Source organism: Sparus aurata, chromosome 15 (assembly GCF_900880675.1).
Source record: "Sparus aurata chromosome 15, fSpaAur1.1, whole genome shotgun sequence".
Lineage (NCBI taxonomy): Eukaryota > Metazoa > Chordata > Actinopteri > Spariformes > Sparidae > Sparus > Sparus aurata.
The window spans coordinates 30459067-30529128 of record NC_044201.1 but is presented as its reverse complement, the minus strand read 5'-3'; the positions used below and the strand labels follow the sequence as shown (position 1 = coordinate 30529128).

General features: G+C 43.0%; 7 protein-coding genes across 7 annotated transcripts; 6 read left to right on the top strand and 1 right to left on the bottom strand.

Moving 5' to 3' along the window:
• The first annotated feature begins 10631 nt into the window (after positions 1 to 10631).
• kif11 (kinesin family member 11) lies at positions 10632 to 21570 on the top strand. Its single transcript, XM_030442866.1, has 27 exons — positions 10632 to 10805; positions 10995 to 11103; positions 12426 to 12555; positions 12803 to 12900; positions 13008 to 13086; positions 13187 to 13372; positions 13617 to 13741; positions 13861 to 13951; positions 14090 to 14235; positions 14512 to 14608; positions 14726 to 14821; positions 14924 to 15012; positions 15811 to 15898; positions 16409 to 16482; positions 17251 to 17365; positions 17714 to 17785; positions 18539 to 18674; positions 18795 to 18967; positions 19053 to 19178; positions 19263 to 19418; positions 19585 to 19724; positions 19829 to 19989; positions 20071 to 20189; positions 20276 to 20498; positions 20582 to 20754; positions 20935 to 21045; positions 21282 to 21570. Exons 2-27 carry the CDS (start codon positions 11030 to 11032, stop codon positions 21393 to 21395), a joined length of 3192 nt encoding a protein of 1063 aa, XP_030298726.1. The 5' UTR covers positions 10632 to 10805; positions 10995 to 11029; the 3' UTR covers positions 21396 to 21570.
• Positions 21571 to 23634: 2064 nt separating this feature from the next.
• Positions 23635 to 26029, top strand: LOC115596627 (SLAM family member 9-like). The gene has a single exon (XM_030441868.1). The coding sequence runs from the start codon at positions 23754 to 23756 to the stop codon at positions 24738 to 24740; it is 987 nt and encodes a 328-aa protein (XP_030297728.1). The 5' UTR covers positions 23635 to 23753; the 3' UTR covers positions 24741 to 26029.
• A 44-nt stretch (positions 26030 to 26073) lies between these two features.
• slc22a15 (solute carrier family 22 member 15) lies at positions 26074 to 37528 on the top strand. Its single transcript, XM_030441867.1, has 13 exons — positions 26074 to 26266; positions 28105 to 28239; positions 28328 to 28460; positions 28794 to 28958; positions 29211 to 29340; positions 29723 to 29783; positions 30025 to 30191; positions 30758 to 30898; positions 31397 to 31482; positions 32062 to 32170; positions 32324 to 32396; positions 35323 to 35481; positions 36037 to 37528. The coding sequence occupies exons 1-13, from the start codon at positions 26183 to 26185 to the stop codon at positions 36079 to 36081; spliced, it is 1488 nt and encodes a 495-aa protein (XP_030297727.1). The 5' UTR covers positions 26074 to 26182; the 3' UTR covers positions 36082 to 37528.
• A 1154-nt stretch (positions 37529 to 38682) lies between these two features.
• LOC115596628 (uncharacterized) lies at positions 38683 to 40099 on the top strand. The gene is made up of 2 exons (XM_030441869.1): positions 38683 to 38881; positions 38981 to 40099. Exon 2 carries the CDS (start codon positions 39001 to 39003, stop codon positions 39820 to 39822), a length of 822 nt encoding a protein of 273 aa, XP_030297729.1. The 5' UTR covers positions 38683 to 38881; positions 38981 to 39000; the 3' UTR covers positions 39823 to 40099.
• Positions 40100 to 40425: 326 nt separating this feature from the next.
• On the top strand, positions 40426 to 42264 carry LOC115596629 (uncharacterized). Its single transcript, XM_030441870.1, has 2 exons — positions 40426 to 40926; positions 41004 to 42264. Exon 2 carries the CDS (start codon positions 41024 to 41026, stop codon positions 41699 to 41701), a length of 678 nt encoding a protein of 225 aa, XP_030297730.1. The 5' UTR covers positions 40426 to 40926; positions 41004 to 41023; the 3' UTR covers positions 41702 to 42264.
• Positions 42265 to 55288: 13024 nt separating this feature from the next.
• LOC115596832 (uncharacterized) lies at positions 55289 to 56055 on the top strand. The gene has a single exon (XM_030442244.1). It carries the CDS (start codon positions 55306 to 55308, stop codon positions 56053 to 56055), a length of 750 nt encoding a protein of 249 aa, XP_030298104.1. The 5' UTR covers positions 55289 to 55305.
• A 1964-nt stretch (positions 56056 to 58019) lies between these two features.
• Positions 58020 to 66788, bottom strand: LOC115596831 (uncharacterized). Its single transcript, XM_030442243.1, has 3 exons — positions 65398 to 66788; positions 62639 to 62912; positions 58020 to 59507 (listed from the first exon to the last, which is right to left on the bottom strand). Exons 1-3 carry the CDS (start codon positions 66786 to 66788, stop codon positions 58113 to 58115), a joined length of 3060 nt encoding a protein of 1019 aa, XP_030298103.1. The 3' UTR covers positions 58020 to 58112.
• Positions 66789 to 70062: the final 3274 nt, after the last annotated feature.

Genomic DNA, 70062 nt, shown 5'->3' with positions numbered 1-70062 from the left:
ACAGGTGTATTCATGTCTGTGTGGGAGGTGTACAGATAGTTAATACTTATATTGATCTCAGGTAAGAAACCCAGGTGATGTTCCTTCATATATCAGCAGCGCCACATATAAACTATCTTCATGCGCTGTCTAAGGCCAGTAAGTGCTACTTATGTGCGGGTTAAAATGGAGCCAGCCTCCTTCTCATGTTGGTGAGATTTGTTTCTAGCTCAAATGTTTCTGAAATAACTCTGAACAGAAGCTGAAGACGTCTCATTGAACTGTGAACTGTCGAGGTAAATTCGGCTCGAACATAATCCTTTAATTACATCCAATTAAATCCGTGATGGACGTTGTGTTTTGTTCCATGCACCAAACTCCATTGTGATTTTGGTCGTTTTTATCTCTGCCATGTTAATTACATGAATAATGCACAGTTAACTAAACTTTGGTCACTATCTAAAAGCAAGACGGTAGTTTCGGTAAAGTCGGCATTACGTTTTTTACATTTATTTATTATTTAGAACGAAATGAAAGCTGTTTAGCTAACGTTAGCTGTTCATTTTAGTGAGTGGTTGTGTTATGCTATGTTAGCTAGCTGACTTTAAAGTTGTTGCAGATGCACTGCAGGTTTGGAAACACGTTAGCAGCGGCTCAGCTACCTTTATTAACGGTACTGACACTATAACGAGCTTATAAAGACGTCTGAGTCATTTAATCTTCGTGTTTTTACAGACAGGTTTGCATGTTAGCTAACGTGTGTGTCAAACCATGTTAGCTAACGTGTATTAGCATGAAGGCATTATCCTGCTGTGCAATGTTAGCTTGTTAATACTAGCATCTTACAGCTGAATATCTGAGTACAGCACAGTTAGCTAACAGGCTCCATGTGCTGTGTGTAATAATGTCTCAGTATGTTAGTTTGTCAGCATCTAGAAGGTCATTTTGAGCAGCTAAAGTAGTTTATACACACAATGTGCAGCCTCATTGTAGCTGCACAGAATGTCTTCAGTGTGTTTGTCTCAGTTCTGGTTTTATGTGTTTTTTAATTCACTGCACTGACTCCCTGTCTGTCAAAAGATAGACTTTAAAATCATGTTACTCATCTATAAAGCACTAAATGTTCTCAGGATTTAATACATTTGGTTAACTTTTTGTTTACCTTTAAAAAACACACTTATTTAATCAGATTATAGCAGATGTTATAGAGCAGAGTGATGTGAGACGCCTGAATTAATGTCATGCACATGGTTACAGACTGCTATACCATTCTTTATTATGAAATTATAATCTTGTAAGAACTCCCCTTTTTGCCAGATGTGTTTGTAATGTGATTTCATCTTCTTTTTTACTGCTATAATCAGAACATATATACGCAAACACACACACACACACACACACACACACACACATGCATGTAGTCATCATGTTATATTAAAGTACTTCCTCCTCTCTCCAGGTGAACAGTGGGACTTGTCTTCAGCTTCAGGTGGAACAGCTCTGACCTGTACGGTGATCAGACCCGGAGAGGAGAGACACCTGGTCCAACAAGGTCAGTGCAGTATAGGGGCAAAAATTAAAGGCAGAAAGTGTGAGATTTGTCAGTTGCTGTTCATTAATACTCTAGGATCAGTAAATGATTCTAGAAGATAGTCGAGTCTCATTCACAGGTCGTTGAATACTGACAGTTTGTGTTGGTAGAAGCCACTACAGTGTCTATGTTAGGACACTAGTCTTTAAATTTAGTAGTATTTTAAATGGTTTTTGTTTACGGAGAGGAAATATAAACAGTCTGTCTGTTTAGAACGCCTGCATTTATTTGATTTCATTTATATATAATAAATTATATAATCATATTTTATTTAACATGTATATCTCCACTGTTCAGCCACAACATTACAACAACTGACAAGTGAAGTGAGCATTGATCATCTTGTTACAATCAAATGTTCTGCTGGGAAACTTTGACTTCTGTCATTTCTGTGGATCCTCTTTGACAAACACCACCCACCCAAACACCGTTCAGACCAACTACACCCCCTCATGGCAAAGAACCCAAGGTGTCAAACTGGCCTCCTCATTGTCCAGATCTCAATCCAGTTGAGCATCTATGGGATGTGTCAGAACCAACTCCCATCCACGTTGGGGCCCCCGTGGATCGTTCTTGGCTCTGACTGCATCCAGTGGAAGCTCAGGTGGATTGAGATCTGGGGAATCTGGAGGCCAGGTTGACACCTTGAGCTCTTTCCCACGTTCCTCAGGTCGTTCCTGAGCGGTTTTTGCAGTGTTGCAGGTGTGTTGTCCTGCTGGGGGGGCACTGCCATCAAGGAGTGCTGCTGCCATGAGGGGGTGTACTCGGTCTGCAGCTGTGTTTGGGTGACTGGTGTTTGTCAAAGAGACATCCACATGAATGCTAGGACTCATGGTTTCACAGCCGAACATGGCATTGGAACACAATGATCCATGTTATTTATTTCACCTGTCACTGGTTCTAATGATGTTGCTCTCAGTGTATACACATGTTAAATACATTATGAATTAGATCAAATAAATGCATTTAGGCACTGTAACCAGACTTGTTAATATTTCCTTTCAGTAAAACAAAACCTGTTTAAATGACTTCCTCTTCCTTTGAACTCTGTGGGTTTTGAGCTAAGACTTATGCATTTTAAATGGACAGCTTCATTTATGTAGATTCAACATTAACATAAGCCTCGGCCTATTCGACCAGCAGGCCACTAATAAGGATCGTATTCAGTTTCTGACGTGCAACTGTGCGGTAGTGAAGTTTTTGGTTTAGAAGCGGTTCTTGTGGTCTCATACATGGTAGAGATGCAGCAAACTGAGCTCCAAACACCAGCAGAATGACCGGAAACATGTTAAATTCTGTCAGCCTGTGTAAGGTTTTGCTTGAGCAGTTGTAAGTTTGTCTACGTCCTTTGAGTGTATAAACTATGTTGAGCAGAGCTTGGTATTAACATTGGAATTCTTATTCGTGGTAGAAGTGCAGTGAAGTGAGAGCTACAACACCATCAGAACTGAGCGAAGACTTGTTGTTTTGGAGGCCTCGTTGTATAGAGCTGTTTAGGGACAAAAGTTCAGTGACAGTAATCCAGTTGTTAGTGGTCTGCCAGGTAAACTTGGTGTTATCATTGTAAGTTACAGGTTAACTTGACCAGACTTCAGCTATCTTCAATGGCAAATGCCCGAGTGCTGTCCATCGGAGCTGTAAGGGGTGTTTTCTATGAATGGCAGTAGTCAGGCCTTTGATCAGCTGCTGGTATTGGTAGTAGTGTATCCTACGAGCCCTTGTGCCATCCCGCCAACTTACAGGCCCCTGTTGTTACACACCTATGGTATGGTAGAATCGTGCACAAAGTGTACGTGTTTAGTTGGGCCTCGTGCCTGGCTAGGGACATGCTCAGGGCCACGGTAAAAGCTCGCCTGACGCCACCAAAGCGGCTCCGGTCTCTGCCCTCATCTGTCCATGCCGATCTCACTCGCGAGTTCAGTGTGTATGGGCGCGATGCCTTTGCTTGAAGATAATGTTGAACTCTGTGATAAAACAAAATAGAAAAGAAAATTGCAGGAATTCAATTTCTTTGCAACTGTGTGTAACAGCATCCTGCTTGATAACACCATGCAGAGATCATTATAAAGCTGTTACAGGGCCCTCGGCCTCACTGCCCAGCAGACCACTAATAACGATCTGATTGTGTTGTGGTGACGTTTTTCGTTTGGAAGAAGTTGTTGTGGTTACGTTCATGGTGGCATTGCAGAAAACTGATAGCTACAAACAGCTTGAGCGGTTGTTAGCTCGTCTGCCTCCTTATGAGTGTACTGAAGGTTGTTTTCAGTTCAGGTTCATCTCCACTTGAGCGCACAAATGTGTGTTCAGAGAGTGCTTGATAAGCTTTATAAAGCCTTTGAAGTTGTTGTTTTACTGGAGAAACATCGTGGTATAAAGCTTTTCAGGCTAACAATGTTAGCTAAACAATGTTGAGCGCAGTAAGCTACGACAACCAGTTCACCACTATAGAGTTCTAGGCGCAAAAGTTCAGTAACAGCAATCCAGTTGTTAGTAGTCTGCTAGGCAAACTGGTTATCAGGCTTGTGTGAACCGACCAACCAGAGCAGACTGAGGCCCCACCTCAAAACCCACAGGATTCAAGGAATGTTTTTACAGCTACTGGATATAAAAAAATATATATCTTGAAATAAAATGTGTATGAAAATACAAGTCTTCTCACTGTTAACAACTCGACTCTCTATGAGTCCTGTTAATAGACCACAAAGTGCGTTATCTGACGACCTGAGAATGAGACTAAAATATCAGCTGTCTTTCTACAGAATTGCTTTTTAAGTATGCCGACATCACCCAATTAATCAATTGATTAATAATTGTCCTCCATATGCAGCACACTGGCTCTCAACTTTCTGCTTTTAATGCTGAATAACTTAATCTATAATAATACGTCATGTTTGATCTGAGAATATTTAATATTGTTTATATAAATCTGCAAAGTAACGAGTAACTAAAGCTGTTAGACAAAGTGCAGTGAAAGTATGAATAATATAGTTAAAAACTCAATTTATGCTAAATATGAAAATTATTTAACATGTATATCTCCACTGTTCAGCCACAACATTAAAACAACTGACAAGTGAAGTGAGCATTGATCATCTTGTTACAATCAAATGTTCTGCTGGGAAACTTTGAGTTCTGTCATTTCTGTGGAGCCTCTTTGACAAACACCACCCACCCAAACACCGTTCAGACCAACTACACCCCGTCATGGCAAAGAACCCAAGGTGTCAAACTGGCTTCCTCATTCTCCAGATCCCAATCCAGTTGAGCATCTATGGGATGCGTCAGAACCAACTCCCATCCACGTTGGGGCCCCCGTGGATCGTTCTTGGCTCTGACTGCATCCAGTGGAAGCTCAGTTGGATTGAGATCTGGGGAATCTGGAGGCCAGGTTGACACCTTGAGCTCTTTCCCACGTTCCTCGGGTCGTTCCTGAGCAGTTTTTGCAGCGTTGCAGGTGCGTTGTCCTGCTGGGGGGGCACTGCCATCAAGGAGTGCTGCTGCCATGAGGGGGTGTACTCGGTCTGCAGCTGTGTTTGGGTGACTGGTGTTTGTCAAAGAGTCATCCACATTAATGCTAGGACTCATGGTTTCACAGCCGAACATTACATTGGAACACAATCATCCTTGTTATTTATTTCACCTGTCACTGGTTCTAATGATGTGGCTCTCAGTGTATACACATGTTAAATACGTTATGAATTAGATCAAATAAATGCATTTAGGCACTGTAACCAGACTTGTTAATATTTCCCCTCAGTAAAACAAAACCTGTAAATGTTCAAATTTACTTCCGAATTAAATTAAATTAAAACTCAATGTAAATAAATCATGAAAAGTGATTTCAGGTTAAATACAACTGAGTTAGGGACTCAAACCTCCACAAGGAGACTCAAAACTCATCAAAAATAGACACAGGTCTCTTTGTGGAGGACAAACAACCACCACAAAAACAAAACCTCCACACACAACAAAACCTCTAAAAACAATAAAAACCTGCACAGACAAACAAAAACCCCTAAAAACCAACACACAAAAACCCCTAAAAACACACAAACACACAAAACCCCTAAAAACAAAAACCTCTTAAAACAAACACACAAAACCCCTAAAAACACACAAAACCTCTAAAAACAAACACACAAAACCCCTAAAAACAAACACACAAAACCTCTAAAAACAATAAAAACCTGCACAAACACCCAAAACCCCTAAAAACAAACACACAAAACCCCTAAAAACAAACAAAACCTCTAAAAACAATAAAAATCTGCACAAACACACAAAACCTCTAAAAACAAACACACAAAACCCCTAAGAACAAACAAAACCTCTAAAAACAATAAAAATCTGCACAAACACACAAAACCTCTAAAAACACACAAAACCCCTAAAAACAAACAAAAAACCCTAAAAACAAACAAGCAAACATAAAACCACACAAGACCTCTAAAAACAAACACACAAAACCCCTAAAAACAAACAAAACCTCTAAAAACAAACACACAAAACCCCTAAAAACAAACAAAACCCCTAAAAACAAACAAAACCTCTAAAAACAAACAAAACCTCTAAAAACAATAAAAACCTGCACAAACACCCAAAACCCCTAAAAACAAACACACAAAACCCCTAAAAACAAACAAAACCTCTAAAAATAAACAAAACCTCTAAAAACAAACAAAACCTCTAAAAACAATAAAAACCTGCACAAACACACAAAACCTCTAAAAACAAACAAAAACCTCTAAAAACACACAAAACCCCTAAAAACACACAAAACCCCTAAAAACAAACAAAAAACCCTAAAAACAAACAAGCAAACATAAAACCACACAAAACCTCCACAAAGAGACATCAAACTACCACTGCTCCTCTTTCTCTTCCTGCAGGTGACGGACGAGCAGCTGAGACGAATAAGACGAGCCGCCAAGGACCTGAAGCAGGAAAACTGAGTATCGTCTTCTGATGAAACTCCTTCAGGTCGTGCAGTTGTTTGTTGACTCTGGTTTCACCTGCTCAGACAGTGAGCACTGTTGTCTTTGCTTGTTATTTACATAATAAAACCTTTTTTTGAATTACACTCTGTTGTGGTTTTTATAGATTGTTAAAGAACGTGTTGAGTCTTTTGATGGAGTCCAATGTCCTCTCAGTGGCATTTTCAAAGCTTTAACTATATTTGATGTATACATTTTCTTTCTGTAATGGAGAGCAGGGCTTCCATTACCTTCATTATCTATTCCTATTCTGGGAATGACTGATTTAGAAACCATGTGTTGTTTAATAATGTCTGAGTAAGTTAGCCTCTCTCCATCTCTTATCACATGAATGAAGCTAACAGCAGCTGTGAGAGTTTATAACGTTTTACCAGCAGCTGATATGAAATATAGCTGAAGTGCTGCCTGTGATGTCACCAAGCAGACAGATAAAAGGTCATGTTGAGCAGCTACAGTAGTTTATATGATCATTATGCAGCATCATTGTTATCTGCACTTTAAAGGGATAGTTCGGTTTTTTTGAAGTGGGGTCATATAAAGTACATATCTATAGTCGATCTGTTTCCTACCGTAATCACCGATCAGCACAGCTTCAGTTTGGAGAAGTAGAGAGCTGCTCCAGCCCAGACGCTCAGCTTTGTACTGCAGTGAACGGGGTCCAACAAAAAAGCAAAATTAACCACCTAAAACAAGGCTCACCTAATTTTTTTTTACATCAGTTCAATTGTACGTTGTATAGGTAAAATTCACACCGCTTTACATCGCCTTCAGACCGCGCTTTCTTTTGGCACTACATTTTCTCAACCGCAGAACCTCCGTATCCCTACGCATGAGTGTAACTGGGCAACAGCTGATCTGCGAGCGGCGGAATACAGCGCGAGGCCCAGCTGCTGGACGATAGGTTTACTTTCCATAAAAACTAAACTTAACTCTTCGCATCCTTCCGCATTTTTTAGGTGGGCCTTGTTTTAGGTGGTTAATTTTGCTTTTTTGCTGAACCCCGTTCACTGCAGTACAAAGCTGAGTTGTCTGGGTTGGAGCAGCTCTCTGCTTCTCCAAACTGAAGCTGCGCTGATCGGTGATTATGGTCGGAAACAGATCGACTATAGATATGTACTTTATATGACCCCACTTCAAAAAAACCGAACTATCCCTTTAAAATCATATTACTGGTCTGTAAAGCACTAAATGTTCTCAGGACTGAACACATTTGGTTTACTTGTACAGGGATCAGGAGGGTTTCTGATACAGTTACTTATTTAAAAATAGTCAGTAATGTAACTGAAGTAAAACTGTCCACTCATCTAATTCATAACTGTTCACTGTGGCTTTCAATTAAGTACATTAATTTAATGCATTTTTTTTATCTGTAGCTTATTATATTCGCTTTTTTTCCGTTCTGTCTTTCAGATGCTGTTTTAATGGCTTAATGTTTCAGTTTTGATTACTTTCTATGTCTCTGAATGGATCTCTGAATGAGGCTTTATTTGACTGAAGGTTTTTACATGTCAACCTTTGAGATCTACACTTTGTTTTAAACAAAGTACCAGTGTTTCCCATAGGATTTTGTGAGACTGTGGTGGGTGGATGTCGGACCCTCTAGGGGGGTCCGGGGGTATGCTCCCCCGAAGATTTTTTTTAACATTTTAAAGTTAAATGCATCAATCTGGTGCACTTTGAAAGCAAAATTAAGAGGCGAGATCTATGAAGAACTGTGTCCTCTTGTACACAATTTAATCACAAACACATTGGTTGTATAGATACGAATGGTGAAAACACAAAATCAACTAGAGCATACATCTGAGCCATCAAAGAAATAAAGCAAAAGTGGTTACCTGTGTTGAATTAGTTTATTTTTTTGTTTATTTTTTCATAAATAATTAAACTATAAGCTAAATTGTAATACAAAATGAAATGGATTCGGAGGGTACATCATCAATTCATCATTAGTTGCAGCCTTAAGGGGAAACATGGCAGGCAAAAACATTTTGAGCTATTTTGCTTCCATAACATGTCTTCTTTCAGACTAGAGGAAAGAAAACATCCAAAATACACATTTATACAACTCTTCCTACATTCCACTCATGCCAACGATACACAGACAGCTGGGTCACTCACTGCTGCGAGCACAATTTTTTACTTTCACTTTTGTTTTTGGAGCAGTTCGCATATTTACATTTTGCCGGCTGTAGGACAGAGTCCTGCACGGGTCTTATTTTGCAAACCCGCACCTGGCTGCATCCGCCATACTTAAAACCGCATCTGACCCGTTTTCTGACAGTATCACAAATTACATTTCGCACCCAAGCCGACCCACTATTAATTGATTCCGACGCCCGACCCGTACCCGAAGCAAAATTGGACAGACGCAATTTTTGAAAATGAAAGTAAGTAAAAGTGTGTATGAGTGTGCGCGCGCCACGTACAGCAAGGGGGACTGACCGGGAGTGAGAGATGCTTTGCTGGAGCTGCAGCGCGAGACACAAGTTAAAGATTTTTTCGGCTCACTCTGAGACTGTGGCGGGACAAATTAGACCATGGCGGGCCGCCACAGTCTAAGTAATTAATGGGAAACACTGAAGTACTTATTAATATAAAATAGAAAACGGGACCTGAAATAAATCCAAAAGGCCTTTTAGTCAGGATAGTTCACAGGCTCCTCAGCTGCACCAGTAATGATCAGATTTTTCTCTGAAAGCTTTTTTTCCACTCTCACTTCACCTGTTTGTTTTCAGCTAATTCAGTCTGAGCCTAAATATGCTCTCTGAACTTTAAATATTAATGTTCATGTTTTTAATGTGATCACAGCAAAGGAAAAAGTGTGTGTGCGGCTTGTGGTTTCACTCTATGAACAATTTGAACTTACAGAAACAATATGGTCCTCGCACAGATAGTGCTTGGGCCCTAATAATACAAAAAATCAATGAAAGTCTGGCAATTTGATATTTTAATTTGGTCCTTGGATGTAGCAGCAGCACCCAATCACTAACAAACTTACGTTACAACCGATCAAGTGGAGAGCAGTCAGGGGAAGAGGAAATGACAGTTGCAGCAAAAAGTTATCTGTGTTAGTTTGACAAACAGGAGTTGAGGTAATTGGTAAGTTCTTGTCTTGTGATCTGATTTCCAGGTTGTTTTTCGCTGTTTCTGATTTTGCACGTTTAGATGCAGCTTTGTTTCACAAACAATGTCTACATCTTTTGTTTTCCTCACACAAAAACTCAGTAAGACTTTCAGAGAAAGGCAAATCCTCCCAGTCCAAAGAGCTCGGCAAAAAGGTTTTGTAGACTTGTCTGGTGAAAAAACATTTCCCCTTGGAGCTGTTGTGGTCAGGTGGGGATGGACTGAACCATTTGTTGGGTGGGGGTCTTTCCAACAGCCTCCTCCATGGATGGGTCTTTGACTTTATGGTCCTCCAGGGCCCACTTTCTGTTTCAGGCAGCTAAAGGACACATACAGGGATGGTTGAGAATATGCTGCTGATGTAAACAAACAATTTTGGAAATGTTGTATAAATCCGTATGATTATAGCCTGACCAGAACTGGACTTTTGAGGCCAGCACCAATATTGAGGTTTTTTTTTTTTGTTTATATCAGCCATAAGTACATTTTTTAAACATCAACAGTCTTGATACAAATATGTTAAGACTTTATCCAGGCTAGTAGCAGGACTATGAACGGCAATATTAGTCTGTCAGCTAGATGAGTGTCCGTTTTTCCACAAATCCAGGGTGGAATATATATAAATATAAATAGCTTGAAAAACACTCCCATTCCATGACTGTTTAGTTTATTCATTTAAAATAACTCATTTATGTAACTTAAATGCAATAACTTTCTATTTAAAGCTGAATAAAGTGGTCGTTACTCGCTGGCGTCCTTCATTTTATTGTAAAACCGTTTTCACAACAATGTCGCCATCTTGTGGAAAAATGGCGGTATTTGTACGCTGTTCTTCTCCCGTGATGCTCTGCGCTGTAGACGTCACGTGTCCTTCTGGCCAATGGCGTCGTTTGTTTGGCCGTTACTCTCCTGTTATTGGTTGAGTGAAATTTAAAAGTACTGTTTGAAATGTTTCTAGCCGGAGGTTTTAGAGCGCCAGAGAAAGAGAGCCTGTGGAAACAGACTGTTGTCGGAGGAGGAACAAGACGAGGCACATATAACTTATAATTTATCTTAGTGCTGGACACAATAAGCGGATTATTCATAGAAGAAGAAGAAGAAGTGTACACCGTCATCCGGTAAGTTACTTTGGAGTGACGCCAGGTCATTTTTGGCTAGCGCTAACTTACCGAACATGCTAACTGTACACGTCTCGTAGGACACATAGCTCTCACAGCTTTAGCAGCTGTGACTCCTGAAAGATTGTTCCTTTTGTCTGTGCGCTGATTTAAAGTCTGTTCTTGCGCTAACTGACACGTTGTTTTCAGAGCACCAGAGCAGAGGAGGACAGCTCTCTGCCACCATGGCTTCACACAACCTGAGCGGAGTGAAACGGGAGGAGAAGGGGAGAAACATCCAGGTCGTTGTCAGATGCAGGTACGGAGAGAAAACTTCTTTCATTTATGTTCCTGTGCTGCTGTCGGTGGTTAAAAACGTCCTTTCCTAGCTGGCAGTCAGGGTTTAAATCTGCTGAACTATGGTGAAATGTGGCAGACACGATGAGCAGACTTGCACGATATAATGATGTAAAAAACTGTATAATCAACATATTTTGTGTCATATTTTGCTTGAAATTGTATCAGAATATACCTCTAAATATTGTTGCACTTGTATGAGATTTGCACTGAAAGATTACAATCATATATCACCTTATTATTATTTCCTGACACATGAAACTTGATATAAACCTGTAATGTATACATATTTAATAACAGTAATATGGTAGAATTCAAAGGCACAAACAAGCAAATGTTCACAGTTTGATAACGGTCAATTTTCACACCACGTTACGCTTTAAAACTGTTACTTCTAACCTCATATTTTGGGAAGTGGAAGGTGATGTTGAGGCATCTTGTGTCATGTGAGGAAGAAAAGTCAGTCTTTCATAAAACACCCTGAAGGCTGTTTAATAACACCTACTGTTGATTTAAAGGTTTATCATGTGAACGTATTTTAGGGGCTGCAACTTACGACTATTTCTGGTTGATTTATTGATTATTTATTTGGTCTATAAAAGCCCAAGATGACATCTTCAAATGTCTTCTCTTCTTTATTTTTTTTACAATAACCTGAAGATACTTAGTTTAATGTCAAACAGGAGGAAATTGCATAGCCTTTTAAAAATGTTTTCTCTGTTGATATAACTGTTGAAAATCAACCAGGATCATATGTTTCTTCTGTTAATGTCTTTGTTCGGATTTGGAATAAAAGTCAAGTTAAAAGTCCAGACTAACGGTCTTTGATAGAATCTGTGAACGTCTGCAGACGTGTGGTTTGTGCTGTTAAATGACCTGAAGGGTTTTTCTCGAGACATCAACTGTGGCTTCATTATTTTGTTCTTTGACTAAACTTTTAAGGATTAAGGCTTTAATCCCAGCTGTTAGTCTGAACGCTGTAGGTGGATTTTAGTCAAAGACGTCTGACGGCGACAGAGACTCAGTTTACTGATTTTATAAACACGTGAATTTTAGTGGATGTGTTGCAGTCGTACAGTGGTTAAAGTCTGTTTTCACATTATCTCAGCTTTATCAGAGCTTTTCCCAGCATATTATAAATGTTTTGCACAGGATATCATGACATGTCTGAGCATTCAAACATAATGTATATTATTGTTCTATGTATTTGGCTGTGGTTGATGGTCATTCATGGTTGTGGCGTTGATTGGTTGTTGTCATTCAGAGGTGTATTTTTGTTTTTAGGCCTTTCAACACGATGGAGCGCAAGTCGTCCTACGGGGTCATCGACTGCGACTCAAACAGGAAGGAGGTGATGGTGAAGACGGGAGGAATGAACGACAAAGCCTCACGAAAGACCTACACGTTCGACATGGTGAGCAGTGCAGACACCTAAAGATCTTTATCGCTGCTGATGCGGGTGAAATTTAAATGGATCAGAATAAAGATCCGATCCTTTCTTTGCTGAAATTTAAGATTTATTGATCTGTAATCGAGGGGATTCACTTGTTACAACAGCTCAGAGTCAAAAGAGACGCAGGGAGACATGGTGAGAATATTCCAGAAGTGAACTGGAGGTTAATCGTCTCAGTCGTCCTCTGAATTATTTATTTTCCCTGCAGGTTTTCGGTCCAGCTGCCAAACAGATTGAAGTGTACAGGAACGTCGTGTGTCCCATTCTGGATGAAGTCATTATGGGATACAACTGCACTGTTTTTGCGTAAGTGTTCCCTTAAAAGTCATTTCTGCTCTGACCTGTATGGTAACGCTGGGATTAACTAACATGATAAAACAACTAATCAATAACTACTTTAACTTTCTGTGCAGCTACGGTCAGACCGGAACAGGAAAGACGTTCACGATGGAGGGAGAGAGAAGTCCGAACGAGCAGTTCACCTGGGAGGAGGTGAGGCTGGTTTTAAAGGGAACACAGACGTAATGAAAATCTCTCTCAGCAGTAACAGAGCTGTATTCATCAGAAACTGAACTGAATGTTGTTTTTTTAGGACCCTCTGGCAGGAATCATCCCCAGAACGCTGCACCAGATCTTTGAGAAGCTTTCTGAGAACGGCACAGAGTTCTCAGTCAAAGTTTCCCTGCTGGAGATCTACAACGAGGAGCTGTTCGACCTGCTCAGCCCCACCGAGGACGTCAACGAGCGGCTGCAGCTCTTCGATGACCCTCGCAACAAGGTGACGGTTTAGGAAATGTGGATGTGGCTTCTTTTTTGTTTCTGTCAGTTTTCTTTTCATACACACCTAATCTGAATTTTGTCTGTTAGCTTATTCAACCAAATTATTCTTTTTAACCCATCACTGTGGCGTGTTTGACCATCCGGAAGAATCAGAACCTCATCAAGCTCGTATAAAACCTGCAGTTCTGCTGTTGAGTCATTTTGTTTGTCGTCTGTTCTGACTGCCGTGTCGTGCGTTGCAGCGAGGCGTGGTGGTGAAGGGTCTGGAGGAGGTGACGGTTCACAACAAAGATGAAGTTTATCAGATCCTGGAGAGAGGATCGGCCAAGAGGAGGACGGCGTCCACGCTCATGAACGCCTACTCCAGGTAAACTGTCCTCCGCTGAGCGATCGCACCTCTGGATGATTTCCGTAACATTCACAACTTTTTATGTCAGACTTGCGTTTGGTTTGTTCACCATTTTTCCCTCTTTTGTCTCTGTGAAGTCGCTCCCACTCCGTGTTCTCGGTCACCATCCACATGAAGGAGATCACTCTGGACGGAGAGGAGCTGGTGAAGATCGGCAAACTCAATCTGGTAATTATTCTAACTGTTGAATCTGAGAGGATTCCTACTGAGAAACTGTATAAATGTACCTGTGATGGATGGAATAAGTGTCAGTTTCTTTTACAAGTTGAAAAAAAAGTCTCACCTGTGTAACCTTCCCTCCTCCAGGTGGATCTTGCCGGCAGTGAGAACATCGGGCGTTCAGGCGCGGTGGACAAGCGAGCTCGCGAGGCGGGAAACATCAACCAGTCTCTGCTGACGCTGGGCAGAGTCATCACCGCGCTGGTGGAGAAACGGCCTCACGTCCCGTACAGGTAGAGACACGAAACCCAGAAAATGTACATGCAGGAAAACCTGGCAATTTTACGAAAAGCCTGAGATGTGTTACGAAGAAGTGCTTTCTTGCCAAGAGTTGGATGAGAAGGTTTTATGCTTTTATGTGTCTGCAAAATACAAAGCGACCCACAACTTGTTTCTCCACTGTGATTTATAGTCGAGATCACCAAAACATGTCATATAAACACTACTGTTGCATCTGCACGGAGCTACATCCTGCTGATCATCATCCTCTGAATGATCTCTTCCCACAGAGAGTCCAAGCTGACCAGAATCCTGCAGGACTCACTGGGAGGACGAACAAAAACCTCCATCATCGCCACCGTGTCTCCGTCCTCCAGCAACCTGGAGGTACGTCGTGTTGTCACAGCTGTTATGTTACTCTGGGATATTACATTTCTATATTTTTTTTTTACCACTCCTCCTCTTTAAATGCTGATGGTTGTGATTTGATCTCCGTCCCTGCAGGAGACTCTGAGCACGCTGGAGTACGCCAGCAGAGCCAAGAACATCATGAACAAACCTGAGGTCAACCAGAAACTCACCAAGAGGACGCTCATCAAGGTAGATGAGTTTCAAATGCAAGATTTTATTCTCACTCTTCAGGATGAGTTAAAATGTTGTGTATCGGAGCAGCTCGTGATCGATTTGTGTTTGTGTTCTCAGGAATACACCGAGGAGATCGAGCGTCTGAAGCGCGACCTGGCCGCCACTCGAGACAAGAACGGAGTTTATCTGTCTGCAGAAAACTACGAGTACGTCACACAAGTTGTTACTATTTCACTGGTTATCCTAAACTCTGAAACACCTGTTTCATCACCAAACACCTGTTTCATCACCAAACACCTGTTTCATCACCAAACATCTGTTTCATCACCAAACACCTGTTTCATCACCAAACACCTGTTTCATCACCAAACACCTGTTTCATCACCAAACACCTGTTTCATCACCAAACATCTGTTTCATCACCAAACACCTGTTTCATGGATGGTGATTTGTAAGTTTAGGATAAAGCTTCAACTACAGATTTATTTTCATGATCTTTTATCTGTAAACATCTTTAACTGTTTTGTTGTTTGTGAAGCTGCAACCAGAGAAATCTTTGGATAATGTTTTAAATTTTGCATTTTAGTTTTATAACAAAATGGGCTGCAACTAATTATATAATTAGAATCTTAATAATAGATCAGTCTGCTGCTGGCTTTCAGGATTTAATAGTTGAGTCGCACTATTCTCACACTGCGGTACACGAGCGCCCTCTAGTGGTGCACAGAGGAATCTCACACATGTTTTTTGGAAATAGATTAAGTTCAATACAATCAAAATGCAAACAAACAATCAGGTAAAGAATGTTTATAAAACTGAACACCACAGAATAACCGAGTCAGGTTTCTGTTTCTTCAGTTTTATTAAGTTAACAAAGATGTGAAGGTATTTTTATAAGCTGTACGTTCACTTTTAGAGAAGCTTGTTGTGTGTAATTATACAAACTGACAGGTGTGTGTGTGTGTGTGTGTGTGTGTGTGTGTGTGTTAATGTGTGTGTCTCAGGAGTATGATGGGTCAGATCACCTCTCAGGAGGAGCAAACAACAGAGTGCACCGAGAGGATCGCAGCCATGGAGGAGGAGCTGAGGAAGGTACGACAGGTGGAAGGCTGAATGTTTAAAGTATGAAGAGAAATGAACAACAGTCAGTCGGCAGAGAATTCAGCTTCTCTGACCTCAGTGTAGACATTAATTAGACATTTTATAGGCTGTTGATAATATAACTATTAATTAATTAAATAAGATGCTAATGAAACAAATCATCCAAATAACACGACTGTCTGAAGACGTGTTAATCGATTTGCTTTATAATCTGTGGTCGTGGTTGATCGGTTGGATCCTTCTTATTAAAGATAAGATTATCTGTTATTAATCCCACAACTGGGAAAGCAGAAAGTAAAATAAAGACAAGCATCAATAAAAACAAAAGAAGTTGGAGTGGAACTATTAACAATGCAGCAGTTGGTGTTGAATCAGTGATCATTTACATTCAGCTGCTGGGTTTGTTTTTGTGGAGGCGTCAGAGGAAACAGAAAGTACGTTAAACTGTTTTTATGACCTCCACCTGCAGCAGGTGTCCTCACATGTTGTTCCTCTCTGCAGGTGACCGAGCTGTTCGAGGACAGTAAATCCAAACTGGAGCAGTGTGCCGGGGAGCTGGACGAGAAGCAGCAGCGGTGAGTCGACACGTCAACAGAGAGCTGATTTCACTGCACGTCACGTGAATGATGATAAACAGGATTAATGTTTCTCTTCCACAACAAGACACTGAGATCACCTTCATTGTTTTTACCTTTAGATTGATTAGTAAATAAAGATGCAAAGAGCTGTTTAAAGTGTCAATAAATCACACTGAGGGTAAAAATAAAATGATCTACAGAGAGCAGTCAACACTCAGCTGGTGTTTGTCACATTTACACGACATGAACTAGATTATTTTTTTTCACACCTGCTGCATTTCAGGCTCACTGGTGCGAACAACCAGAGTTTGTGTTTGCACTTCACAGGCCTGAGGTCCGACATGTGGCCAGAACCTGAATCTTAGTTTTCCAGAATAGTGAAATCAGGTTTGCAGGTTTCAGGGATCCTCGACAAATTTAATGGATCGGACAGAAAACGACTGGAAAAACACAAGAACGTTCAGGAGGCTGTTGCTTCTCTGCTGTTGACTTGTAGATGTACTTGAAATGTAAAAGTTGAATTAACGTTTGAGCATCATTGAAGATAAATTTGACTAAATTTGGAACAAATGGGTCGAGCTGAATGTGAGATGGGCTAAGAAAGTAAACGTGTGTTTGGGTGAATATTGAGTTGAACCTGTTGGAGACGATGATGATGATGATTTGTATCCTGGAGGTGAAAACGGAGGACTGAAAGTTCTCCTGAGGACCCAGAAGTGCTCGAGTTAATGTACTGAGTTAAACTTCCTCCTGTGTTGATTTCAGGCTGGAGGAGACGAGTCAGGACCTGCAGCAGACTAAAGAGAAGCTGAGTGAGGAGGAGTTCATCAGCTCGGAGCTCAGCTCGGTCCAGACGACCCTGTACAGCACCGCCGGACAGGTACACAAACACCGGACCTGTCTGTGTGATCGTGTTTAGGTGTCGGCTCGTTGGGTTTAATTTGCTCTCTTCCTTCCGTTTTCTATCAGTTGTTCCTTTTTTAATCTTCATGTACTTTCCACACTATTAATACCTTCTCTTATGATGCTGAACTTCCTGTTTTTTTGACCAAACTTCCTGTTTTATCTGGTTTGTTCTCCGATTTTTAGAAAGAACTCAAACATGTAAAACTCAGTGTGACAGATTTCATAATCCGACTCATTCTTTGTTTTTGTTGAGGATTTAAAATGTAGGTTCATATTTTTCGACCTGTTGCTGAGAATTGTTGTTGTGTGTCTCCTCGTCCAGCTGCTGAGTACAGCCGACGCCAGCACCAGTGACGTGACGGGACTCCACGACAAGCTGGACCGGAAGAAAAAGGTTCTTCTGCTTCCTAATTTTATTACTCATCTGAAAAGGGGTTTGACTTGAAGCGATGCTGTTCGCTCAAGAACAGTAACAGACTCCACGTGTTTACTGGATCGATGACTGAACATGTGACACTGAGGTTCTGATGCAGCGTGCAGCCGTGTGTTTGAACATCCGAGTGAAGAAAGAATTATTTCTAAGATCAACTGATTTATCTTTTAGAACCAGAGAGGATTCACAACGTAGGAGAAGACTGAAAGCCGACGACTCCGACACACTGTCCACATCACTGACAATTAAGTTTAACGACAGCGTTTCGGTTCTTAGACCTTCATCAGATTATCTTAATCCATGAGTAATAACCTGATGAAGGTCTGAGTTCTGAAACATTGTTGTGAAGTGAAAAGTGTGCAGGAGTCTTTTTCCTGATGTTTTAAAACAAGAAATGTCGAGTCAGGGTGTCAAGATATTTATGATGAATGTCTTAATGACCGCTCACAATGATTTACACCTGAAACTGAAAAGTCTTTCACAGTTTGAGCATCATGGATCCAACCTTTCGTTTCTCAGAGGAATCTGCTGATGAGATGAGAATGTCACAGTCTCATCTCATCAGAAGCTTACGATCAATAATCAGATCTGAAACTTGTTGTAGGATGACGGGAGGAAGTTCATGCAGTCCCACAAATATTCCCTCAGTCAGTGAATCTGACAAAAGACCAACAGCAGTTTAACCAGGACTAACACACCTGTTTGAATGTGCAGGTGGAGCAGCACAACAGTCAGATCCAGCAGAGTTTCGCTCAGCGGATGGACGGAGCGTTCAGCGACATGCAGCGCCGCGTTCAGCAGCAAGGAACCAAACACCACGACATGCTGAGCAGCTACTCTCAGGCCGTGGGTGAGTCCAGTTATAGCTGCAGAACTCGCACAATCAAGATTTGGGATAAATGAACGTTACTGATTTATTCAGATGAGCAAAAGTGTTTAACTCTGTGATTCTGTTCTTTCTCCTGAACAGACGGTTTGCTCGTGATGAACGAGGCGGTGCTGAAGGGAGCTCTGACCTCCGTGGAGTCCCTGGTGGGCGGAGTCGGGCAGCTGGTGGCCGAGGGTGTCGCTCGCTGTCGGGACAAAGTTCAGCAGCAGGAGGCGCTGTGTCTGCAGGACAAGGAGAGCATGCTGCAGCTGCTGGTGAGGACAGGACGACCTCTGGATCTGTTCACGTGGCCTAAAGGAAACATTTATGTGACATCTGTCTTTGACTTTGTGTTTGTAGGAGGAGCATCGGCAGGACATGGAGGAGGTTCTGGTGACTCGGACTCTGATGGGTCTGTCAGCAGCCAAGGAGCTGAACGACAGCCTGAGAGCCGCCGTGGACACGCAGCGAGCTCTGGCCGACAAGGTTGGTCGTCTTGTGATCGTTCTTCTTTCACCTGTGTCAAACTCATTCACCTTCCTCATAATTTTGATAATTTCCCTCTCTCAGGTGGAGGCGATGAAGGAGGTGGGTGTGTTCTTCAGCGGCCTGGTTCAGGAGCTGGCCGGGCTGAGGGAGGCTGCCGTGAAGGGGCTGAGCTCGCTGCAGGCTGAACAGGACGAGCTGGAGGACAAGATCAGACAGGCTCAGGAGAGACACCACACGGTAAGAGACGCGAAGCAGACTGATGCTAAAAGAGAGAGGAAGCCATTATCTGAGCTGCTGAACTCACCTTTTTTCCCCTCAGTCCACCTCAAAGACATTTTCTCAAATGCTTTCCAGAAGTTTTCATAGCTTACTGAACTAACGTGACTGTTCTTCCTGCTGTCAGGGTATGAAGCAGACCATCCAGTGCCTGCAGGACCAGCTCAACCTGCTGTCCATGGAGGCGGAGAAGGACTTCACTGATCTGCGCTCAGCCTCCAGATCTCTACAGAAACCTCTGCAGGTTCTGCAGGAGAACATCAGCAGGTGAGTCAGAGTGAAACGTCAACATCACCCCTCCCTGCTCAGAAAAGGAGGTTTTGGATTAATTGAATCATCTTGTTAAAGAGTTCTCGTGTCTGTTTGTGCAGCGGCTGCAGTTCAGTGGAGCGTCAGGCCTCGGTCCAGGCGGACCTCCTCTCCTCCACCTCCTCCTCTCTGGCTTCCTCTCTGCGTCAGACCGCTGACGAGAGCCGACAGACGCTCGAGGAGATGACGGGCTGCTGCGCCCACCTCCACAGCTCTGTGTCCGGTAACAAACTCATCATCTCTTCAGTTATCATTCAGACTGTAAACACATGAGTTCATTGTTAACGTGGGTTTGTGGCTGCAGGTCTGGTTGAACGTGACCTCCAGTGGAGCTCCAGAGTCAGGGAGCATGCAGAGACTCAAGCCCAGGAAAACCTCTCGCTAATGGAGTCGATTTCAACCGAAGTTCAGACTCTTCATCAGGTAAAACTGACCTCTGTTTGTCGTATCTGCAGGTTTTCAGGTTTAATTGAACTAAACCTAACTTTAATTCTTCGTCTCTTTTCCAGAACGTCCAGACTCGCTGCACTGAACAGCTCCGAGCTGCCGGGCAGGAGCTGTCCGGTCGGCAGGAGGAGGTGAAGCGGTCTCTGACGGCCGTACAGGACCAGACCGCCGAGAACCGGACGGTCCTGGACCAACAGCAGGCTGAGCTCCAGGACCACATGGAGACGTGCCAGCAGCTGGTCCACGGCTTCCTGCAGGAGGAGCTGCAGCAGGACGTTCCCACCGGTACACAGTTTAACCTCCATGTCCCGTTCTGTTTTTATTTATTGGGTTCAGGTTTTAATACTCTGCTGTGTTGCTGCCTTCAGGTGCGACACCTCAGCGGCGAGAGTTTGTGTATCCGAGGAAGCTGATGAAGCTGCAGAGCCGCAGTGAGCTGCTGGAGAGCCTGAGGAGGCAGCAGGAGGAGCTGCAGGCCGCCATGGAGGAGGAGGAGCTGGACGAGGAGGAGGAAGAGGACAAACACAGTCAGGTCGACCACGTACGTTCACTTTCAGTTCATTTTTCTCCTGGAGGAAGACTCAGATCTGTGTCTACTGCCGTGATATTCATCTTCCTCTGGATGTTTGTTGCTCATACGCTAGAAATATTGTTGGTTTACCCTGATTTATTTTTATAAAACCCTCTCTGCTCCTTCTTCTCTCCTCTTCATTGTGTCCAGGACTCTCTGGAAGACGAGCTGAGCACTTGTAACGAAAGCGTGGCCACAGAGCCGTCCTTCATCGACGAGAACCTCGTCTTCAACGAGAGCAAACGCGTTCCCTTCTTCAAGGTGAGGAAACGACAGAAACATTTAACTTGATTTACCTTCTTTAAATGAGTTGTTCCAGGTGAACTTGTTCAGCAGAGCAGCTGCGAGAAGTTAAATTAGTCTTTTTAAGAGATTTTTTTAAGATGATTTTGTTAGCATGCTGGTGTTACACTGAGCTGAATGGGTTCAGTGAACACTGGGCCTCCACAGGATCGCTCACCAATCTGTAACAATCAATCTATATTTGTCTTTCCCAGAAAAAGAAGGGCGGTAAGAAGGACACAAAGATCCCCGCCAGGCCGAAAGCATCAGATAACGACGCTGCGTCCACGCCGCAGAAGTCCAGACTCCCGCTCCGCTGTCAGAACTAAAACTGTTTCAGTCCTCCTTTTTTAAACTGTTGTTGTTGTTTAACTCTGTCATATTTCTAATAATCGTGTGAGGATGTTGTTTCATGAGCTGTCACTTGTGGTAGCATCAGAACTGTCTTGATATTTTCAAGTTGCTTGTAAAATTAAAGAGATTTATACTTGTTTTATACTTTTATTAGTTGTTATTACTTCCACTAGAAGAATACAGTGATGTGCAATGACTTTATACTGAGAAATGTCCAAAATGAGGAACTAAGTTACGGTGAAGCAACAGGCACAGAACCAACTCTTCTCACTTCTACAGGACACATTTTATATCTCGAGGGGGAAAAACTACAAACTCTGTCACTGATGTTGAACTTTTAGGAAGCAGGAAGGAGTGACACAACTGTCTCATGTAAAATGATTCATCAGGTAGTGACGTTCAATAACTTCTCTTCCAAATGTCTGAAACAAGTCGCTCTGACCGCTTTGTGTTCGCTGTGACTTCTGCTCAGTTCATATCTTTGCAACCCTTAAATAATGTGTAAATATGTCACTCTGTCTTTTAAAAAGGGCAAGATGGAGACTTATTTTAAAAATGGAAGATTTTACAACTGAGCAGTAACTTGATTTCATTATAAATACGAAGAAATATTTCATATAAGGCTCATTTTGAGGTGATGAAGGCAACATTATTTAAACTTAACGCTGCGTTCACATGCTCCTCCGATTGACCCACTTGCAGAGTTGGAAAGTCGTTCTTCCCTCTTGTCGGCCTGTGGGAGCAACATGGACTCCAAAAACAAGTCGTACAACAAATGTACACTCAGATCTTTTAAACACAGCTGTTTCCAGCATTTGAGGAAACAGCACAATGACTGTACAATACATGACTTTAGTGAAAGTTTCTTATCATCAGCACAATGTTTACTTCCGACTCTGCAGCTCGTGTATCAAAATATTTGCAGATTTTTTGAGTTGTTCCAACTTGAGAGAACATACATCTGAATTTCCCCAGTTGGTAAAACATTTACAGATAGTTTTAATAATATAAGAGCTCATCATCATCAGGGCGCTCACTTCTTGAACATTTTGTTTCTTTAACTAAATTTGACCTTAAAGAGTTATTCGAACAGGCTGTACACAAACAGAGGGCCCCTGTGGACAAACGATGATGATGAAACTCTTTCTTCCTGCACCTCCTCATCAGACTCGGGTTGAGCAGCTTCTCTCCTCGGGCTGTGTAACGCCTCAATTCATCACTAAATTCACTCTTTAACCAGTTAAAAGTCCTTGTAGTACCTTTTAAATTGACAGGAAGAATGATTGTTTTTGTCTAGAGTGGGAGATTGTTGGTTAAACTTAATAATCATAGATGCTCCTGAAGGGAACTTAACCCAGTAGATGTGGTGGTAATTAATTTGAGAATAAAAATAATATAATTTTGAATTGATTTATGGCTAGGAATAGCACTTGTACATAGAGTCGAACCTATAATCTATGTTCAGTTTTAATAGGGTTGTGTAATAAATGCATCTTCAGTTGTGGCACACAATCACAAATGCTTGATCATTAAAGTTTGTTTCTGTTCATTATATTCATATTCTTGTGTGCTGTCTTGTCCTCTGGATTGATCCATGCAGTCATATTTTTTGTATTATTAATGTGTGTCAGAACCACTGCAGATGTCAGTGGGTGTAACTGTGTCTACACCCTGCACGTTAGTCTTAAAATATTTACACACACACACACACACACACACACGCACACAAATTTACTTTCGGTTTCGACTGGTGTTACGATGAATTCCGTACCCCCAACAATTGCGTTCCGCTGGTGACGCCCGTTCCAACAGCTTTAACCTCCATTAAACAATTTCCAAACAGTTGTATCTTTACCATAACACTTAATTTATTTGTAGTTTCTCACATCCTAGCTTAAAGTCTTTTTTTAAATTTTCTGATTCCAAATGTCTTAAAACAAGTGACTTCCGTCGGGACGTTAGCGAACGTTGCTATAGCTGGCTAACGCTAGCGCCTTGAGCCTTTGAGCGAAACTTGTAGTTATTCGATTCAAGCGACAATTGCTACAACAAACAGGCTCAGTGATTGGTAGTTGTGTTATATATAATTGTGGTAGCGGGTTTGTTTTTCTTATAATCTATGTTTAACTGTATCGGATTTCCATCAGGCACATTTATGGACAGCTAAATGTTTCGGGGTCCTAACGTTCCTCCCTCTGCGTTGGAGCCAGTTGAGATCGAAGAAGGAGGAAGGAAGGGTGTGGGCGCCTCGCGAACGTGCGGCCGACTGTCGTCTTTTTTTTTTTACTGATATGAAGATCGATATTCGTTCAGTCCTGTATTGATCCGTGAATATGGAGAAACAGATCACCGTCTGGATCAGCGCGGTGCTGCTGCTGGCGTCCCTGAACTTCTCTCAAGCCAAAGTTATATCGACATACTTCGAGGTTGGCGGTAAACTCACCCTGAGGCCTACAGTGACGGAGACTATCGACAACATCCTGTGGAAATACAACGGGAACCTGTTGGCTGAATGGGTGAAGAATGAGGTAGAGCTGCTTTATTATGACAAATATAAAGGCCGCACAACCCTGAACATAACCTCTGGACAGCTGGAGATCAACAACATGGTAAAAGATGATGTGGGTTCGTACACAGTGGAAATCAACAACAAGGTCCACGGTCAGAGCTATGATGTCAAATGGATCACCAGAGTGAGGAAGCCTTCAGTTGTGCTCAGAACACTGACATGTGGCCCAGATTCAGGGAGCTGTTTGTTCACCTGTGAAGTCAAAGAAGCTGACAGTCTGAGAGATGCTGAACCGATCGAGTACAGCTGGAAGATGGGAGAGAAAGCCTGGGAGACGATGACGAAGGACGTAAACATCACCAGTGATCAGACTAAGAAAGAATCTATTAAAACAGTCTCCTGTCGGATAAGCAACCCAGTCAGTCTCGAAGACAGTCAACTGAAGGAAAACCCAATGTACACAGAACCCCCGAACCCTCCCACTCCAGTTGGGCCGATTGTAGCCTGCATAGTAGTGCTAATACTAATTGTGGCGGCTGCGTTCGGGTTGTTGTGGGTATTCAAGCGAGAGCTCGCCCTGAGATTAATCGCTCAATGTAGATGTGGAAATAACATTCAGTCTGGAGATAATGGTACAGGACATCATCCTGTTCCTACTGATGAGGAATCAAACAAATCACCTGGGGTTCAACCCAACAACTCAACTGTGGTTCATCCCAACAACTCAACTGAGGCTCCACCCAAAAACTCAACTGAGGTTCAACCCAACAACTCATCTGACCCAGCGGCAGACTCCAATACTGCTCTGTGAAGCTGTGCAGCTTTCTGTCTCACGTGAACATTATCAGATCTGTTCTCTGCAATTGCTGTCAGTTTTTTTTGAAAAAAATGAATGTGTGTTTTTGTACCATCGACTGTTACTAGCAGCAAAGTGATTTTCTCCCCTGAATAGTGGAGTTGCAGGAAGAGCAGCATGAAAAACGTGGTTATATTTTATATATGTGATGCAGAATGTGAGTGTTTGTGTCTCCCCTGAGCTGGTGACGAATAATAACCTGCTTTCATGACTAATACCCATTTAACATTTTTGTGTTCTCAAAAGAAGTTGCCAAGAATGTCGTCCAAAGAATCCGCAGCAGTTTGAGAACATGAGCAGCAACAGCACGCTTCTTCGTCTTCTTCGTCTTCCTCTCTGCTCACTGACAGATGACATCATCTGTAGAGGAGCATGCCGTCAGCCATTATGTCACTGGAGCGTGTTATTGCTGCCTTAAGTCACTTAAAGCAATTTGGCTCCATTTATCTGATTTAATTTCGCCGATACCAAAATATATGTATGATATGTAAATACATCTGTGCTAGATAAGGGATGATGGATGAATGGTTGATGTCTCTCTGCCCCTTTTGTGTCCATACAGCAACATTTCAGCAGCAGTCTCACAGTATTAACACAGCCCAGTGTGATCCAAACAATATACTAAAAGTGTGAAGTATCAAATGACCTGCTCGCTTTAACAAAACAGTGCATGTTTTTGTTTCTGCTGTTCCATGATGCACTGGGCCGTCTGCCAGGTGTGTGTATGAGGAAGCGTTGGACGCAGACTCTCTGTGTTGATGAGCACTTGGGAGAAACTCGCTGTGGAGAGACATTATTTTAGCTCTTGTTTGAAATGTGTGTGTGCTGTGTTTTGTTTTTTTTTGGGTTTTTTTTTTTAATATCTTTCACTTAGCAGCAGCAGAAGAAGAAGAAAAAGAAGCCTGTGAATGTACTCTGTGTAATTATGTCAGACATGATTCTGTGACAGGTTTTTATGGGTGAATTCTGGCGTAATATCAATCAGTCCACATTTTTAGTCCATCTGTCTTTTACCTGATCAGACACAAAACAATCTGGTTCCAATCTTATTGTTTTTTAAGTACTGGCTTCTGTGAATTGCTGTTTAATTGCCATTTTTATCCTCTTAATTTGCTGAAGTGCCTTCTGTGTACAGGCTACATTAATGCCACTATATGTAATTTATTTTAGGAACATTTTAAAGTGCTGTTTGGTGTTTGATTCTTTCTTATGAACTATAAAATAAATCGACCATCACCCATCCAGAAATAAGACTTGTCATTATTTCCCATGAGCAGTGCAATGGAGGCGGCAGTGAGAAGCGAAGCCGGAAGTAGACGCGGATCACACTCGCAGTTTTTTTTCCCATCTGTTGTGGTGATGCGACACCGGAGAGACGCCTCACCGCCCCGCCTGGGATGGATTTAGAAGAAGCCTATCAAGTCGTTGGCGAGTTTGGACCCTACCAGAAGCGGGCGGTGGCTGTCCTGGTTCTGACACAGGTTGGTGTAGTTTAAAAATGCGTGTTTTATACACGAGTGCCTGCAGCCCGGGCAGCTACGGAATAGCAGTAACATCGCTAACGGTAATGCTACGTGGCCCTCTGGCTCTGCATGAGGGGCTTTTATTAAAAAAGTTTGGACAACGGTGGACTCACATTATAAGATTCAGTGCTACAACACTTGCTTTCAAGTTAGCTCCGAGTGCAGGAAGTGCACGTAAAAGGAACAATACACCAGACTCGCTTAAAAAAGTGGAGAGAATAGTATTGTCTCGCTAATGGCTAAGCATACAAACAAGAAAGCCTATAACTTAATACATGTTCTATATCTATGTGAGCTATTCCATCATTCGGCTGACCATACACATTAATTTAAACGTACATTAATCGTAACGAACCTCCATTCCCAGAATAGCGAAAATAACATGCACCGCGACTTATACCTGCACTGACGTGCACTTGGACACAGATCGACATTGTTTACATACATTGAGCGGGTGTAAGTCACAGGCATGTCTAACACATGCCGATTCCATCAACACAACCTACGTGATCTTAAATTACTTGAAATAACTTCCCTTCTGGTCTGAATTAACACCGATATGTAATTTAATCGTAAATGTCCACATTTTGAAAGGGAGTTTGTCAAGGCGGTTCTTACGGTTAAGCTAACCCTCCCCTAGCAAACATAATGTGAGCAAACAACTGTTGTCATTAAACCGGATGAACCACAAAGATAAAGAACAAACACTGACTTAGTGTTAAAGTTAACGTGATGAACTTTTGATAACTTGTGCCTTCATTGTCTGTAAATAATGTTCTCAGTATAAATCACTACATCTCATTTAAGGCTGTAACTGTTGTCTTCATGTTTGTGATTTTACATGTTTTACACACGATATGAAACACATCATTTTTAATTTTGTATTTTATTATTAAGAACCTGACCCTCCTGTTATCCTTGGGGGTAAATTTGACCCCATTCAATGTTTAACATCTCTAAATAAATGGTTGACATCATATTTAATGACTTTTCCTAATTTTATGGGGTCAAATGGGAAAAACCTACAGTTGACATGATAATATTTCTTTATTGTCGTTTATTGTACACATATTTGTCGCACCGGTGTTCCTTGGGGTAACAAGTATTACATATATAACAAGTATAGATATTTTACACACATTTGTTTTGGTTGTTTAGAACGATATTAAAGTCACTATGATATTTAAAAGTTTGTTTCTGAAGTATGTAGTTAACCACACACACATTTAGGTAGTCAAGAAATACACAAAGAGTACCTGACATACAAACTTGAGTAACAACTTTGATTATGCTCATTTTCTGGATGTTTTAAATTGATGGGCTCAAATGTGACCCCATGGATAAACGGTGTTCGGAGGTTAATAGCTGTCCAGTGTCGAGGCTGCACCACACTGGTCTTACTAATAATCAATAAACCAGTTCTGTAACACATTGTCACCACTTTTGTGAAGTTAAAAAGAGTGAATTCATTCTGTTTTTGGTTGAACAGTATAATTACTGGTATTAGCTTTGTAACAACAAACTCAGACGTTCCTGTCTCAGCCTGCCAGCTGTCCTGAAGCTGCTTCGTAGGTGGTTTTTGTTGCCTACAGACATTTTCTTTGACAGGAATGCAGATTTGAGAGGCATCCCAGAATGCATTTTGTTTTTTCTCTATTTCTGGGTTGTACAGTGTTTCAGAATGTGGACACAGGACAACTGACATGTAGTTGCCAGGTTATAAAATCAGTATATGATTGAAGTATGTGATTAGTGTCTTTCAGCAGGGTGGTGCTGACGTGATCTGTGTGTTCCAGGTGTACATGGCCTGTCAGTCCATGCTGATTGTTCTGATTGGATCCACACCAAAGTACCAGATCGAGCAGCAGGACGGCGTCTCATCCAGCCAGCGTGTGGTCTTCACAGAGGACATCGACACCATCGTGACCGAGGTGAGGGAGCCGGCAGAGATCTCTGACTCGGCCTGAGTGAAGCTTACAAAGACTGTAAGTGGTTTCTGTTTGTCTTTGTGCTCCACAGTGGTTTCTCATCCAGCAGCAGGCTTATAAGGTCAGTCTCGCTGGATCGCTGTTCTTCGCCGGGCTTCTGGTCGGGAACATCGTCTTTGGACCGCTCTCTGACAAGATCGGCAGGAGACCCGTCTACCTGACGGGTGAGAAACACCGAAATGAAATGAGACAGATTCTGTCTCTGCGAAGTTGATGATGATTGTCTCATCGTAAATGAAAATCTAAGGGCCTGATATTAAACTTGACAACAATTAAAAGAGGAATTAAAGAAACTAGTATGTTTCAATAATAAGAGAGTAAATGTAAAAGGAGTTATTTGCAGATTAATAGCGATCTCATGCACATTCAGTATTTGAGTTCAGCCTCGCGCTGCATGCAGAGACACGAAAACGACATTAAAAATGTCAAACTTTAAACTCTGAGCGATGATCTGGTCCCTTCTCATCATCCCGTCTTTCTCTTTCTCTTCCCTCCAGGTTTGTTCTTCGAGGTGATCTTCGGTTACGTGACCGCCTTCGCTCCCAGCTATGAGATCTTCGCCCTGTCCCGCCTCCTGGTGGGGCTGATGAACGGAGGCATCGGCCTCGTCTGCTTCGTCCTCGCTCAGGAGTATGTGGGGAAGTCGTACTGGGCCATGACTGGTACGAAAAACACCCAAACAATCCTGTCAGGCGTCATTTTGTATGATTTTGCTTTCCACTGCTGCCAAATTGGTGTTAAGATTATGAGTCGAGGAATCAGACAACGAGAGGATCTGCCGCCTTCCTTTTTAATATCACTTTAGATTAGATTTAGGTATAAAACGTGATTTTTCCATTACAAAGTTGCCACTCTAACCGCTACATGACCCTGCTGTCTCTTCCCTGTTCGACTGACTGTGAATTCTTCTTCAGGGACGTTGTCCAGTATGATATTTGCGGTCGGCATCGCCCTGTTTGGCGCTCTGGGCTATTTCATCCAGCCGTGGAGGAGCCTGGCCACAGCAGCCAACACGTCCGGTGTGCTGATCTTCCTGCTGTCTGTGTGAGTGTGAGCCACCGCCTGCATCCAGATAAAATCAAAACAGTCAAATATACTGGTGTTGCCAGGCATTAACATAAATACAGGCAGTCACAACAGACATCTGCCAGTTTTCCTGCCATCCAAAAATGTATGGGAACCAGTTAGTTACCTGGAAATAAAGAAGGAAACACATTAAATATGACCTAAAACTGGAAAAATATAATATACAGAATGTATGTTTTGTAGCCGAGGAGCTGAAACTTGTAAACACACTGATTTGGTCATAAATCCTAAGAATAATCTAGTTGTTAGTATCATGTTAATCTCATAGTATTAGCGAGTATTAACTGATTTTAAGACAAACTGCACGTGTCCGACATATTTATGTTCTCCTCTCCTGCAGAACTCTTCCAGAGTCTCCTCGTTGGCTGTATTCTCAGGGTCGGACGGAGCGAGCCGAGGAGGTAAATACAACCAAACAGAAGTTTTGTCTTGGTCAGTTTAGTGTCTGCAAAAGTGCTGCAGCGCTGTGGTGTCTTAGCTCTAGTTTAGTCATGAAGCTGTGAGCCATGCATCTCTGCTGACTCTTACATCAGAATTTTTTTGAGCTTGAAAGTCAAAATCATCCCTTCTTTCCTTCCTTCCTCATTTCACCAGTCGTTGTCACAGTTACCGACTTGTATATGAACCATCTCGTCCTCGCAGGTTCTTCGCTACATGGCGCTGAGGAACGGCAACGCTGCAAACAACCTGATGCTGCAACGCGTCGGCGCTGCTAAAGCCGGTAACCACGGCAAAAGCAGCGGAGGGGTCCTGCAGCTGGTGATCCATCCGGTTCTCCGTCTCAGGACCATGGTGCTCATGTATGTCTGGTGAGTGTTCCACCACAGAAGAAGAACGAAAACACGCAACGACTAGAACTTTAACTACAGTATTTCTAGACACGTTGCACAGTCGGACGTTACAAGCTGTAAGAGGATGTTTGCTTCTGTTTATTTTAATGTGAATGGAGGATGTGTGAATTATTTTGAGCTGAATGTAACGTGCTGTAGAACTGCAGTATGTGGTTTGTGGCTGGTACCATGCGGCGCTGATAAGATATGATAAAGGTCACTGAGGGGAGGAACTGTACTCTGCACGGACACTCCTACACTTTCATGTTCCCGACTGAAAGCTTTCTCTCTCTGTTTAAGAGGAGCGGATCAGTTTTCTGATTGTACTTTAGATATTCTCACACTTCAAACTGTTGTAGTGCTTCCTGCGGCCCGAGGGGACCGTTCAGATCAGTTTACTGTAAACAAGCTTCTAGAAACAGAAACTACATCAAGGGAAATGTCACAGAGCTGCTGAGTCAGCTATCTCCAAAAGAAAAACAGAAGCTCTGCAGATGCAGCTTTTAAAATATCTGTGTGTGTGTGTGTGTGTGTGTGTGTTGCAGGTATGCATGCAGCCTGGTGTATTACGGTCTCACTCTGGGGGCCGGTGATGCGTCTGGGAGCCGCTATATGAACGTAGCCATGTACGGCCTGGTGGAGCTGCCCGCCTACCCGCTCTGCATGTACTTCATCAACAAACACTGGTGAGATACAGCCTATGATATATCCTTGTTGTGCTGTCGATCCCAAGTCTGCACAGGGTGCTTTATTTTTAAAGATTGACTGAATGTACTATTACACCTACGCTGTTTAACATCCTGTGTGGCTGGTTGTCGTGGCTGTGGTCCAGCATCTGCATCGTCTCGAACGGCCATGATCAGCTCTGCACACGTGTCAGTAACTGTACTGTCTGTGTTGGGCTGGAAGCCGGCCGCTGGTTTAAGTTTGCAGACTTTTTTTAACACTAATGTTTAGATACTGAGCGGAGAACGGCTCTGTGGGAAATCTGGGAAATCTGACACAAAGAAATCCAAAGTCTAGCTGCATTAAGCAATTTCAACAAATCATCCACAGGTGTGTGCTGACACTAGAGAGAGACGGGGAAGGCCTCAATGTCACGTTACAATACGCCCACACATGGCAAACAGAAAAGTGATTGTCTCTCAGCAGTGAACAGAAAACTGATGTGTGTTGTTTTTTAGGGCTGGTAGGAGGAAGACCATGGCCAGCTTCCTGTGCATGGCTGGATCTGCCTGCCTCCTCACCATGTTTGTCCCTGAAAACACAGGTGAGACTTTGACGCACACTTAACACAGAGGAACACACTGAACGTCTGTGTCGGCATGAATGTTTTGTGGAAACAAAAACAAACCTGACAGGTCCTGAACAGTGAGTCAAACTAGAGAGAATGTGAAGGAAGGAAGGAAGTAGGATTACAGCCTGAGGCGATTACACCACCCTGCATAACTGTGTCAGCAGGCTGCCATAAAACATGCAGCCTGATCTCACTGTGACAGATTGTGGCACCAGCAGCTTGTTTTACTGTAAAAAAAATCACATTTTAAAGCAGGAAGGCTTTGTTATTTTTTACATTATCAGCTGTGACCACCAGGAATGATACTGTTTGGAGTTTTAAGTAGCTTCTGCTGCCCAGTTTGATGCATTATTGGGATATACATAAATGGCTGCAGCGTCAGAACGACTGCTGCTTCTCTCATGGTTCAAAATGTACGAAAAACTGATCTGAGCAATGAGTTCACATCCTGAATCCACTCAAATATTCAGTCTCTTGTTCTCTCTCACAGTGTTTTTGAAGAAGTAATAATTAGGTACAATGTGGGACTGTTGGTTTTGTTCGTGTTTGCAGAAAACTTCCTGAGCGTCACGTCGTTAGCACTCCTGGGAAAACTGATGGTCAGCGCAGCGTTCAACATCGCCTACCTCTACACGGCTGAGCTCTACCCGACAGTCGTCAGGTGAACTTACTCACCTGCATGTTTGATTATTCACACACACGCACACACACACACACACACCCCACACTGCCTGAAGCAGACCAGGTGTGTCTCATAGTGTTTCCTCTAATTGTGAGAATTCATCTGTGATTTATTTTGGTGTGTTTTTTTCAGGAACGCTGGTTTGGGAGTTTGTTCCATGTCATGCAGAGTCGGAGGGATCCTCGCACCGTTTGTTCCTTCCATGGTAAGAGCAGTGATGGAATGTAACTAAGTACATTTACTCAGGTACTGAACACACAGACCATTTTTTTCTACAGCTAGCCGCCTGGTGGGCAGGTTTTGTAGAAGGAATGTCGGTTGTGAGGCATCTGAAACGGCAGTGAGAGGAGACACATATCAACAGGGGAACAGACTTTGACACAACACCTTCTCCTCCATCAGTGGCTTATTTTTCTTTTGCAGTGTAGAGTTTCCATAGTTATTCAGATTATTCCACCTTTACATGGGGATAGTGACTGTCAGAGGTGGGAAGTAACAAGGTACAAATACTTTTTTTACTGTACTTCAGTAGATGTTTCATGTATCTGTACTTTACTCGCGTATCTCTGTGACTTTCCCTCTCTACATCTGAACACAAACATCTGCGCTTTCTCCTCCTCACAGCTTCACAACAGGCTCGTTACTTTAATTTGATGCTTTTCAAAAGACGTAAGAAGCCGTAAACAGAGAGGGAGACTGGAATGTGGAGAAAAGGCGTGTTAGTGTCTAGTATCTGCAGAGAGTTCTGATTTTCTCTCTTTGTTGCTGCTCGGGACGCTTTACCAACCCAACATGTGTCTATTTGACGTCCTGGGAATGAGACTCAACAATCAGCTGTCTTTGTGGTGCCTTCAGGAACAGCTGGGACAAATCCTACTGATTCTACCTTTAACTTTAATAGAAAAGGAAGTCTTCTTAAACTGCAGCCAAAACTCAGACACAGTACAAAATTCAAGTTTCAGCATGAATGATTTCAGGAATGGCATCATTCAGTTCTTTAGAATGAGGAATTGAAACTGATGATTCATTTTGACAAACAGCTCAACATGATGAATCAATGTGGCCACAGAATCCAGCAGCTCGGGGTTTCCATGAGCTCTTTCTGCCACGCCTCGTCGTCTCACTCAGCGGACTGGGTCGTCATGGAGATGGTTTCAGAAAAAGGATGTTTTCTTTGCATCTCTGCTCTCCAATACGTTTTATCATCCGACATGAAACTAGAGAGGAAAACACGATAAAAATAAATTGTATTAATCGTCTTCAGACTGTCAAATCATCAAATAATCTATGTGTGATGTCATCATGGAACTTCCTGCTTCAGTGACTCATTCACTTAGAAGTCTGTTGAATTCACACATGTTAACTCAGTACAAAGGAGGATATCTGACCAGGAAGTTTTATGGAAAGTACCCAAAAGCCATCAAGATATCATGTTAGTTAATTAAGGACTTTGGTGAAAGTGAAAGTGAGCTGTGTGAATCGTATCTGATATTAAATATCACAGGTCAAAACAGAGATGATTTATTTTATTGTTGCTGTCCAGTTAAATGTGGGACGTAAACTCCGGTCACCTGCACAACATTCAACAATAATCTTCACTAAGAGGAAATATTTATAGTTTATCATGTAAAAACCTTCCTTTACAAAAATGTTCCTGCATAAAACAAAAAAAACTGAAGCGTGCACTGCTACATTTTCCCAATAGAATAAATTAATTTACAAATTTGCTGGTTTGACTCTGATGTAATCATTTAATCTGCAAAGTAACATGTAACTAAAGCTATCAAATGAATATAGCGGAGTGAAAAGTACAGTATTTAACTCCAAAATGTAGAAAAATGGAAGTATAAAGTAGAAGTTGGAAAAGATGGAAATACTTGAGTAAAACACAAAGACATCAGTCACGCATGAATCATCGCTGCCACAGACACAAAAACACACCTGACGCTTGAGATAAGAAACAAAGAGTTGTACTCTTTAAAAGCTGGTGACAAACCAGATGAGATGAGTGGGAAATGAAAACAGATGAGTCACGGTCAGATATAAAATGTACGTTCAGGGTGGGACGATACTGGAAGAAAAACATTTCACAGCAGATCAGAGCAGCAGAAACCGTGTCGGGCTGGACTCTGAGACTCTGACCGTCACCTCAGTTAACCCAGCAGCTGAGACTTAAACCTGGAGTCATAGCGACACCTGGTGGTGGATCAGGTGACTTCAACAAGATACAGCAACTGAACCGCAGACGGTCTGAACGACACCATCTGTTAACAGATCTGTGATTCTACAACACAGATTTAAACTTCCCTCAACAGAGATCGTGTCAGTTAATGTGTGTAAACTTCACACTGAAGTTGTCGACACAAGGTTTCAGTCTTTGTATTTTATTTTGAGAAAACCTGTTGATTAAAAGCATGTATGATATTTGTATTAAGTGAAGGTGCACTGCAGAGTTAAATGTACAGACGGGGCTTTGATAGGTTGTGTTTGTTTAATTAGATTAATCAAGTTTAAGTCGGCTGCATGATATAGTAAAGAAAAATAGAATAGATAAATAAATAGATAGAAAAGTATTTTGCAGGATGTTATAATTGAAAGTTCACGATTGGTTGCCTCAGAAATGTTTTTTCACTAGAAAACTATTAAAATCGTGATAATCAAACATGTTTTCTTACATCTGGAGAAGATTTGTAGGTCAGGACACGTCTGCAGTCACATTTTTTACATTTGAGCATCATATTTTGATAAACTTTCAAAATATTAATCAACCCTAATTATTTCTATAAACAAGTAATCACCTTGTTTTTTATTTACTTTAATCTTTGTACCTTTTTCATGACAATTTAGTAGATTTATATTTGTCTCTGCACAGAAGATATTCTTGACTCGTTCCCCAGAAAACATTGCAGATAGACTTTGTTTTTCTGATGCAGTTGTTTGTGAAAAAGATAAGAGAACACATTTGAAGTAATATTGTGGTAAAAGACCCTAAAATAAGCTTTTCTATTCTATTATTGTTTTTCAAAATGACCAGAAACAAAGGTCCCCTCTTAGATAGTGGAGAGATGTAGTGCCCAGTTGGCTACATTGACCTGTACGTGTGTGTGTGTGTGTGTGTGTGTGTGTTGCAGCGGGCTCTCCACACCTCCATGCCCTTCACCGTCTTCTGTCTGAGCGGTCTGTCTGCAGGCTGTCTCGGCCTCCTGCTGCCTGAAACCCTCAACGGTCCCACAGCAGAAACTCTGGAGGACCTGAGCAGCCCGACCCGCAGCCGAGTTCTGGAGAGCAAGGTGACTGAACGCTGTGCTGGTAGAGACGCTCATGTCTCAGAAATCTCACATCTCATGCTGAAATTAAGTCAGGTGAAGTGTCGTAGTGCACGGAACAGTTCTGGAGCAACATGAAGCAGCTGAGACTTGATTTAAAACAGAGAAACAACCAAAGAAACATCAGTTGTCTCCATACAGCTCGTCTGCTGTGATCCAAGGCTCTGAGATCACAAACTGATTTTTTACAAGATGTTATTTGAACCCTTTTTTCACTGTAGTGGCTGAGATAAAACTGTCTGAAGTGGTTTCACAAACTCAAAGTGCATCAAAGGTGTAAATAACATCTTTTCAAATCAATTTGGGATCTCGGGGCTTCCAGAGACACTTGGATTCCTCCAGACGAGCTGGATGGAGCCATTTTATGTTGTTTTGTTTATTTCTGGTTGTTTTTCTTTTCTGTAAAAGCTGCAGCTGTCTTACATCTTAAATAAATTGAGTAAAGATTTAATAAAGAGACCTATGCTATGATTTGCATTCTTTTAATTTCTGATGTTGTACTCTTCTTTTTGTTCCCAGCCTCTGTTGTACAATGATGACATGCGGAAATCAAACCACAAATGAAGTCAAACCGCTCGGAACAACTCAGCGACTCTTTCCTCACAGAGCTGCTGTTGACTGACCAAGGCTCTGCCTTCAGGAAGAGGGCGTCAGCTGACCTGAAGGTTTCTCCTGTACGTTCTACAGAAAAGCCAGACAGTCGATCCCCTGCCTTAATTTGATTTCCTGAATATGGTCACGGCGTTTGTGCTTCAGTTGGTCACATTCCAGAGGTGCCGGGAAGTATGAACATCAAACTTGCTGCTAACAATCGTGTTGCTCACGGTTAGATTCCCCAGTAGCAAAAAAAGGACGTTCAACTCAAAAACATTCCCCAAAATTTCAATGAAGTTACATTTCTTTTGGTCCGCGTTGATTTTAAGCAGGAAATGTTCTCGACCATGAAAACGTGCTCTTGTGTGTCCAGCAGTTAGCTCTGTTACATGCTAGTGTGTTAGCATAGAGCGCTGCAAGTGCCCAAAAGGCAAACCAGAGCTGTAGATGGTTAACTGTTCAGTACCTGCTTATAGTTTCTAAGATTATTTAATTATTGGGTGTAACATTATGATGGGAACAGGAGCTGATGATATTGCAGCATTTTTTGAGTTTAGAATCAGAGGTTGCGTTAGACGTTCTCATCGTCTGTCAATCTCTTATTCACTGTGAAGAGAAAAGGTGGACGGTTTGGGATTGTCTGGGACTAATCGTGGCATTTAACCTCCAGCTGTCGACAGAGATATTTATTTATTCTCTACTATTGTCAAAGGTTTTTTTTGTCTGTTTCTGTCTGTGACTTTATGACACAAGCTGGATGGAAACTTTTCATATTTCAACACATTTGTAATCAGTAGAACGACTCCTTCATTTTTGTGAAAGAGGAAGAAGCGTTGCATACGATGTTTCCCACAAAACAAGAAGTGTTGTTGAGTGTGAGATGAACTTACAGTCAGTTAGAAAATTGTTTGTGGAGTGTGAGAGAGAATATTTCTGAGCACAAACATTTGGTTTTGTTCAAACTTTTGAAAAGACACAAGCCAAATGAGTTAACACAACAATTTTACACATCAATCAATAATGGGACCAATGTGTATGGAATCAATCAAACCACCACTCTGGACCAAAATAGAGGAGTTTGTGTTTTGTGTGTCTTCTGTGTCAGACTGAGCTTGGGTCACATTAGCTGTTACATCCTCCACCACAAATGAATTTCCGTGCAACAGCAGATGAAAAACACTTGACCAGCATTTTACCTTCTGTGCCTTTAACTCAGTTGAAAATATATGACTGAGATGTAATTAAAGATATTAGATATCAGAAAACAAATGTTGCCTGAGATGAACTTTTATGCCATCATTTTGTATCATGTTTACAGTCGTACTATTACAATGTTTACCATGTAGACGTGATGTATCTACGGGTGCTTGTATGTAAGCTATGTATGTTAAAGGCAGTAAACACCTCCAACAGTAAATCAGTGATAAGACGTCTCATTTTGTTCATCACCATGTGCAGAAACACACTGTTGTCTTTATAAACTTCAGTTTAACTTTGTGTTACTTGATGATTGATTTTCTTCTGTCAGTTTTCCCATCATGCCATGCTTTTGTGTCTTTATTAAACTGATCTTACAAACAACCCATAATTTAACACAAAGAAAGACTCATTTTCTCTTAAAATAACATTAAATTAATCAGATTTATGGGCTTTAGGCAACTTAAGTATCTGGAACATTCACATCTGTGGGTTGGATTTTAGCCTCAAAATCGACGGAAAAAAAGAAACTTTGTTCTGAAACTCATGTTGTTCTGAGAGATGAAGGCTATTTGAATTTTTTCAATGTAATTTGGAGCCCAAAATCACAATCACAATGCCTCAGTTGGCTTTACAGTCTGTACAGTAAATGAATTCCTTAGACCCTTGATTCAAATAAGGAAAAAAGCAATGCAAGAAATTGGCAAGAAACTCAACATATCATACAACAGTGTTTACTATTCCCTACAAATAACTGGTTTGGACCACAATAGAAGGAGAAGTGGTACGCCCCAACAGTTGTTTCTCACAGGTCCTCAACTGGCAGCTTGATTAAATGTTACCTGCAAAACCCTAGTTTCAATGTCAGCAGTTTAGAGATGACTCCAGGATCCTGGCCTTCTATGCAGGGATAGCAAAGGAAAAGTCAAATCAGAGACTGTCCAATAAAAGGAAAAGATTATGATGGGCAAAAGTCCATTTAGCATTTAATCAATGAGCTTTTTAACCCTCCAGGGATCACATTGAATATTAAGGATGAATCTTCTGCAGCGTCAGCATGGCTGTCCACAGACTTGAATCATCCTTCAATGTCACTTAATCTCTGCAGTAGCTACTGCTAGAAAAATGTAAGTCACACAAATGTGAATTGATGCACTGACTGACTGACATGCATAGCATTGCTATTTTTAGAATGATGCCACAAACATAAGGCCTGACCACAGCCACTTCCTGTTTGTATCTGGGGGTTTCAGCAGAAATAAGCAGCAGCAACATTGGTCAAACTGTCCTCGAGTACACTGCGATACACACCTGAGTTCACTGTTTCAACAGCGTATGCTTTAATCTGCACAGATCTGAGGACGTTAACAGTTTCCTAACAAGTCTTTCTCAGCTTCACAAAAAAAGAAAATTCAGAGTTCAACAGGAACTATAACGAAGCTTAAAAGCGACTGTGATTGGCTGGAGATGATGCATCACACCAAGAGGAAGATAAGAACAGCTCGCTCAAAGATTTGATCAAGGAAAAGAAACGATCACACTGCAGGGGAAGAACATCAGAGAGACTGAGGAGGTAAACCTTTCAAAGAACTTACACATTTAATATTTGCTCATTTGAGGTTTACGCCTTTCTGAAACATTTATTGAAGTTATTCTTGTGTTTCTCTTTCAGTCCTGTATTGATCCGTGAACATGGAGAAACAGATCACCGTCTGGATCGGCGCAGTGCTGCTGCTGGCAGCTCTGAACTGTTCTGAAGCCCAAGTTATATCGGAATACTTCGTGGTTGGCAGTAAACTCGACCTGAGGCCTACTGTGACTGAGACTATCACTGACATCCTGTGGAGATACAACGGGAACCTAGTGGCTGAATGGGTGCAGGGTGAGGTAGAGCTGCTTTATTATGACAAATATAAAGACCGCACAACCCTGAAGACAGCCACTGGACAGCTGGTGATCAACAACATGGAGAAAGATGATGTGGGTTCGTACACAGTGGATATCAACAACAAGGCTCACGGTCAGAGCTATGATGTCAAATGGATCACCAGAGTGAGGAAGCCTTCAGTTTTGCTCAGAACACTGACATGTGGCCCAGATTCAGAGAGCTGTTTGTTCACCTGTGAAGTCAAAGAAGCTGACAGTCTGAGCGATGCTGGACCGATTGAGTACAGCTGGAAGATCGGAGAGAAAGACTGGAAGACGACGACGAATGACATCACCGTCACCAGTGATCAGACTGATACAGAATCTATTGAAACAATCTCCTGTCGGATGAAGAACCCAGTCAGTCAGGAGGACAGTGAACCGCTTGAGAACCCGATGTACACAGAGCTTAAGAGTGGTGGCCTTAATGTAAACCCTGAAGTTTGGAAAGTCCACCTAAGACTCTCGCTACATGCTGTCTTCTGGTTGTTTGTTGGGTGCGTACTGTTGATAACAAGAAGCAACATCAGGAAACTGATGTGTCGACGTCAAAGACAAAACCAGCTCAACCACCTGATTTACTTGTGAAGATTAAAGGAAGTCGGCAGTCGAAGTGCTGCTTTTGTTGGAAGACAGTAAAATATGAGTGCAAGCTTTTATTTTTATTGCATTTAAAACGGCTACATTTATATTTAACCACCGATTAAAAAGTAGGTTGATATCCAGCCCTTCAATACTGCTATTTGTCAACTGCCCACCTTCTGTTCTAATAACATTTTGTGGTTTGAGTGATGTCTCATGCTTTTTAGCTTGTTCTCATCTCAGCTGCTGGCGTTTTAAAGAAAAACACATTTTCAATAAAAATAATATTAAATTAATTAAATCAGATTCATGGGCATTAGGCAACTTGAGTATCTGGAACATTTGCATCTGTGGGTTGGATTTTAGCCTCAAAATCGGCAGAAAAAAAGCCCTTTGTTCTGAAACTCATGTTGTTCTGAGAGATGAAAGTCATTTGAATTTTTGTTATTTTGTTATTTATAGGCCATAATCACAATCACATTGCCTCAGTGGGCTCTACAATCTGTACAGTAAAAGAAATCCTTAGACCCCTACATTCAAATATGGAAACATTTAATGCAAGAAATTGCCAAGAAACTCAACATCTCATACAACAGTGTTTACTATTCCCTTGAAATAACTGGTTTGGACCACAATAGAAGGAGAAGTGGTACGCCCCGACAGTGTTGTCTCACAGGTCCTCAACTGGCAGCTTCATTAAATCTCTACAACAGTAGCTGACTGCCATACAGAACATTGCTGTTTGTAAAACGACACCCCAAACACATATGAAGGCTTGATCACAGCCACTTCCTGTTTGTATCTGGGGCTTTTAGCAGAAATAAGCAGCGACATTAGTCAAACTGTCCTTGAGTACACTGTGATAAATACATTTGTTCACTGTTTCAGCAACGCATCCTTTAATCTGCACACAACAAAGGACATTAACAGTTTCCTAACAAGTCTTTCTCAGCTTCACAACAGGAGCTATTACGAAGCTTTGAAACGGCCGTGATTGGCTGGAGATGATGAATTACACCAAGAGGAAGTTCAGAACAGTTTGTTCAAAGACTTGATCAAGGAAAAGAAACGATCACACAGCAGAGGAAGAGCATCAGAGAAACTGAAGAGGTAAACCTGTCGTTACTCATTTGAGGTTTACGCCCTCTGAAACATTTAGTGAAGTAACCCTTGTGTTTCTCTTTCAGTCCTGTATTGATCCGTGAACATGGAGAGACAGATCACCGTCTGGATCGGCGCGGTGCTGCTGTTGGCGTCCCTGAACTGTTCTGAAGCCCAAATTATACGGACATACTTCGAGGTTGGTGGTAACCTCACCCTGAGGCCTACAGTGACTGAGACTATCACCAACATCCTGTGGAGATACAACGGGAACCTGCTGGCTGAATGGGTGAAGAATGAAGTTGACTTGCTTTATTATGACAAATATAAAGGCCGCACAACCCTGAACACAGCCACTGGACAGCTGGAGATCAACAACATGGAGAAACATGATGTGGGTATGTACACAGTGGAAATCAACTACAAGGTCCACAGTCAGAGCTATGAGGTCAGATGGATCACCAGAGTGACGACGACGAAGTACAGCACCGTCACCAGTGGTCAGACTGAGACAGAACCTATTAAAACAGTCTCCTGTCGGATGAAGAACCCAGTCAGTCAGGAAGACAGTGAAACGAAGGAAAACCCGATGTACACAGAACCCCCGCCGCCTCCCACTCCAGTTGGGCTGATTGTAGGCTGCACATTATATGTGCTAATACTAATTGTGGCTGCTGCGTTCGGGTTGTTGTGGATATTCAATCGAGAGGTCGCCCTGAGATTGACCCGTCGATGTGGATGTGGAAATGATAATCTCCTGTCGGATGAAGAACGAGGTCAGTGAGGAAGACAGTGAACCGCTTGAGAACCCGCTGTCCACAGGGCTTAAAAGTGGTGGCCTTAATGTAAACCCTGAAGTTTGGAAAGTCTGCTTAAGAGTCTCGCTACATGGTGTTTTCTGGGTGTTTGTTGGGTGCATACTGTAGCTTAACCACCTGATGTACTTGTGAAGCAGTTGAAGTGCTGCTTTGGTTGGAAGACAGTGAAATATGAAGGCAAGCTTTTTTATTTATTGCATTTAAAACAGCTACATTCATATTTAACTGCTGATTAAAAAGCACGTTGATATCCAGCCCTTCAGTACTGCTATTTGTCAACTGCCCACCTTCTGTTCTATTAACACTTTGTGGTTTGTGTGATGTCTCGTGGTTTTTAGCTTGTTCTCATCTCAGCTGCTGGAGTTTTAAAGGTCATTGATAAGTAATGATCAGTACAGTCTTGATAGTTTCACCCTGCAAGTTAACTTCCTGTAGTCTGATCATGGGCTGGGTCGCTGGGTTAAAAATATTGAAGAACTGATAGAGGGAAGTAGACGGATTGATGAACATATGATGAAACAGTAATTCTGAGAACATTTATCACATTTTTTTAGTTTGAATCATCAATGTTTGTATTCTGCATCAAATAATATGTTATTGGCTGTAAATCATATGAACTGAACTGATGTCGTCTGATGCGCCTTTGTGGCAAGTAAAGAGAATAAAATGATTGAAGTGATGACTTGAGTTGTGTGTTCAACACTGACGCCAGCCCGTCTCACAGCATGTTAACCACATATTGAATATTCAATAGATATTCACTCCGGATCCATGTAACATATCCATTGTGAGGGTAAATGTGTATGTAATTAATGTAACAGAAATATAAGAATATACTGATTCTTTTGTCATCTGACTCCAAATTGAGACAGTTTTGAAATCCAATAAAAAATAGTGTTGTGTCTCATTCAACCAGTACAGGAAGACATTTTGGCATTGATTTTGAGTCAATGGGTTGAATGAACTGGAAGATATTGACAAAGAATTTCTTATATTTTATTAAAAATATGAACATAAAATATGAAGAGGACTGATTCACTAGCAAGGACCACACCTTCAACAAGATACGTTTAAACGATTTATTATGAAAGAAAGAGAAAACGAAAACGTTGAAGATCTTGGTTCTTCGAGCTCTTCGAGTGCGTTGTGGGGAAGCTCTGTAGAGAATCCGCTGCTGCACTCGGGCAGCGACGGACCCCCCCATGGTCCTACGAAGGAGAGAAAGGAAAGAAGAAACAGGGAGAGAGAAATTGGGTGGGGGGGAGGGGCGCAGAATACGAGAGCGAAGACGAGGAGAGGGACAGGTGGTTATTTATAGGAATATCGGAAGTTGGCGCTGTTGAGGTGTGGTCCTGCTCCTGAAACTTCGCCATATAAGCTTCAATTAAACTTTGTGCTAAGAGAACTTGTCTGAACATAATAGATTTCCGATATGAGACGATAAAAAAAAGTTTCAGTATCATCTATAAAAGTGACAATATAGAGTATTAAAACCAGGATCCGGATAAAAAACTGAGTGCAGTTAATACTGCATGTTATTAATTTCATTAATTTGACCGTCGCTGGTGGTGAACAGATAATTATGGAGACTGGAAACACAGAATCAGAATCATTAAGACTTTATTACATCGGAAGGAAAAAAAAAGTTATATTTACACTATTTTGGATCATTTAATACATGTATTACAGTATGAACATTTCATATATGTCATATAAAAAATGTTTTATTGTGCGGAAACTTTATTTCAGATTCTAGTATTTCTCACATTCCAGAGGTGCTGGGATGTATGAACATCAAACTTGCTGCTAACAATTGTGTTACCCACGGTTAGCTTTCCCAGTATCAAAAAAAGGACGGCGTTCAACTCAAAAACATTCCTCTTAACTTCAATTAAGTTACATTTCTTTTGGTCCGCATTGATTTTGAGCAAGAAACGTTCTCGACCATGAAAACGTGCTCTTGTGTGTCCAGCAGTTAGCTCTGTCACATGCTAGTGTGTTAGCATAGAGCGCTGCAAGTGCCCAAAGGCAAACCAGAGCTGCAGATGGTTAACTGTTCAGTACCTGCTTATAGTTTCTAAGATTATTTAATTATTGGGTGCAACATTATGATGGGAACAGGAGCTGATGATATTGCAGCATTTTTTGAGTTTAGAATCAGAGGTTGCGTTAGACATTCTCATTGTCTGTCAATCTTTTATTCACTGTGAAGAGAAAAGGTGGACGGTTTGGGATTTTCTGGGACTAATCGTGGCATTTAACCTCCAGCTGTCGACGGAGATATTTATTTATTCTCTACTACTGTCAAAGGTTTTTTTTGTCTGTGACTTTATGACACAAGCTGGATGGAAACTTTGCATATTTCAACACATTTGTAATCAGGAGAACGACTCAAGGAAGAAGCATTGCATATGATGTTGACCACAAAGCAAGAAGTGTTGTTGAGTGTGAGATGAACTTACAGTCAGTTAGAAATGTGTGTGTGGAGTGTGAGAGAGAATATTTCTGAGCACAAACATTTGGTTTTGTTCAAACTTTTGAAAAGACACAAGCCAAATGAGTTAACACAACAATTTTACACATCAATCAAGGGATCAATAATGGGACCAATGTGTATGGAATCAATCAAACCACCACTCTGGACCAAAATAGAGGAGTTTGTGTTTTGTGTATCTTCTGTGTCAGACTGAGCTTGGGTCACATTAGCTGTTACATCCTCCACCACAAATGATTTTCCGTGCAACAGCAGATGAAAAACACTTGACCAGCATTTTACCTTCTGTGCCTTTAACTCAGTTGAAAATATATTACTGAGATGTAATTAAAGATATTAAGATATCAGAAAACAAATGTTGCCTGAGATGAACTTTTATGCCATCATTTTGTATCATGTTTACAGTCGTACTATTACAATGTTTACCATGTAGACGTGATGTATCTACGGGTGCTTGTATGTAAACTATGTATGTTAAAGGCAGTAAACATTTCCAACTGTCACGTCGCCCAGCTAAGTGTTCCCCTTTACCTTGCCAGTTTCTCTCCTGTGCTTCTTGTATTGTATTTTGGTTCTCACTGTTGTCTCTGTTCCAGGTCATCACCTCCCGTCCTTGTGTCCTTCCCTCCTGTGTGATTACCTGCCCCGCCCTGATGTGCTTCACCTGTGTCTCTTTGTCTCACCTGTGTGCTTAAGTAGCCTGTCTCCCCCACCTCCTGTGCCAGTTCGTCTTAGTTTTGTCTAGCGTTTCAGCCTTTTTCTCCGAGCTCCTAGTGATTGTATCTTTCTGGTTTTTTGGACTTCTGCCTGGTTTCTCCGACGCTGCCTCCGCCTGACCCTCTTGTATTGTTTGCCTGTCTGGACTGATAACCCGTGTACCGAACCCCTTTTTGATTAAAGACACCTTCTCTGAGCTCTGCGTCCTGCGCTTTGGGTCCTGTCTCTGTGCCTCCCGTTACAGAACGAACTGGCCAAGATGGACCCAGCGGACGCTGGCTCTGTGCTGCAGGCGCATGCACAGAGGATCCAGAGCCAAGACGACCACATCGCCGTTCTGACTCGAGAGATGCAGGGGCTCGCTGACAGGCAGGAGAAATGGATGAGCTCAATGGGAGCACAGTTCGCTATGTTTGTGGAGCAGGCACAGAAGACGCCGTCGCCACCGCCACCGGCACCTCCTCCCAGCAGCGCCGAGGCGTCTTCTCCGGGACCCACCGCTCCTCTATCTCATCCCGTCCCTCTTCACCTCTCCAAGCCTGCCGTTTTCTCCGGGGACTCAGGTGATTGCACAGCTTTCCTCACACAATGTGAACTCCACTTCGAGCTCCAGGCGGCTGCCTTTCCTTCTGAGCGAGCCAAAGTGGCGTATATTATTTCTCACCTGACGGGTCGGGCCGAGGCCTGGGCCACGGCTGAGTGGAGCCGGAAGACGGCCATCTGCAACTCTGTGGCCCGGTTCACCAAGTCTTTTACCCAGATTTTTCAGCTGACTACTCCCGGCCGGGAGGCAGCACGGGCTCTGGTGCGGCTGCGGCAGGGAGGACGCCGGGTCTCCGATTACGCCATCGAGTTTCGGACCCTCGCAGCAGAGAGCGGCTGGAATCCGAAGGCTCTGTTCGACACTTTCATCGAAGGCCTATCTGAGCCCCTCAAGGATCAACTCACTCCTCTCGATTTGCCTGACGGCCTTGATGCCCTCATCGCCTTGGCCATCAAGATAGACAAGCGTTTGTTTGAAAGAGAGCTGGGTCGCAGCAGGTCAGCATGTTCTCCGCCCCGCCAGCAGGGACGCCATTACTCCGGTGGACGGTCCCCGTTTTCTTCGTGGCGCCACTCATCTCCTCCCAGGTCTGACGCAACTCCGACGGAGGAGCCCATGCAGCTGGGGCGCACCCGTCTCTCCCTTGAGGAACGACAGCGCCGCATGGTGGAGGGGAGGTGCCTTTACTGTGGACTGAGCGGACATTATATCGCCACCTGCCCTCGGAGAGGCTCCGCGCCGCCCTGCAAGGTAAAGGTCCTCACCAGCAGTACTCTGTCTATTTCCAATCCTGCTAAGCTACCAGTCACAGTCACTCTGACTTCTCCTTCACAAACTATTGTAACCCCTGTGTTCATTGACTCTGGCTCTGATGCTAACTTTATGGACTTTGCTCTTGTTAGTTCTCTCAGCCTAAAGACGTATCGGCTCCAGATACCCATTGAGGCCTTCGCTCTGGACGGCAGACTTATCTGCAAGGTCACCAATCGCACACAGTCACTCCTCCTCTCCTTCCCGGACTCTCACACAGAGAGGATTAGTTTCCATGTTTTCAAGGCTCCTCAGCACCCCCTAATTTTGGGTCACCCCTGGCTATCCTCACACAACCCACACATTGACTGGAACACTAACCAGGTGATATCTTGGGGAAAAGAGTGCAGGGGAAAGTGTTTCCCCGCCCCCAAGGCTCTGTCTCCCGCGGAGGACGCCAAGTACCCTGACCTCTCTAGGGTCCCCTCCTGTTACCACCAGCTTAAGGAGGTGTTTAATAAGGCCCGAGCTCTCTCTCTCCCTCCACATCGCCCTTATGACTGCGCCATTGAGCTCCTTCCAGGAACCTCTCCACCTAAGGGGAGGTTATACTCCCTGTCCAGACCTGAGACCCTAGCCATGAAGAAGTACATTGATGACTCCCTCGCTGCTGGAATTATCCGTCCTTCCTCCTCCCCTGCCGGTGCAGGATTCTTCTTCGTGGACAAAAAGGATAAGTCTTTACGGCCTTGCATTGATTACAGAGGTTTGAACGACATCACCATCAAGAACAGGTACCCCCTCCCTCTGATCGCATCTGCGTTCGAGTCCCTGCAGGGAGCCAAGTGGTTCACCAAACTAGATCTCCGCAACGCCTATCATTTGGTCAGAATCAGGGAGGGGGATGAGTGGAAGACTGCCTTTAACACCCCCAGCGGGCATTACGAATATCTTGTGATGCCTTTTGGCTTAACGAACGCTCCTGGAGTGTTCCAGGCCCTTGTGAATGACGTCCTCAGAGACTTTTTGAATGACTTTGTTTTTGTATATCTGGATGATATCCTGATTTTCTCTCCCGATGAGCAGGCTCATATCCAGCATGTCACCCAGGTTCTGCAGCGTCTCCTCCAGCACCAGCTCTATGTCAAGGCCGAGAAGTGTGAATTTCACGTTCACTCGGTCTCCTTCCTCGGCTTTAGGGTCTCCCAAGGCAAGGTGGCTATGGATCAGGAAAAGGTGAGGGCAGTGGCTGACTGGCCGGTTCCCACCTCTAGAAAGGAGGTGCAGCAATTTTTGGGCTTTGCTAATTTTTATAGGAAATTTATCAGAAATTTTAGCTCTATTGCTGCACCTCTACATGCTTTAACCTCTCCCAAGACTCTCTTCCAGTGGAACACCCGTGCCGACGCTGCTTACTGTACCCTTAAGAGGAGTTTCTCGTCTGCTCCCATACTCACCCTGCCTGATCACGAACGCCAGTTTATTGTAGAGGTGGATGCCTCGGACGTGGGCATAGGAGCAGTCCTGTCCCAAAGGTCTGCAGCAGACGGTCGTTTGCACCCCTGTGCTTTTCTCTCTAAAAGGCTTTCCCCTGCTGAGAAGAACTATGATGTGGGCAACAGAGAACTACTGGCGGTGAAGGTGGCACTGGAGGAGTGGCGGCACTGGCTGGAGGGAGCACAGACCCCTTTCCTTGTGTGGACTGATCACAAGAATCTGGAGTACCTGAAGAAGGCAAAGAGACTCAACGCCCGTCAAGCAAGGTGGGCCCTCTTTTTTACCCGATTCAATTTCACTCTGTCCTATCGTCCAGGTTCCAAGAACACAAAGCCAGATGCACTCTCTCGTCTGTTTTCGGCCAGGAGTAACGGTCAGTCTGACAGCACCATTCTCCCCCTGTCCTGCGTAGTGGGGGCTGTCTCCTGGGAAGTTGAAGCCCAGGTTCTACGAGCTAATGTTAATAACCCACCGCCGGCCGGCTGCCCGCCGAATCGGCTATTTGTCCCTAACCCTCTCCGCTCACAGGTCATTCACTGGGCCCACGCTTCACGACTCTCGTGCCATCCAGGAGTTAAACGGACCCTCTTTGTGACCAGGCAGAGATTTTGGTGGCCTGCCATGGAGAGGGACATCACAGACTATGTAACTGCCTGCCCGGTGTGTGCACAATGCAAGACCTCTCGCCACCCCATAGCTGGCCTGCTCCGCCCCCTCCCTGTGCCACAGCGGCCCTGGTCGGACATTTCAGTGGACTTTGTTACTGGACTTCCTCCTTCAGAAGGTAACACAGCCATTCTCACCGTTGTTGATCGCTTTTCCAAGATGGCTCACTTTATTCCCCTGCAGAAGTTGCCCTCAGCCAAGGAGACAGCTGAGGTAATGCTCCAACACGTGTTTCGGCTCCATGGCCTGCCAAGGGACATCGTCTCCGACCGGGGTCCCCAATTTGTGTCTCAGTTTTGGCAGACCTTTTGTCGGCTCCTGGGAGCCACGGCCAGCTTGTCCTCAGGTTATCACCCGCAGTCCAACGGTCAGACAGAGCGCTTAAACCAAGTCCTGGAAACCAGCCTTCGTTGTCTTGCCACCCAGAACCCTGGCTCCTGGAGTAAACATCTCATCTGGGCAGAATATGCCCACAACTCCCTTCCTAGCTCCTCCTCTGGTTTCTCACCGTTTCATTGTGTTTATGGTTACCAACCCCCCCTCTTCCCCGCCCTGGAAGAAGAGGTCAACGTCCCGTCAGCCCTTGCCCTGGTCCGCCGCTGCCGCCGCATATGGGACACTGCCAGACGCTCCCTACTGCACCGCTCGGACCAGTATAAGGTGGCAGCAGACAGGCGTCGCTCCAAGGGGCCCACTTATCTGGAAGGACAAAGAGTGTGGCTTTCGACCAAAAACTTGCCCCTCCGTCATGTGGAAGCCAGGAAGCTTGCCCCAAGGTTTGTGGGACCATTTATCATCTCTAAAGTTATTAACCCTGTTGCTGTGAAGCTTAAACTCCCCAGAACTATGAGGGTGCACCCTACGTTCCACATCAGCCAGGTGAAACCCGCAAGAGAGAGCGCTCTGGTCCCTGCATCCAGAACCCCGCCTCCCCCCCGAATCGTGGATGGAGGTCCTGTCTTCACTGTCCGCAAGCTTTTGGCTGTTCGCCGACGAGGACGTGGGTTCCAGTACTTGGTTGACTGGGAGGGCTACGGCCCGGAAGAACGATCTTGGGTTCCCACCAGGCACATCGTGGACCCTCACCTTATACGGGACTTCCACCGCGAGCGTCCCGGGGAGCCTCGGCCGCCAGGAGTCGGCCGTTGGGGGGGGGGTACTGTCACGTCGCCCAGCTAAGTGTTCCCCTTTTACCTTGCCAGTTTCTCTCCTGTGCTTCTTGTATTGTATTTTGGTTCTCACTGTTGTCTCTGTTCCAGGTCATCACCTCCCGTCCTTGTGTCCTTCCCTCCTGTGTGATTACCTGCCCCGCCCTGATGTGCTTCACCTGTGTCTCTTTGTCTCACCTGTGTGCTTAAGTAGCCTGTCTCCCCCACCTCCTGTGCCAGTTCGTCTTAGTTTTGTCTAGCGTTCCAGCCTTTTTCTCCGAGCTCCTAGTGATTGTATCTTTCTGGTTTTTTGGACTTCTGCCTGGTTTCTCCGACGCTGCCTCCGCCTGACCCTCTTGTATTGTTTGCCTGTCTGGACTGATAACCCGTGTACCGAACCCCTTTTTGATTAAAGACACCTTCTCTGAGCTCTGCGTCCTGCGCTTTGGGTCCTGTCTCTGTGCCTCCCGTTACACCAACAGTAAATCAGTGATAAGACGTCTCATTTTGTTCATCACCATGTGCAGAAACACACTGTTGTCTTTATAAAGTTCAGTTTAACTTTGTGTCACTTGACGATTAATTTTCTTCTGTCAGTTTTCCCATCATGCCATGCTTTTGTGTCTTTATTAAACTGATCTTACAGCCAACCCATAATTTAACACAAAGAAAGACACATTTTCTATTAAAATAATATTAAAGTAATCAGATTTATGGACATTAGGCAACTTAAGTATCTGGAACATTCACGTCTTTGGGTTGGATTTTAGTCTCAAAATTGACAGAAAAAAAGAAACTTTGTTCTGAAACTCATGTTGTTCTGAGAGATGAAGGATATTTGAATTTTTTCAATGTAATTTGGAGCCCAAAATCACAATCACATTGCCTCAGTGGGCTCTACAACCTGTACAGTAAATGAATTCCTTAGACCCTTGATTCAAATATGGAAATATGTAATGCAAGATATTGGCAAGTGTTATGGAGGGCAGAGAAAAGAATACCTGTTATGCTCGGCCGGTGGTCTCTCTCTCTCTCTCTCTCTCTCTCTCTCCTGTTCTCGTGTTTTCTTTATCTCATGCAGGGGAAACCAGCCGGGCAGTGTGCAATCAGCGGGAGGAGGTACAAAAGGCAGATGAGCGGAGGCCTCGCCCTCTAGAGAGACTTCCTCAAACGGTCTGCGGGAGGAGAGACGCAAGGCTGTGCCTCCACCGCGACGTTTACCACTCTGTCCGTTTTGAATGTAGGGTTTTTCCTTTATTCGTCTAATGTGCAGCAGGGCCGGGGCAGGAGACCAGCAGCAGTTAGATTTTCGGAACTTAATTTCTGTTGTTTTGATAGTTAGATTAGTCTGGGTTGCTTATAGTTTAGGTTAGAGGGGAAGGAGCCGGGTGCGACGGCCCATAGCGGGTTGGCCCGGCGTGTTCCCCTTTTTGTTTTCTTTTCTGTCTGGTTCTCAACCTCCTGTGTTTGACACGCATTATTCTTGTTTCACCGGGTGGGTGAATAATAAATCATGACCGAACAACTTTTAGTCTGAGTGTCCCCTTTTGAATGTGTACGACCTCTACACAGGCCGGGTAAAAGAGAGGGACCGTAACAGCAAGAAACTCAGCATCTCATGCAACAGTGTTTACTTTTCCCTTCAAAGAACTGGTTTGGACCACAATAGAAGGAGAAGTGGTATGCCCCGACAGTGGTGTCTCACAGGTCCTCAACTGGCAGCTTCATTAAATGTTATCTGCAAAACCCTAGTTTCAACATCAGCAGTTTAGAGATGACTCCAGGATCCTGGCCTTCTATGCAGGGATAGAAAAGAAAAAGTCAAATCAGAGACTGTCCAATAAAAGGAAAAGATTATGATCGGCAAAAGTCCATTTAGCATTTAATCAATGAGCTTTTTATCCCTCCAGGGATCACATTGAATATTAAAGCAAAACTCTCGCTAAAAAGCAACCAAGACTTTATTTGGGATTGAATATGAATCACCTTCGTGTGAAAGCATAATTAGGACGAAAGAGGCACTCAACAAGAGGCAGGACATGCTAACATCAAAATCTCTATTTTTAGAACACAAAGAAGGCTCGACATAACATGAAACTTTGCTCGTAGCATCACTAGGGTCTCTACTCATGAACAAGAGCATTGAGAACATTTTTTGTGTACACAGAGTTTAGAGAGAGTTTAGAGAGACCACCGGCCGAGCATAACAGGTATTCTTTTCTCTGCCTTCCATAACACGCTCACCCTAAGATGTTAAATAACAGTCATTTCATGAATGTTATTAACACATCTTATGAGCACCTCGATAGCGCATCAGCCAGGACATTTTCCCTCCCTTTGACATGTTTGATCTCCACATTAAAAGCCTGAAGGAACAAGGACCAACGCATCAGCCTCTGGTTATTATTTCTCATTTGATTAACAAACACCAGTGGGTTGTGATCAGTGTAAACGACCGTAGACACACCGACAGAACCAACATATACTTCAAAGTGTTCAAAGTGCAGAACGAGGGCCAAAGCTTCCTTTTCAATGGTGGAGTACACTCGCTGATGGCGGTTAAACTTCTTAGAAAAGTAAGATACCGGGTGTTCTACACCATCCTCTCCCTCCTAGAGAAGGACAGCACCTGCTCCTGCGTCACTTGCGTCTACAAAAAGTCTAAAGGCGCGATCAAATACTGGTGCAGCCAGGATGGGAGCATTTGTCAGCAGCGCTTTTACGCAGTCAAATGCTCGTTCGCAGTCCGAAGACCAGTGAAACCGAACTTTAGGACTCAACAAATCTGTGAGCGGAGCAACAACCACAGAGAAGTTTCGGCAGAAGCTTCTGTAGTACCCCGCCATCCCCAAAAAACGCCGCAACTCACGCCGAGAGACTGGAGCAGGAAATGACACGATGGCTTCGACCTTTGAGTGCACCGGCCTGACTTGCCCCCGCCCAACAACCTTGCCCAAATAGGTAACTGTAGCCTGGCCAAACTCGCACTTGGCAAGGTTGAGAGTGAGGTTGGCGTCGCATAACCTCCCGAACACTGCATAGAGTTGTTCTATGTGTTCCGGCCAGGATGAAGAGTAGACTACAATATCGTCTAAATACGCCTCGCAGCCAGACAGACCAGACAGGACTGTGTTTACCAAATGTTGAAATGTGGCGGGAGCATTTCTTATGCCGAATGGCATCACTGTATATTGTAGGAACGCTTCGGGAGTCACGAAGGCAGAAATCTCCTTTGCCCGAGGAGTCAGCGGCACCTGCCAATAGCCCTTAAGCAAGTCAAGCTTCGTCATGTAATTGGCTGAACCGATGTGATCCACACAGTCATCTACTCGAGGAAGAGGAAAACAATCGGGTTTAGTGACTGCGTTGACTTTACGAAAATCTGTACAGAACCTATCTGATCCATCAGATTTACTCGCCAGAAGACATGGAGAACTCCACGAACTAGAGCTAGGCTCGGCGATGTCATTCTCTAGCATGTAATGTACCTGAGTACGGAGGCGTATACGCTTGTCGGGACATACACGATAAGCATGTTGTTTTATTGGGGGATAATTTCCCACATCAATATCGTGCATCAAAACGTGAGTCCACGTCGGCACATCACAAAACATAGATAAATGTGACTTGATTAATCTCACCACATCTTCATGTTGAGACTGGGTCTGATGTGGAAAATTTGTATCCAAGTGAGACAATACCTCAGTGTTGTTTAGTCTCCCATACACCGTGGCAGAGGGAAAACCTACGTCATCCTCAACCGGATCATCCACCTCCGAGTAAATCTGCGTCTCAGCGGAAACAGCACCGGACAGCTGTCTGTCCAAATAAGGTTTCAGCATGTTTACGTGACACAGCCTATTTCGCCGCCTACGCTCAGGGGTGGCCACTACGTAGTCTCTGTCACTCACTTTTTCCTGGAACACATAGGGTCCGCTGTACCGAGCCTGGAGAGCAGAACCAGGAATAGGCAGTAACACCAGAACCTTGTCGCCCGGTTTGAACTTTCTAGTCTTATCAAACCAACTTTTCATTTTAACCTGTGCATCAGACAGGTTCTTTTTGGCCAGCTCACAGGCACGATGAAGCTTCAGCCGAAAGTCACAGACGTAATCCAGCAGGTTTTCGGCTGGACTGAACCCCAGGGATTCCTGCACCACTTCGCGAGCAGCGAAGAGGAGGAGACAGACCCCCTCATCCCAGTCTTTGCCAGATTCAAGGCAATAGCTCCGCAGCATAGACTTGAGCGTCTGATGAAATCGCTCCAGAGCGCCCTGGCTCTCTGGGTGGTAAGCACTGGAGTGACAATGTTTTATGTTTAGTTGTTTTGTAACTTGAGCAAAAACCCGTGACATAAAGTTAGACCCTTGATCTGTTTGGATAACCTTTGGTAAACCAAAAAGAAAAAAAAACTTCACGAGCGCCTTAACGACGGTAGAGGCTGTGATTTTTCGCAAGGGAATAGCTTCAGGAAAACGAGTGCTGGAGCACATAACAGTCAGCACAAACGTATTACCAGCCTTGGTGCGAGGTAAAGGGCCAACACAGTCAACTACAACACGGTCAAATGGCTCTCCCACAGCAGGAATAGGGTAGAGTGGATACGGAGGAATAGTCTGATTCGGCTTCCCTGATACTTGACAAATGTGGCACGTCCTACAGTGTAGTCGTACGTCTCTCTTTAACCCAGGCCAAAAAAAACTGCGTAATATCCGACGGCGACGCGCAGAAGCTTCAGCAGCTAACGTGAGTAGTTCAAAAACCTTCTTTTTCATAAACTCTGTGTACACAAACAATGTTCTCAATGCTCTTGTTCATGAGTAAAGACCCTGGTGATACTACGAGCAAAGTTTCATGTTGTGTCGAGCCTTCTTAGTGTTCTAAAAATAGAGATTTTGATGCTAGCATGTCCTGCCCCATACACTCCCGTTCAAAATTAACGTGCCCAAAACCGAAACTACGGTGAATCTTAAAAGTGCCTCTTTCGTCCTAATTAAGCTTTCACACATAGGTTTGACTCATATTCAATCCCAAATAAAGCCTCGGTTGCTTTTTGGCGAGAGTTTCGCTTTAAGGATGAATCTTCTGCAGCGTCAGCATGGCTGTCCACAGACTTGAATCATCCTTTGATGTCACTTAATCTCTGCAGCAGCTAATGCTAGAAAAATGTTAGTCACACAAATGTGAATTGATCCACTAGCTGACTGACTGTACACAGCATTGCTATTTTTAGAATGACGCCACAAACATATGAAGGCCTGACCACAGCTACTTCCTGTTTGTATCTGGGGGTTTCAGCAGAAATAAGCGGCAGTGGCACAGCAACATTGGTCAAACTGTCCTCGAGTACACTGCGATACACACCTGAGTTCACTGTTTCAGCAGCACATGCTTTAATCTGCACAGATCTGAGGACATTAACAGTTTCCTAAAAATTCTTTCTCAGCTTCACAAGAAAAAAAGTTTTAGAGTTCAACAGGAACTATAATGAAGCTTAAAAGCAACTGTGATTGGCTGGAGATGATGCATCACACCAAGAGGAGGTTCAGAACAGCTTGCGCAAAGACTTGATCAAGGAAAAGAAACGATCACACTGCAGGGGAAGAACATCAGAGAGACTGAAGAGGTAAACCTGTGGTGACTTTCAAAGAACTTATACATTTAATATTTGTTCATTTGAGGTTTACGCCTTTCTAAAACATTTAGTGAAGTTAACCTTGTGTTTCTCTTTCAGTCCTGTATTGATCCGTGAACATGGAGAAACAGATCACTGTCTGGATCAGCGCGGTGCTGCTGCTGGCGTCCCTGAAATTCTCTGAAGCCAAAATTATATCGGAATACTTTGAGGTTGGCGGTAAACTCACCCTGAGGCCTACAGTGAAGGAGACTATCACCAACATCCTGTGGAAATACAACGGGAACCTGTTGGCTGAATGGGTGAAGAATGAGGTTGACTTGCTTTATTATGACAAATATCAAAACCGCACAACCCTGAACACAGCCACTGGACAGCTGGTGATCAACGGCATGAAGAAAGATGATGTGGGTATGTACACAGTGGAAATCAACAACAAGGTCCACGGTCAGAGCTATGATGTCAAATGGATCACCAGAGTACCCAAACCTACAGTTGTGTTCAGACCACTGACATGTGGCCCAGATTCAGAAAGCTGTTCTGTGACCTGTGATGGCAAAGAACCTGGGAGTCTGAGCGATGCTGAACCGATCCAGTACAGCTGGAAGATCGGAGAGAAAGACTGGAAGACGACGACGAATGACATCACCGTCACCAGTGCAGAGACAGTCAGTGACGAAAAAATCTCCTGTCGGATGACCAACCCAATCAGTCAGGAAGACAGTGAACTGAAGAAAAACCCGCTCTTTAATGTAAACCCTGAAGTTTGGAAGGTCCACCTAAGACTCTCGCTACATGCCGTCTTCTGGGTGTTTGTTGGGTGCGTACTGTTGATAACAAGAAGCAACATCAGGAAACTGATCTGTTGACATCAAGACAAAACCAACTTAACCACCTGATTTACAGAAGTCGGCAGTTGAAGTGCTGCTTTGGTTGGAAGACAGTAAAATATGAAGGCAAGCTTTTATTTTTATTGCATTTAAAATAGCTACATTCATATTTAACCACCGATTTAAAGGCATGTTGATATCCAGCCCTTCAATACTGCTGTTTGTCAACTGCCCACCTTCTATTCTAATGACATTTTGTGGTTTGTGTGATGTCTCATGCTTTTTAGCTTGTTCTCATCTCAGCTGCTGGAGTTTTAAAAGTCATTGATAAGTAATGATTAGTACTGTCTGATCAGTTTCACCCTGCAAGATAACGTCCTGTAGTCTGATCATGGGCTGTGTCGCTTGGCCAAAAATATGTCTGAGGAACTGATAGTGGGAAGTAGACAGGTTGATGAATATATGATGAGAACATTTATTACATTTTTAGTTTGAATCATCAATGTTTGTATTCTGCATCAAATAATATGTTATTGGCTGTAAATCGTATGAACTGAACTGATGTCGTCTGATGCGCTTTTGTGACAAGTAAAGAGAATAAAATGATTGAAGTGATGACTTGTGTTGTGTGTTCAACACTGACGCCAGCCCGTCTCACAGCATGTTAACCACATATTGCATATTCAACAGATATATAACATATCTATTGTGAGGGTAAATGTGTATTTAATTGATGTAGCGAAAATATAAGCATATAGAAATTATCTTGTAATGTGACTCCAAATTGAGATGATTTTAAAATCCAATAAAAAAAAAGAGTTGTGTCTCGTTCAACCAGTACAGGAAAACATTCTGACATAGATTTTGAGTCAGTGGGTCGATTGAACTGGGAGATATTGACAAAAAAAAAAATGCTTATTTCTCGTGTTTATCGTGGATTGAGGATAAAAAAGTGCAGTTAATACCGCATGTTATTAATGTCATTGATTTGACCGTTGCTGTGGTGATCAGATAACTCTGGAGACTGAAAACAGACAGAATCACAATCATTGTGACTTTGTTAAATCAAGAGAGAAGCAAAAAGGTAGATTTACAGTATTTTGGATCATTTAATATATTTATTACATTACAAACATTTCATATATGTCATAAAACTTTGATTTTATTGTTTTGAAACTTTATTTTAGATTGTAGTCCAGATTATAATGTATTTGGATCCAGACAACAAATCATGCAGTTATTAATTGATTTTGTTCACACTTCCACATACACACTGGACATTTTGAAAAAACAAAAATGGAACAGAAAAAGGTTTTTTTTTTTTTTTTTTTACCATAAAATTACTTAGGATGTTTTTTTTAAATTGTTTTAAAGAAATTACTGTCAGGGGACTTCCACGCACAAACACACACACACACACATTGAGATCAGAAGCTGATAAATAATTTCACTCATGAAAAGGTCGACAATAGAAACACAAAGCAAACTGTCAAACTATAAAAAACAACAACAGAAAAATGAATATGTGTGTTTGTGAATAATGAGACAGCAGAGTTGAAGATTAACGGGTTGAATTCTGTGATTTTTAAATTGAACAACGTGTTGACGACAATTTTATGTTGACAAATAATTTTTAAGATAAAACATCTACAGAGCTTGAAGAACAGTGCAGAATAAAAGTCTCTCTTTTCCTTAAAAACATTATTGTGATTGTGAGTAAATCATTGTAAAATGTTTGCTGGGTCCAAATTAATTGTTCTGTTTGTCTCTGTGTCAGAATTCTGACAGTTTGTTCAGCTTCTAACGAGGTTTGTCAGCCAATTGTATCACACAGTTTGTATCACATGGTGTCTGTGTGTCATCACTGATCAACAGTCTTGGTAGTTGCCAGTTTGTGGAGAAAAAAAGTTAACGTAAGCTAGCTAGTGTTAGTGAAGTTAGCTAGTGCACAAACTGACAACCACCTGAGGGGCAGAAGTGAACACCAAAGCCCTTTTCTCTGCTCATGTAGCATCAAATTCAAAACTATTTGACTTTCTACTGCAGAGAGAGAAAGTTTTATTTAAGGGCCGTCTTTCCAGAGATGAAATACTTCTTTAACTGCTCTGTTCCACTGTCACACACACCTTCAGAGGTGATATCTTCAGTGGGAGTTTATCCCCAGGACAAATGTATGGAAACATCTTCTCAGTGAAAGTTTGTGTGAAGGTGTGTAGGTGTGTGTTAGTATCAGGATCAGAAAACGACAGCTTTCCTCTGTTCCAGTCCAGATTCACTCTGATCCTCTGGAGCTTCTTCTGCACTACAAGGTCAGTGGGTGGAGCTGGTAGTGAAAGCACTGAGTATTTACCTCTGCATAACATTATTCTCCAGAATCCAGACAGTGTGGGTCCCTTCCTCTGGACAGACTCTGCTAACAAGCCGAGTATCCAGAATGTACTGTCTCCAACCTCGACGTCCCAGCTGTGAGTCCCTGAGTTAAAGCCCACAGAGCCCAGGACAGACGTGAACACATCAAATCTCTCTGGATTATCAGGAAGCTGCTGTCTCTCTCCTCGCCTCACACTGCTCAGATCTTCAGACAGGATGAGTTCTGGATGAGCAGTGTTTGGGTCCAGAACCACAGGAGTGTAGGAGACCATGTCCTTCATCTTGTTCCAGATGTTGAAGGTCAGGTTGCCCAGGTGTTTGGCCTGGTCTATCAGAGCTCCTGAGGGCAGCTGTGGATCCTCCAGCAGGTGGCGCTGCTGGACTCTTTCCACTGCAGCCTTGTAGTTGTGCAGGAATGAGACGCCTTCAGCTCTCAGCTCCTCCTCTGTGGCTCTGACTGTGTGTGAAAGAGCTGCTATCTCTCTGCTCAGAGCCTCCATCTTCTCCTTCATCATCTGACTCTTCTGCTCCTCTTCCTCCCTCAGTGCAGCCATCCTGGCCTCCTCTTCCTCTTCTAGAAACTGGTGCAGCTTCTTAAACTGATCCTTGATCTGCCTCTCTGTGTGTCGGGCCTGGACCTTCATGTGTTCTGCTGTCTGATTAAACTTCACTTTAACTTCTTCAAAAACCTTTAACTTCTTCTTTAAGGGCTCCAGAGTTTCCTGAAGTTTCTTCTTGTGTTGTCGTGCAGCTTCATCGATGGGTCTGAATCTGTGGTTGGTGTGTTGTTCTGAGTCTCTGCAGACGAGACACACCGGCTGCTGATGGTCCAGACAGAAGAGTTTGAGTTTCTCAGAGTGCAGACTGCAGAGATCCTCTGAAGCTCTCTGATCTCTCTCCTGTAAGAAGGTCTCACACAGGTTCCTTAACACCAGGTCTACAGGTGGTCGGTCCTTTGAAGATCTTCTCTTACAAACTGGACACTCCCGTGTTTGTCTCTCTGTCCAGCAGCTCTGCAGACAGTCTTTACAGAAGCTGTGGCTACATGACAGAACGACAGGCTCTCTGAAGACATCATAACACACCGGACAGCAGAGATCCTCCTCTAACCTGGAAGCCATTTTGTCTCTGAGTGACGCTGTGAACACAGCAGACAGTACAGTCAGTCACAGCTCCACTTCCTCCTTCAGTTCACTGAAGTTTACTTTGAGTTCTGGTTCTGGTCGGACTCACCTTCAGTGTGTGGAGCGACTGCAGTGTTGTAGTTTCCTCCTCCTCTGTCCTGTAGATGAACTCACTCTTAGGACATTGTTAGTTCAGTCTGAAGGTGGATCTGATCACCTGTTTGTGCTTCTGTACTAAAGAGACACACACACACACACCGATAAAATATTTCCTGTTTGTCTCAGGTCAGTCAGGTGTGGGCAGAGCTTTGTCAGACCTCTGAAGAATGCTGTTGGTTCACATTTGATGCAGAGGAGTGTTTCAGTCCAAAGTAGTGATTCTTATCTTCATTTTCTGTTTATTTGATGTCCATCCTTGATCCAAAAACATTTTACACACGTTTATTTAACACAATTCTAAATTATTACAATCTCTATGAAAGGATTCAGATCGAGCCCACACTGAGATTTACATTTACATTTAGGGCATGTATCAGACACTTTTGTCCAAAGAGACTTACAATAAGTATATTTGTCACAAGAGAGAATCCCCAACATCACCGTCGATAGAATGAAAAGAAATATAGAAACAATTGTCAGGCCGTCATCTGAAGGTCATAAGTGCTATTTATCAAAGACGCTTTAAGTGCATAAGTGCTGTTTTTGAAGTGCTAATGATACTTTTTTGCAGGGGGCATTGGGAGGGATTCATGCTAAGCAGGGTCAAGGTGAAGTCTATACAAATGAGTCTTGAGTCTTTTGCGGAAGATGGAGAGTGATTCTGCTGTCGTGACATAGGTTCGTTCCACCACTGAGGTGCCAAAACAGAGAAGAGTCGCGACTTCGCTGAGCGGGTTTTGTTCGCTCTCAGCGATGGCGGTACCAGCTGGCCAGCTGATGTAGGGTTTTTATTTTGAAACTTTCAATGTATTTTCCCAAATATGTTGTGTTGACACTTTGTGTCAAAAGGGAGGAATGTAAGAAATACATAGTTTCCCTGTCTGTGATCAATGATCTGTAAGATGGAGAATGTCATGTTGCTTGAGGTGTCACAAGAGCCACAGGTGGGGGCACATCCCCCACATGGGAAGATACAGAAATGTAGATAAGATGACATTTGCTGTCCTATCTGTTGCATCAAAGAGTCACTATCCTGGGAAGGACAGGATACACCCAAACATCAAAGAGTCATTGTTATGTAAAGAAATGTTTTATGGCTGTTGTAAATGAAGGTAACCTCCTCTCTGTTTCTGTACTCAAGGGATAACATTTTAGAGTTTGAGAGAGAATGCTTTTGACTTCTCTCCATGCTGCGTGTTATTAAAGATATCTGATTCATATGCTGAAGTCTGAAGTTCTTCGGAGACTTAGCAACTCCCTACCTCACAAAGGAGAATTTCCACTACAGAGAGTAGCCAGTGATCTTCTTGGTGGTGTTGATGACCCTCTGGAGTGCTTTCCTCTCTGCTGCTGTGCAGCTGACATACCACACACACATGCAGTATGTCAACACGCTCTCTATTGAGCAGCAATGGAATGACATAAACAGTTTTTGTGACAGATGATTCTTTCTGAGGAGCCTCAGTAAAGTCTCTGTTGTGCCTTCTAGATGGTCACTGAGGTATTCGCACTCCATGACAGGTCCTCCTCAGTCTGGATGCCCAGGAACCTGAAGTCAGAGACCCTCTCCACATAATCCCCACTGATGCACAGTGCTTGGATGCTGGATTCCGTTTTCTTACTCCCGAAATCCAAGATCAGCTTCTTCAACAAAGAGCAACCTTGCATAGCTCCCCTCCTACTCTAGGTGGCTCAGAGCAGTGTGGAGGGCTGTTGCAATAGATTCCTCTGTAGATCTGTTAGCCCTGTACGCAAACTGGTGAGAGTCCAATGCAGGTGGCAGACTTATGATGATGTGCCACCGAACCAGAGTTTCAAAACACTTCATAATAATCGGTCTAAGTGCCACTGGACGGTGGTCATTCAAGCTGCTGACTGCTGTCTTTTTTGGTGGTGGAACAGTAACAGAGAACTTCAGACAAGGTGGGACAGTGTACTGGGACAAGGACTGGTTAAAGATCCTGGCAAAGACAACAGCCAGCTGGTCTGCATAGGTCTTCAGTACACGTCCAGGTACGCCATCTGGTCCAGCAGCTTTCCTCGGGTTCACCCCCCTTAGTGTGCGCCACACTTCATATTCCTCCGACATAAGGATGTTGTCATGGGTTGAGGGGTGTTATGTGGCTGCATTCGGTTGCTCTGCCTCAAAGCGAGCAAAGAAGATGTTCAGTTCCTTAGTTCCATGGATTTGTAGCCGGTGATGTGCTGCACCCCCTGCCACACCTGCCTTGTGTTGTTGCTGCTGCGATGTTCCTCTATCCTCCTCTGGTATGCTGTCTTGCTGTCCTCAGGCTGGCTCTGGTAGCACTGTACTCTGCCCCATCCTCACTCTTGAAGGCCTTGTTTCTCTCCTTCAGCAGGGTCCTGACCTCTCCAGTTATCCAGGGCTTTTGATTTGCATACAACCGGATGGCTTCTCGATGGTAACAGCGTCCATGCAAAACTTAATAGCTGTTGTCAGCTGTTGTTGACATAGATGCATAGCCCCCTCCACTGCTCTTAGCGGATTCTTTGGTCCTGTCATGACGATGTGCTGTGCGGCCTGCTAGCTCGAAAGCTATATCTGGGATGAGCGGGTGAAGCCACGTCTCCATAATGAGCAGCTGTCCCCAACTATCTTGTTTACTGCAATCTGCAGCTTCAACTCGTCCAGCTTGTTGGTGAGGGATCTTGCATTTGTTTGGATAATGCTGGGAAGCAGTGGTTTGAATGGCTGCTTGCCGAGCCTAGCTAGCGCGCCGGCTCTGCTGGCTGGTTAAGGATTTGAAGTGGGACAGCACAAGGCACTCAAACGACTTCAAGACCAGAGAGGTCAGGGCGATGGGTCTGTAGGGCGTCCATCTCATCAAAGAAGTCACAGAGAGGACCAAGAGGGTGATAGATCACCACAATGTTGGGTTTGAAAGGAAGTGTGACAAGACAGCGTTGAACTCAAAAGCAGATCTGGGGAGGTGGTCCAGGGCAATGACCTGGTAGGACCACATGGGGGAGATGAGGACGCCAGTTCCTCCTCCTCGACCAGTTTTCCTCAGGGAGTGTGAGAATGAGTAGGCAGATGAGAGGGCCGCTGGAGTGGCCGTGTTTTCTGGGGTGATCCAGGTCTCAGAAAGGGCCAGGAAGTGGAGAGTCTGCAGGGAGGCATAGACTGAAATGGTGTCTGCCTTCTTGACTGTAGACTGGCAGTTCCATAGCACCCCCCAGTACTTCAAGTTCAGTACCGGTGGAGAAATTTGGATAGCAGAGCTGAGACATTGAGATCACAATATTTGTTGTGTTGAGAGACATGAAGCAGTGAAACAGGTGTTTCTGCTGACCAGTTACTTTAACACAGAGTCTGTTTTGTTCACTTAATATTCATTTGACTCTTAAAATAAATCTACAGATATTTACAAAGAGTGTCCTCAGTAAGAGACGGAGAGTGTAGTCACACTGACGGAAGACAAATGAAACTGTTTATCACCCAAGTGCCCAATAATCAGCATTAAAGGTAGTTTTGGATTTTAACATTTACAAGATTTATGAGGTCATAATACAAACTTTTCTCCATCATCGAATTAACAAACTGTTCTCAGATGAAAATAAGGTCCCAGAACAATGTTTGAAGCTAGAAAGGTGGCAGGGTCCGCCACATATAAACAATGTAAAACACTATAAACTGTATTGTCCTTTAAGGTCAGTTTGTTTATTCAGTTTATTCAGTTGTGAAAACAAAGAAAGTTTGTTAATTTAGTAATTTAAAATCAGCCAGTGAGGATCTTTGTCTTCTAATTGAAGTTATACTTTGATGGAACATGAGGAGAGTCTGGAGGTGGAGAACTGAAGTGGTTTTAATGATCTGATCACATGAAAACACTTTATTATAACGCCCCTATTATCTCATTTACTCACCAACGTTACGTCCTGAATGTTTGACGCTTAAATTGTTTTTATCCTAACAACAATTTAATTACCTTATTATCTTCGATTCATTTTATTTAACCACTTCTCAATTACAAATCTCATTTTCACTACTTCATCCTTTATTCATCGTTTAGTTTGCTGTCACAGCAAACTTGTAGACATTTGTGAGTGTGTGTGTTTGATGGGGGTCATATTTATTTATAAAAGTTGGCGGAAGGGGGGTAAATTGTTTTAAAGATGTGGGAATGTGTGTATTCATAACTTTTTAATTGAAATTTTGCACAACAGTGAATTTAGTAACTGTTTTTAATTTATTGTGTGTTCCACCTACCTGCCCAGGGACCATGGGTGGAAAATAGCAACTTACTAAAACCTGGTGCAATGCATCTCTCCCTGTTATATATAGGGTTAATGTTTTATTGTGCACTGTCCCTGTTCAAATAAAAGAAATAATAATAATAATGATAATAATTCAACAGGATGTGCAGGGAAGTTTGGTCATTTTTTGACCGGGATGACAGTTTGAATAAAAACAATTAAAATACAATAAAAGTGGCCTTCACTCATTTTACATGTTTAGATGCAGAGTGTGGAGGAGAACATCAACCCTTCGCTCAGTCAGATCAAAGCTACAATTGCCAGAAAAAAAAACAAAAACAATTTAAACCGTCTTTGTTTCCGCAGCAGCTTCATGTGTTAGAAAACGGTGTTTTTCATCAGGCTGAATCAGAAACCATCTCGTCGTCCTCGGTTTGACTCTGACTCGGATCCTTGTTGCATCTCTCAACCTCAAAAACATCAACAAGTTGTCAAACAGATCATTCTGAGCTGCAAACGTAACCAGAGCTGATGTTTGCTGCCTCCTGCCTCGACTGACAGCAGAGTTCAACTGATGGAGACTGAAAACACACAGAATCAAAATCATTGTGAATTTATTACATCAAGAGAGAAATTAAAAGATACATGTACAGTATTTTGGATCATTTCATATATTAATATAATAACAAACATTTTATATATGGTATAAAACTTTGATTTTATTGTTTGGAACTTTAAGTTTAGTTCAGATTAAAATGTTTTTGGATCCGAACAACAAAACATGCAGTTATTGATTGATTTGTTCATTTGTGCCCATCATTTATTTTTATATTGACAAATCAATTTTAAGATAAAACATCAACAGAGCTCATGAAATGGTGCAGAATAAAAGTCTCTCTTTTCCTTAAAAACATTATTATGATTGTGAGTAAGTGATTTTAAAATGTTTCTCAGGTCCAAATTAATTGTTCTGTTTATCTCTGTGTCAGAATTTTGACAGTTGGTTCAGCTTCTAACAAGGTTTGTCAGCCAATAGTATCACACATTTTGTATCACATGGTGTCTGTGCTTCATCACTGATCAACAGTCTTGGTAGGTGCCAGTTTGTGGGAGGAAAAAGTTGGCGTTAGCAAGCTAGTGTTAGTAAAGTTAGCTAGTGCACAAATGGGCAACCACATGATAATAACACCTTTAAAGAAACAACATGGTGGATATTATAGTTTTTCACCGTTCAGCTGCAACACAATATTGTTCGTCACCATCCAGCCGCCTCACTGTCTCCTCTTTCAGAACTTTCTCTGAGCCAAAACCAAACCCCGTCCAATGAGGTGCAGCGCTGTGCACTCTGGGTGTTGTAGTCTTTCTACCCTTTGAGTAAAAGTGAACACCACAGTCCTTTTACTCTGTTTTCTCTGCTCATGTACCATCAAGTTCAACACTATTTGTCTTTCTACTGCAGAGAGATACAGTTTTATTTAAGGGCCGTCTTTCCAGAGATGAAATACTTCTTTAACTGCTCTGTTCCACTGTCACATGCACCTTCAGGGGTGATATCTTCAGTGGTAGTTTATCCACAGGGCAAATCAATGGAAACATCCTCTCAGTGAAAGTGTGTGTGAAGGTGTGTAGGTGTGTGTTAGTATCAGGATCAGAGAACGACAGCTTTCCTCTGTTCCAGTCCAGATTCACTCTGATCCTCTGGAGCTTCTTCTGCACTACGAGACCAGTGGGTGGAGCTGGTGGTGACCGCACTGAGTATTTACCCCTGCATAACCCTATATTCCAGAATCCAGACTGTATGGATCCCTTTCGCCGGACAGACTCTGCTAACACACCCAGTACCCAGCGTGTACTTTCTCCAACCTCGACGTCCCAGCTGTGAGTCCCTGAGTTAAAGCCCTCAGAGCCCAGGACAGACCCATGACGATCAAACCTCTCTTTGTTATCAGGAAGCTGCTGTGTCTCTCCTGGTCTCACACTGCTCAGATCTTCAGACAGGATGAGTAGTGGATGAGCAGTGTTTGGGTCCAGAACCACAGGAGTGTAGGAGACCATGTCCTTCATCTTGTTCCAGATGTTGGAGCTCAGGTTGCCCAGGTGTTTGGCCTGGTCTATCAGAGCTCCTGAGGGCAGCTGTGGATCCTCCAGCAGGTGGCGCTGCTGGACTCTTTCCACTGCAGCCTTGTAGTTGTGCAGGAATGAGACGTCATCAGCTCTCAGCTCCTCCTCTGTGGCTCTGACTGTGTGTGAAAGAGCTGCTATCTCTCTGTTCAGAGCCTCCATCTTCTCCTTCATCATCTGACTCTTCTGCTCCTCTTCCTCCCTCAGTGCAGCCATCCTGGCCTCCTCTTCCTCTTCTAGAAACTGGTGAAGCTTCTTAAACTGATCCTTAATTTGTCTCTCTGTGTGTCGGGCCTGGACCTTCATGTGTTCTGCTGTTTGATCAAACTTCACTTTAACTTCTTCAAAAACCTTTAACTTCTCCTTTAAAGGCTCCAGAGTTTCCTGAAGTTTCTTCTTGTGTTGTCGTGCAGCTTCATCGATGGATCTGAATCTGTGGTTGGTGTGTTGTTCTGAGTCTCTGCAGACGAGACACACCGGCTGCTGATGGTCCAGACAGAAGAGTTTGAGTTTCTCAGAGTGCAGACTGCAGAGATCCTCTGAAGCTCTGTGATCTCTCTCCTGCAAGAAGGTCTCACACAGGTTCTTTAACGCCAAGTAAGGAGGCTGATCCTTTGAATACCTTCTCTTACAAACTGGACACTCTCTGATTTCTTTCTCTGTCCAGCAGCTCTGCAGACAGTCTTTACAGAAGTTGTGGCTACATGACAGAACGACAGGCTCTCTGAAGACATCATGACACACCGGACAGCAGAGATCCTCCTCTAACCTGGAAGCCATTTTGTCTCTGAGTGATGCTGTGAACACAACAGACAGTACAGTCAGTCACAGCTCCACTTCCTCCTTCACTTCACTGAAGTTTACTACTTTGAGTTCTGGTTCTGGTCGGACTCACCTTCAGTGTGTGGAGCGTCTGCAGTGTTGTAGTTTCCTCCTCCTCTCTCCTGTAGAAGAACTCACTCAGAGGACGTTGGTACTTCAGTCTGAAGGTGGATCCGATCGTCTGTTTGTGATTCTGTACTAAAGAGACACACACACAGAGACAAACTGTTTCCTGTTCGTCTCAGGTCAGTCAGGTGAGGGCGGAGCTTTGTCAGACCTCTGCTGAATGCTGTTGGTTCTCATGTGACTCAGGGGAGTGTTTCAGTCCAAAGTATTGATCCATTGCTGGAAATGTAATCTGATACACTTGTTGTTGGAAGGACTATAGTCCCATCAGAACAAGCGCCAGCACTACATGAACTGAAGTGTTCTCTATTGTATTATTACTTATATTAAAGTTGCAGTCTGGAGTTTTGAGAAAAAAGTGGACTTAGCCAGAATATTTGAATGAGCAGAGCTCCCAGCTCAGTCCTTCTTACTCTCTGCTGTGCTGCAGCCCTGCCTTCTAAGCCCCTCCCACAGAGGAGACTGCTGTGCATGAGCAGGCTTGTAACCACGGAAACAGAGGAAGCCAGATAACCAAGATGGCGCATTCACATCTTTTTGAATATGCATTGAAGACACTTTCGTGAAACAGGAGGCATAAAGAGAGAGCTGAACACCGGAGTTAGCATAGAAGGTAACAAGCTAAATTCACCAGCAAGCTACGTAGCTTGACTGCAACATCATACAGTGATATGCACAATTGCGAGTATTACTGTAACCACCACCATCTTAGACTTGTGGTTAAATAATATAAATAAACATATATCGAGCAAGGGTCCATACTTGTACAGCTGAAAAGTCCTAACAGCTCCCGCAGCTCCTACACCTCTGAAACGACACTCCAATATTTATCCTTGTTTTCTCTCTGGCTTGGTCCAATTCTTTGTTTTTACTCTGCTTTTCTTTGTCAGTCTTCTTACTTCTTCTCTTTGACGTGGGCAATGGTGGGGCATGTTTTTGCTCTGTTGTTGTTATCTGTTCTCTGCCATTGTTTACAGTTTGAGTTTGAATGTATCTTATCAGGTAGGAGGTAGCACCTGCGTGAGGCAGTGGGGCTGCCAGCAGCGTATGCACAAGAATGATTGACACTTCTCAGACACGCCCCATGGCTCTGATTGGTTGTGTTAAGAGGTGGATTGTTGCAAATCTAATTACAGCCATGGAGTGGAGCCACAGACAGCTGACCTGTATCTTAACCTACTGTAAGATCATAATGACAATTTTAGCAAATATAACAAAAGATAGCTACAGACTACAACTTTAAAGATTCATCATTTCTTGAAACTTGTCATGAGGAAATATTAACCTCAAAATATGTTAACTTCATAACATCATCACATTTATTTGGACACCAAGATCTTCATGTTCTGTTTATTTGTTGTCCAGCCTTGATCCATTTTTTTTTTACAAACTTTTATTAAACATAAACAAATGTTAAATTATGACAATCTTTATGAAAGGATTCGGATTGAGCCCACACTTAAATATTTAGATCACAAAATGTGTTGTATTAAAAGAAAGGAAGCAGTGGAATAGGTGTTTCGTCATCAGTTTATTCAGTCATGAAAACAAAGAGAGTTTGTTTATTTAGTTTGTTTAAAATCAGCCAATGAGGACCTCTGTCTTCTGATTGAAGTTATATTTTGGTGGAACACGAGGAGAGTCTGGAGGTGGAGAACTGAAGTGGTTTTAATCATCTGATCACATGAAAACACTTCATTTTAATGACCTCATTATCTCATCTACTCACCAACGTTACGTCCTGAATGTTAGATGCTTTATTTTTATTCAAAGATCATTTTAATAGCCTTCTTATCTTAGATTCATTTTATTTAATCATGTCTCAATAACAAATCTAATTTTCATTACTTCATCATTTATTCATCATTTAACAGAACATGCAGGGAAGTTTGGTCATTTTTCTACAGAAACACAGTTAGAATAAAAACAATTAAAATTCAGTAAAAGTGTCTGTCAGTCATTTTATGTACTCAGATGCAGAGAGTGGAGGAGAACATCAAGCTTTCACTCAGTCGGATCAAAGTTACAATTGACAGAAAAAAAACTGTTAAATTACAAAAACCGTCTTTGTCTCCAGAGCAGCTCCATGTGTTACAAACGGTTGTTTGGAAACGGGCTAAAGCAGAAACCATCCTGTCGTCCTCAGTTTGACTCTGACTCGGATCCTTGTTGCATCTCTCAACCTCAAAAACACCAACAAGTTGTCTGACAGATAATTCTGAGCAGTACATCAAACAGAGCTGATGTTTGCTGCCTCCTGCAGGCTGCACAACCCAGAGCTGCAGAAAGAAAACCTGCAGAACTCATCACATCCAGGCAGCTATCAAACATGTCTGGAGCTCACTGTCACTTCATTTATGTTTCTTTTTCAGTTTTTTGATTGTCTTTACTCACTGTTTGCTTATTTTATATATTCTCTCATATTTATATTTGAAGTTTTGACCCTTCATGAAGGGAGAAACAGCAGAGAGAAGTTCAGTTTTCAGTCAGCAACATCACATGACCCCAAACTGAGAAGTCCACCTTAAATATAGAACGACTCGTCCTCTCACTGAACAGACGACTGACAGCAGAGTTCAACTGATGGAGACTGAAAACACACTGAATCAGAATCACTGTGACTTTATTACATCAAGAGAGAAACAAAAGGTACATTTATAGTATTTTGGATCATTTATTATATTCATTTAATCACAAATATTAGAAATATGTCATAAAACTTTGATTACGTCGTTTGGAAACTTTATTTCAAATTATATCTCAGATTATAAAGTCTTTGGATCTGAACAACAAAACATGCAGTTATTAATTGATTTATTTATTTGTGATCGTCTTTTATTTGGTTCCTCATGGTCACACACACACACACACACACACACACACACACACACACAGACACACACACACACACACACATACACACACACACATACACACACACACACACACACACACACACACACACACACACAGCATCACATTGAGATCAGAAACAAAAGACAATTTCACTCATGAAAAGGTCGACAACAGAAACACAACTAAAACTGTCACTAAAAAAACTACAGAAAAATCAACATCTGTGTTTTGTGAATAATGAGACAGCAGG

What these genes read in the sequence shown, in the direction of transcription:
- LOC115596627 (XM_030441868.1), top strand. Translation starts at nt 23,754, where the DNA reads ATGGAGAAACAGATCACCGTCTGGATCAGCGCGGTGCTGCTGCTGGCG.
- LOC115596831 (XM_030442243.1), bottom strand. Translation starts at nt 66,788, where the DNA reads ATGGCTTCCAGGTTAGAGGAGGATCTCTGCTGTCCGGTGTGTCATGAT. An exon ending in ACAGTGGAACAGAGCAGTTA is followed by an intron (nt 62,913 to 65,397) that starts AAGAAGTATTTC and finishes TCAATGTCTCAG; the next exon opens with CTCTGCTATCCAAATTTCTC. An exon ending in CCCCCATGTGGTCCTACCAG is followed by an intron (nt 59,508 to 62,638) that starts GTCATTGCCCTG and finishes CTCAGAGACAAA; the next exon opens with ATGGCTTCCAGGTTAGAGGA.
- slc22a15 (XM_030441867.1), top strand. Translation starts at nt 26,183, where the DNA reads ATGGATTTAGAAGAAGCCTATCAAGTCGTTGGCGAGTTTGGACCCTAC. An exon ending in GAGACCCGTCTACCTGACGG is followed by an intron (nt 28,461 to 28,793) that starts GTGAGAAACACC and finishes TCTTCCCTCCAG; the next exon opens with GTTTGTTCTTCGAGGTGATC. An exon ending in GGACGGAGCGAGCCGAGGAG is followed by an intron (nt 29,784 to 30,024) that starts GTAAATACAACC and finishes TCGTCCTCGCAG; the next exon opens with GTTCTTCGCTACATGGCGCT.
- kif11 (XM_030442866.1), top strand. Translation starts at nt 11,030, where the DNA reads ATGGCTTCACACAACCTGAGCGGAGTGAAACGGGAGGAGAAGGGGAGA. An exon ending in TCGATGACCCTCGCAACAAG is followed by an intron (nt 13,373 to 13,616) that starts GTGACGGTTTAG and finishes CGTGCGTTGCAG; the next exon opens with CGAGGCGTGGTGGTGAAGGG. An exon ending in AACACAGTCAGGTCGACCAC is followed by an intron (nt 20,755 to 20,934) that starts GTACGTTCACTT and finishes CATTGTGTCCAG; the next exon opens with GACTCTCTGGAAGACGAGCT.
- LOC115596628 (XM_030441869.1), top strand. Translation starts at nt 39,001, where the DNA reads ATGGAGAAACAGATCACCGTCTGGATCGGCGCAGTGCTGCTGCTGGCA.
- LOC115596832 (XM_030442244.1), top strand. Translation starts at nt 55,306, where the DNA reads ATGGAGAAACAGATCACTGTCTGGATCAGCGCGGTGCTGCTGCTGGCG.
- LOC115596629 (XM_030441870.1), top strand. Translation starts at nt 41,024, where the DNA reads ATGGAGAGACAGATCACCGTCTGGATCGGCGCGGTGCTGCTGTTGGCG.